General features: G+C 44.3%; 1 protein-coding gene across 1 annotated transcript; it reads right to left on the reverse strand.

Moving 5' to 3' along the window:
- Nucleotides 1–4564: 4564 nt before the first annotated feature.
- On the reverse strand, nt 4565–52494 carry GASK1A (golgi associated kinase 1A). Its single transcript, XM_088463722.1, has 5 exons — nt 52094–52494; nt 34371–35783; nt 19460–19582; nt 9979–10082; nt 4565–6528 (listed from the first exon to the last, which is right to left on the reverse strand). The coding sequence occupies exons 1-5, from the start codon at nt 52094–52096 to the stop codon at nt 6324–6326; spliced, it is 1848 nt and encodes a 615-aa protein (XP_088319848.1). The 5' UTR covers nt 52097–52494; the 3' UTR covers nt 4565–6323.
- Between the last annotated feature and the right edge of the window lie 19595 nt (nt 52495–72089).

Genomic DNA, 72089 nt, shown 5'->3' on the forward strand with positions numbered 1-72089 from the left:
GTGGTTACGTTTTTTCCGGAAATGTGGCTGAGGTAGAGCTGGACACAGACGCACATAGACCTATGAGGAGCCATATCTCTTCTAGGTGTTGTGGCTTGACCTCCCACTGATAGTACTTGATTAATTAGTTTTGCTGCTATATTGTATGAAGTTACAGCCGTTTATTTGCATTAATTATAATATTTCCTTTTGGAATGACCAAGAGTCTGATTCAGAAATGGACAGAATTACAGAGCCGCACACAAGCAGCTGTGCAATTCCTGCCATCTCAATGCAAATTCACCAGGAGGTGTCTTTATGAAACAGACACCTCCTTGCTGCATCTACATGGTCCCAGAGCTGCGACCGAGGACTGAGGCTGCAGCCTGGGATCACCATCTGAACAACCGCGACCATCTGTCGCGATTGCTGTCCCATTGGCCAGCCTGCGGCAGCTGAAGCTTTCCAAAGCTTGACCAGGTCCTGGAGGCTTGCAAGTTCCGGAAGTCTGCTCTGCGCCCATGGATGCAGAACCTGGCCTCAGCACTCCCAGAAAATGGAGGTGACAAGCCCCTAGGAACGCAGGCCGTCCTCGCACTGCCCCACAAACACTTCTGCCTGTCAATCAGGCGTGGGGGAATTCCGTGTGGTGTCGTGCACATGTGCAGAACTGGTCCTGCACACGTGCAGAGTATAAGACATCGGGTTAGTGTACATCTCTGTATCAGGTCCTAAGGAGAGATGATTCTCTTTTGATTTTTTAAAGAAGAATTCTTCATACAGGGTTCCTGTGTTGTCGATCAGTAGGGGGCAATGCCGGATAAGCTACTAGTCTATAATTTCAAGTGCAGACTGTTGTGGGGTTGCCGCCTATTGGCAGTACAGGAATTATTAGGGTAGGCTCTCAGGCTTTTGCTATCGGCAGCTTGTCCACAGTCAACACTACAATTGTAATTACAGATTACATCATATGACGTAAACAAAAAGTCCAGTTTATTGTTTCCTTGCAAATGTGTCAGTATTGAGAATAAAGTGAATGCTTAAAGTTTTGGCCAGTCTGAAGCTGCATGTCGGCTACATGGATGTTATTTGGGCATTTGTGCAGGTCAGGCTGTAGGTCTAGAAAGAGAGATTTGTGTTGGGCTTCTGTTGTCTCTGAAATAGTCAGTGCTTGCTGACATGCTCAACATCCTATTATGCTCCTACTTCATGTTAAAGAAAATTATTTACTGTATGTTATGTGCGTTTCATGGAATGTGCCTATACAAGATGCTGGATCACCGAAGAATGACAGGATGAGTGAAACTTGTAAGAACGCTAACACCGGACTGGTAATGGCTGCCGGGAAATCTCTGGGGCAGACCATAACATCTACAGTGTCCTTAATATTTACAGATATGTGGGACCCTTTTTAGTCAGCTCCCACCTCGTAGATGGCTGCAAAATTGGTTAGATTTTTATTACAACTTGCAACTTTCATTAGGAGCCTTAGGAATATTAGGGGTGGATTATTTCTGTCACTGGGATTCCTTCTCAGATACTGTTCTTGGATCTCGAGGTATTCTCCCGTGGTACGTATCCGCAGAACAAGGAACACTGGAGCTCATTCAGAGCTGCTCGCTAGATGCGATCGCTCGCACCCAGCGTATGCAAATTTGGCTAAGTGACGGCATGGCAGGCGCTCGCTCGGAACGGTATAAGCACGCCCACTTTGTGTTGGCGAGCGATCACTTTGTGACTATAGACGCCCATTAGCGTATGTAGAGACGCCCACTAGCGCACGTCATCTCCTGGAAGTGTATTAAAACATTGGTACATCGAGGACCATCGGAAGGGCTCGCAGCGCTTGTGGTTGCCTTATCTTACCGCAAGCACTGTGAGGATTTCAGTGTAAAAAACAGGCAGGTGACGTGTACTATGACGCTGGCTGATAATTATGCACGCCTCTGAAACGGCGTTGCTACACTCAGGCACATCTGCGTTTGCACCTCCACTCCCCCTTTATTAGTGTCCTGCCCCTGTTACCACCCACAAATGGTCTCTCCTGTCACTCATTACACTGGGCTGTCTTGCTGGGTGAGTGAGCGAATTCCGATCGCTCCGGGTAGTTCACGCACGCGCAGAACGAAGCGTATGCATTCGCGGTCTGACAACATCGGCCGCGTACGAGCGAGCGGCCGCTTGGAAGCAGGTCTGAATCAGGTCCATTGTGTGTTCTGACCCCTTTCTATCATAGCCCGTATTAACTTTTTCTGCAATTTCTGCTACAGTAGATCCTCTGTGGAATGAGACCAGATGGACTGGCCTTTGTTCCCCATGCACATCGATGAGTCTTGGGCGTCCATGACACTGTAGCCACATCACTAGTTGTCCTTCCATCCTTTGACCACTTTTGGTAGGCACTAACCACTGCATACTGGGAACACCCCACAAGACCTGCGGTTTTACAGTTTTTCTGACCCAGTTGTCTAGTCATCAGAACTGCTGACAAGGGACTTGTCAAAGTCGCTCAGATTCTTATGCTTGTCCTTTTTTTCTGATTCCAACACATCAACTTCAAGAACTGACTGACTGGACTGTCCAGGAATGATGATGTTTGTGCATGCAAGATGACGTTTTGCCTCTTTCTGAGTTCCGTCTTTTTGGAGGGAAAAATCTGAACTCTGCGTGCAAACTCAAACCTATCTGAGCCTGCACATCCCTAATTTAGAGTATACTTAATTATGATTGTCTAATTTTTCCACACACATAGAGATATTGGAAGGTACTGTTACTTTTCATACCTGAGAAATTACTGCTCAAACTATTTTTTTAGTTAACATCTTTTGTGTCCCCCACAAGTAGTGATTATTGTATAATGTGTGAGACTTAAGCCTTGTTGCCTAATCAAGGTCATGCTTATGGAAAAGATGTAATAAAGTTGCTTGGAGTACAATTGGAATTCTGTTTTCTTAAAGAAATGTTTTCTGTTAGAACCACCAATCTGAAAATGTTGGGAGAGCAGCACTCTGCACTGCCTCCGTCACGGTAATAAAACCTGTCCTGGTTCTCACAGGAGGTCCGACTTCCGAAATGCACCACATGCCTTTATCCTATGGCCGCGGATGCTGTCCCAGTGCACCGGAATCTGTTACAGCCCAAAGAGCTACAGGACTTCGCTGTACCACCACCACTTAGGTGCCCAAGCACCCTGCTAGCCCCACAGTAAGTGCACAGCCTGTTGGTGCATAGCTCACCAGGTGCACTACAACGTCTCTCAAGACCCTGTGCGCTCCAGGTTGTTACCATAACACCACCATTCCCAAACCAAATCACAGAGCACGAAAGTATCAGCATTTTATTCATGACCCCCCCCCCCCCTAGGCCAAAAGTGTCCTATAAAGAAATTCTGTGAAAATTATTACATTAAGAAAATTTTGCTTATGTGTCAACCTTAATTTCAGTTCTGTGGTGGTAGACAGGGTTGTGCTTCTGTTTGTCCACATACTGTATATTATAACTGGCAGCCACCAGCATTGGTTTTGCCTATTACATTGACCATAAATAATTTGATTTGGACCTGATCACACACCCGTGGCACCCCTGCAAGTCCCTCTTAGTACTCCAGGGTGGCATAGGCCACAGTTTAAGAACCACTGCACTACTGTGTCCCTGCATCTACCACTGTGTTTTAACCCCTGCATTACCATGTACCGCTGATACCAATAAACCTAGTACCCTGGTTAAGAACTGTTCTGTGTGCATAAGTCACTTTCACATCCGCTCTGCACCTATTGTGACCACCATCCCAGTAGGCCACAGGTTCTCAAACTCGGTCCTCAGGACCCCAAACAGTGCGTGTTTTCTAGGTTTCCTCATAAGTGAAATAATTAGCTCCACCTGTGGATCTTTTAAAATGTGTCAGTGAGTAATGGCTACACTTGTGCACCTGCTGGGTGACCTGGAAAACGTGACCTGTGTGGGGTCCTGAGGACCGAGTTTGAGAATCACTGCAATAGGCTAATATATATCTCGTGTCAATACCTACATAACAACATGGAAGCATTTGTCCATGTTCTGGAAAATGTAATTTAAAATTAATTCCTCATACCACCAGTTGCTGCAATTCTAAAATGTGTATATTAATTGGCAATTCAAATAAAATGGGTAGATTTACTAAAAAGGAAGAGTGGAGATGTTTCCCCTAGTAACCAATTAGATTCTAGCTAACATTTATCTAGTATAATCTAAAAGTTAGCTACAAAATGATTGGTTGCTAGTAGTAAGCTTTAGTAAATCTACCCCTTAATAACAAAACCTAAAAAGTGTAAAACTTTCTAACCTTATGTCAAACATCAAGTCAACTAAATTATGTTATAAATAAAAAGAACAGAAATATGTGTTAGTGCCAATAAATAACAGTATTATAAAGTAAAGGAAGCAAATTGTTTCAACAACTGCAACAACCTTATGTATGTTCCCAAAATATTATAAATATAATAAAATAACCCCAATATATATTTCTCATTACTGAGGGATGTTATGGACATTTAAATACTTTTTACATGTCATTTTATCTTTATTAAAAACTTAACAAAAGTGGACTTAGGTGATGTGCATCTATAAATACCAGCTTACAGATGCATACTTAAAATCACCCTGTTTACAAGCCAGTTAATTTTGTGACTACATACAAATGACACAAAAAGACTGTTAACAACAAAGAAAACACATAACAATTGCAAAGATTAGTTTGCACAGCACATAAAACTGATAAATGCTTTAGAATTATTTTCACTAGACAGAAAGAAAACACAAATGCACAGGATTCAGACAGGTATAAAAAATAAGTCTTGTCAGCACCTGGTATTTACAGTACCAAATTTGTTATACAGTACATAATATAAAAGCAGTCTGTTATAGCACAGGCTTTGCAATATTTGAATCTTTTTCATGAAGTTGTTAGTATGGTGTAAGGGGATGAGCAAAGATAAGCTAAATTCTGGCTCAGATTTATTAGATTTCCTCTCTACAACCGGGGTGTGCAAAGTGCAACCTGCAGGATGCCAACCTAAGCAGGTTTTGTTGGATTGCTGTTTGCCCAGCCATTGTGACCATCACTTTCATGTGGATAGGAATAGAATGGTGCATTCCTGACTTTCTTCCATTTCTGTGTGCTGGTTGCAGGACTAGTGGGTGAGCTGCTCAGGTTAGGTAATGCTGGCTGCAGGGGCTTGGACATAACTATAATAGATGCAGGCTGTGCAGGGGGGAAAGCGCACCCTGCACCCATTTACAATACTGACCTCTCTATCAGTGCCACAGATATCACCAGCAACATGGTGCAGTAGACTCTGGTGCGAGAGAGGCTGCACACGGGCCCTCCTCTCTCTTAGTCCGTCCCTGGTCAGGGGGACGGGATGCACCATGCTACAGTGCAGTGGTTCTCAAACTCAGTCCTCAGGACCCCACACAGTTCATGTTTTCCAGGTCACCCAGCTGGTGCACAGGTGTATTCATTACTCACTGACACATTTTAAAAGATTCACAGGTGGAGCTAATTATTTCACTTGCGATTCTGTGTGGAGACCTGAGAAAACATGCACTGTTTGGGGTCCTAAGGACCGAGTTTGAGAACCTGTGCTGTAGTATAATGAGCAACTGTGGAAGAACTGTCTGTATGCAGGACTCCTTTTTGAATGAATACAAAGCGATTGTGCTGATAAGGAGGATGTGGAGGTTTGCAGCTCAAGGCCCTGTCCCAGTTGAGGACTGCAGGCCCAATATACAAAAACTTTGGCCAACTCCACTCTTTGGGGGTAATTCAATTAGCCACGGGCTTTACTGTGTAGCTTTAAATCTCAGTGTAAAGTGCACATAGCTAATTAATTTGCGTTCACAGTCTGCCAATGACTAGCCCCAAGGCAGCACACCTCCGGAAGATGAAAGTTGAAGCAAAACGCTAATTGACCAGGAAGCCGAAGCCGCACCGTAAAGCTCGTGGGCCATGGCTAATTGGATTCACCATAAATGTTCTGAAATGCCATGCATGTTAGTGTGTAGTGTACTGTCCATATGGCCATTCACTTCTCTGGATGGGAGATACTACTGTTCTTGTAGCTTCTATTTTGATGGTGGAGCAGTACAGGTTTAATATCCAAAAAACAAGTTAATTAAAAAAACTATTCTATTACTATAAAAGCCAAACCAATTTGAACATACTGTAACTTCCTAGTTTTTTATCTTGCACAAATCATTGTTGAAGCAAACATCTCAGATTTGTCCACTTGTCCGGTTCTGGCTGCCAAGGAATTTTCACAGTTAACAAGGCAAATCAAATTCCAATTCTTGTGTGTAAGAGACCATTATGAATGTGAGGTAAGGGTTAAATTGTGTTTGTCTATGTACTTCACAAGGATCTCTGCTCTCCGGACAATGGTTTCAACTAATTTTTTCACTCCTTGGAAGCCTCCTTGGTTGTTCCAAAATATGTGGTCAATTTGCAATGACTTTAATAGCATGTTCTGTAAACATCCCGACTTTACCACTTGAACAGCCGATCCAGGAAACCTAAGAGAGCATAATAAATATAGATCAATGCTTGTGGGTCTTGGATATCATCCTGTATATTTAAAAGATGAATACTACCAGGAACTAACTTAATTTAAGTTTAATATATGCATACCTCTCAAATGTCCCAATTTCTACTGGACTGTCCCGATTTGAGGGCTCTGTCCTGCCTTCCGACTGCATTGTGCCAATGGCCTGGACCATTGGAGAGATAAGTCCCATTCAAAAGTCTTTAAAAGGGAAGGGAACTGGGCTGGTCACAGTATAGTAATTGGAAGCCTTGACACGTGGACATGCCAACATGGGCCGGTACAGATTTTTGGTACAGATGTTGGGAGGTATGAATATCTAATATGTTTATAAAATTGTAATATACTATTGTCTTTATAACCACATATAACTATAGAATATATATGCATATATATATACGTATGCATCACAGTGCGCGAGCGCGAACCATTCAGAGAGATTGGGATGAATTCGCTCACTGCGCATAGACTGCCCAGCATAGTGAGTGACAGGAGAAGCCATTTGTGGGTGGTGACAGGGGCTGGCCACTGGAAACTGGGGTGTGGAGGTGCGAACGCAGGCGTGCCTGAGTGTTTCAACGCCGTTTCAGAGGCGTGCATAATTAACAGGCAGCGTTATAGTACACGTCACTTGGTGGGACTTCACTCTGAAGTGATCGCAGTGTTTGCGGCAGGGTATAGTCAACCTCAAGTGCTGCGATCGCATCCGATGGTGTTCGATGTACCAATGTTTTCATGCACTTCCAGGAGATGACGTGCGCAAGTGGGTTTCTTATAAATGGCTGGTGGGTGTCTGCAGGGCCGTAGCTAGGGTAGTGCGGCCAGTGCCATCGCACAGGGCACCACAGGTCAGGGGGCGCTGTTTGGGCCTGTCAAATTCCTGTTTATTATCATTCTTGCTTGTAACTTCCTCTTATTTCATCCCCACCATCTCCTGGCCTCTCCTATCTCTTCCCTGGCCCTTCCCCACGAGGCCATTTCCCTTTTTTGGGTGCATTATGTCCCTTTGAAAAATGAGGGGGGCACCAAAAACACCAAAAAGTCTAGTTACGGCTCTGGGTGTCTGCATACACAAAGTGATTGCCTGCCAAGACATAGTGGGCGTGCTAATGCATTTGCCATAGTGCTGGTGACAGTTCTGATGATGCGACCATTGGTGGTGTCTAAAAACGCACCAGGTAATATTACAGATGCCCATAATCGGCGTCTCAGTCCTTGCACTTTCATATGCATGGATGTACGCCAGGAGAGGACTATGAAGCAGCATTAGCATGTAGTCACAGATGTGAAACCGCCAAAATGTAGCCGCCACCGTGACTGCATACACCTCTGAATTAACCCCATGGTGGAGTGTGTTTTAAGGAAACAGGTGTTTAGCTAATGGATGAGTGAGAATATCCACAAATCTGATGCCATAAATCCATTCTTCTCTCTTTATTAGAGAGGTAAGAAAATGTCCTACTAATTCTACTGTGGTTTTGACAACTCCCCGTGATTACCCAGCCCAGGTTTGTTGGAGGGGCTCATTGGGGGCTCGGGACAGCTGCTGATTTGACCCCCCAGTACCCGGGCCCCATTCAGCTCTCGGCGGCTCTTTGACGCAATGATGTATTTCCTGCTTCTGGTACACTGTAGGTACCATAGCGAATAACAGGTTACAGCTGGTCATACCATTGAAATGAATGAGAGCGCTCTGATTGGCAAGAGAATGTGAACATTATTTTCTATGGCATGAAAGCCTGTAACCTATCATTTGCAACGGGACCCAATGAGGTATGTGTTTGGCTATGTATATGTTTTTGTCATTCAAGTTTGTGGATGCCTACTTGGATTCAAGATACCATCCATAAGGAGTAATCAAATGTAGAACGAGGGGTGTGTGGGGTGTATTCATTTAATAAATTACTTTTTGTGTGTATATAGTCTTTTTTTTTAGAATATTTTTTTACAGGTTCCAGTGGGACCTGTATTGCACAATATTAATATGACCATATATTCATTATATTATTAAACTATTATTACCACCACACCCACAGTCCAGGGGTGTGGGGAATAGCTTAGTGCTATCAGCACAAGGCTGTTTTTTTGTAAATGAGGGGACTTGTTTTTTTGTAGGATTGGGGTTTAGAAAATGTCTGGATCAGTTTAGAACAGGGGTGGGCAATAAGTGGCCCTCCAGCTGTTGTTGAACTACACATCCCAGCATGACTTGCAACAGTTTTAGCATGACCAAATAGCAAAACTTTGGCAGTAAATGCTGGGATGTGTAGTTGTACAGCAGCTGGGGGGCGGCTTATTGCTCAACCCTAGTTTAGAAGGTCAGAATGCAATTTAGTATATACAGTGGTTTTAACCATGAACCTGCCGGCAATCCGAGGTGGATCCCATTGGTTTCTAAACCCCATGCAAAACTGTCCTTATTAATAAATCTAGCCTCTAGTGTCCAACAGAAGCTGTCATGGCGCCCTGTTTCAAGAACTTAAAAACTTAAGGTGCACCTAATAAATAACAGTTACCTCAGCTAAAATATTTACAGAAATAAGAAACTATTAACAATATGATGCTCTCTATAACGGGAACAAGTTCTGCAAAGTAACATGCTCTGCTGTCTGTTACAACCAAATGTTTCATAGAGAGAAAGTGTGTGTCCCGTGAGAGGTAGGGTGTGAAACCTAGGACCAGCTGGAGACGAACAAGTGGTCTGTCCCAGGAGAGTGCAATCCACAAGTAGCTGAGGAGACAGTTTAAGAAGGAGCTTAGTAGAGACTCAAGTGTGAGGCCTTTGTGTGTTCTGCAGCGGGTCTCAGAGAACAACGCCCTGACAGCAAGGTGTCCTGTCCTTGAAGAGAGAGAGTCTTTACAGTGACTGGCTGAGAAGGGATCCTCAGAAATACAATAAAAACTTTATATTTGTGTGTGCAGTCACTAAGGAAAAGTGGTTAGTGACCTAGCTGCCCACTGGTTGGCGAGAGGCCCCAAAATTGATTGTCAGCCAATAACTATCATAGCAGCAGCCAGAAATCTCTGTACCTGTGAAGCTTGTGGCTGCTTCTCCTCTGTGTCAATAACAGGGTAGGAGTATTTTGCACTGGGTTACGGTGATGCAGCTTCTGCCAGCCCAATTCATAATATTATTAACAACTAAATAGGTTGTAAAAGTAAAAGCAGTGAAAATAGGGAATGCTGCTATTTAGCAAAAATTGTCCTGTCGCTCATCAACAGAAATATGACATAATGCTGCACAGTATGCCTCCTTACACGTCTATGTGGCCTTCCCACACAACATTGCCTGATTACAGTGAGACATGAAAATATCAGCTTGTTAGGAAATGCTGTCACCCAACATCACAAAACATGGTAATAGCATCTTGTTTCAGCCTTATATTTACTGTTAACAGAAATAGATAATTATCCATCTTACCCATCAATCCCTTGCAAAAGCCTAAAGTTCAGACTGTTGTCAGGATGGTTTGGTCTCCCAGCATTGTCAATGTACACTAAGTTAGAAGGGTTGCTATGGCGTACCTATAAAAACAAAGCGAACATGAGGTTTGTATTGAAAAATCTTAGAGGTTTTTCATATGTAATAAATAACTTCAAAACTGTAATATAAGCATACTTGCCAACTCTCCCTGATTGTCAAGAAGACTCCCTGAAATAGTAGCAATCTCCCTGACTCCCTGAAGGGTCTAGCAATCTCCCTCATTGCACCATACACCCATTATGTAGCTGTTATATACGGATTGGGTATGAAATACCGACGGCTTAAAAGGCGTCTGTTGAAATCCCGACCCTGGAAGTCCGACACATCATAATCCCGATGCCTGCTGGTAAGTATATTTAACCCTCCCCTCTCCCCCCCTAACACTAAGCCTCCCTTGTGGGTGCCCAACCCTAAGACTTGGGGGGTAGTACCTAACCCCGCCTCCCCGCACCCTAAGCTAACCTTCCCGGGGGTGCCTAACCCTAACCTCTTCCCGGTGGTGGCTAACCCTAAACCCCCCTTCCCCTAGCCTAAACCTAACCCTCCCGGGGGGTGCCTAACTCGAAGTCCCCCCGAGGGTGCCTAGACCTAAACCTCCCCCCCCTTTCCGGCTAATACATCGCAACGCCTGGCTATCCTACATTCCGTATGCCGGGTGTCGGGATTTCGGCGTGGGGCTAATGATAGGCATCAGTATTTAGACGTCTATCTTTAGTCCCATGCCGGGTTTTCAGTGTTGGGATTCTGGAGGTCGGCATTTCGACCGCCGGCATCCTGACTACATTCCGTTATATACATGTGGAAAGAAAGAAATCAGAAATATATATTGGTTATAAGGCACTATACTCCCAATGGCTACGTATAAGGTTTCTTGTGGCCACTAATGTGTAAAACACAATACATATAGATTTTACTAACTGCTTTGGGGCTCATTGACATTTGGATGTAAGTGAATCTTATGACACGCCTCTCAGATGTAGCAGTACACGCCCACTTTACTGTCGCGCTCATAGGTGTTGCTTTCACAGTCTCCCTGAAATGCTTTTTCAAAAGTAGGCAAATATGAATATAAGACACTAGTTCATTTCATGTTTTGTTTAAAGCAAAGCCCACTATCAGCAGTATTCTGTCTCCAATTCCCGAGATGAGTTGTGTGGTATGAGTAAAATATACAATACGATCAGGGGTGGATTGGCCGTTACTTTTAGCGGGATGATTCCCAGTGGGCCGATTGCTCTGTGGGGCCGATTGTCAAATATGGCCACGCCCACTTAGTGCGTCACCAGTGCCATTTTTGTTGCATGATAAAGAACATCAAGCAGAGCGTCCTGCCGAGAAGCGAGTCCTCCCAAGTAGTGGACCTACCCAGCAGAACTGCAACTGCGCAATGCCACACACACACACACACACCAGTGTTGGGGCAGAGCAGGTCCACGATGTCCGGCAGCAGAGCCGGATTAAGGGGGGAGGGGCATGAGAGGCTTCCTAGCTGGAGCTGCTCCGACTCAGCTCTGACTGCTCCCTTTCCCCCATGACAGGCTTGGCCTCCCTGTGCCTGCGCTGCTGCATTAATCAGACATGAGGGCAGGGGCTAGGATCATGTTATTCCCCTACTCTGCACGTGTGAAGTCAGCGCTGAGCGCGCTTAAGAAGAGAGGCTGTCAGTGAGGAGCCTTCAACCACCATTAGGAGGAAGAGAAGATTCAGGTAAGTGAGGAAAACACACAGGGAGGGATGGGCTGAGATTATGGAGATCCACAGATGGCGAGCTGACACTATAGACTAGAAACACACAGAGGGGGGGCTGACACTATAGACTAGAGACACACAGGGGGGGGGCTGACACTATAAACTAGAAACACACAGAGGGGAGAGCTGACGCTATAAACTAGAAACACACAGAGGGGAGGGCTGACGCTATAGACTAGAGACACACAGGGGGGGGGGGCTGACACTATAGACTAGAGACACACAGGGGGGGGCTGACACTATAAACTAGAAACACACAGAGGGGAGAGCTGACGCTATAGACTAGAGACACACAGGGGGGGGCTGACACTAGAAACTAGAAACACACAGGGGGGGGCTGACACTATAGACTAGAGACACACAGGGGTGGGGGCTGACACTATAGACTAGAAACACACAGAGGGGGGGCTGACACTATAGACTAGAGACACACAGGGGGGGGCTGACACTATAAACTAGAGAGACACACAGAGGGGGGAGGGCTGACGCTATAGACTAGAGACACACAGGGGGGGGCTGACACTATAGACTAGAGACACACAGAGGGGGGAGGGCTGACACTATAGACTAGAGACACACAGGGGGGAGCTGACACTATAAACTAGAAACACACAGAGGGGAGGGCTGACGCTATAGACTAGAGACACACAGGGGGGGGACTGACACTATAGACTAGAGACACACAGGGGGGGCTAACACTATAGACTAGAGACACACAGGGGGGGGCTGACACTATAGACTAGAGACACACAGAGGGGGGGCTGACACTATAGACTAGAGACACACAGAGGGGAGGGCTGATGCTATAGACTAGAGACACACAGGGGGGAGCTGACACTATAGAGTAGAGACACACAGAGGGGGGGCTGACTCTATAGACTAGAGACACACAGAGGGGGGGCTGACGCTATAGACTAGAGACACACAGGGGGGGGGCTGACACTACAGACTAGAGACACACGGGGGGGAGCTGACACTATAAACTAGAAACACACAGGGGGGGCTGACACTATAGACTAGAGACACACAGGGGGGGAGGGCTGACGCTATAGACTAGAAACACACAGGGGAGTGAGGACGCTATAGACTAGAAACACACAGAGGGGAGGGCTGACGCTATAGACTAGAGACACACAGGGGGGGGCTGACACTAGAAACTAGAAACACACAGGGGGGGGCTGACACTATAGACTAGAGACACACAGGGGTGGGGGCTGACACTATAGACTAGAAACACACAGAGGGGGGGCTGACACTATAGACTAGAGACACACAGGGGGGGGGCTGACACTATAAACACACAGAGGGGAGAGCTGACGCTATAGACTAGAGACACACAGGGGGGGGCTGACACTATAGACTAGAGACACACAGAGGGGGGAGGGCTGACACTATAGACTAGAGACACACAGGGGGGAGCTGACACTATAAACTAGAAACACACAGAGGGGAGGGCTGACGCTATAGACTAGAGACACACAGGGGGGGGACTGACACTATAGACTAGAGACACACAGGGGGGGCTAACACTATAGACTAGAGACACACAGGGGGGGGCCTGACACTATAGACTAGAGACACACAGAGGGGGGGCTGACACTATAGACTAGAGACACACAGAGGGGAGGGCTGACGCTATAGACTAGAGACACACAGGGGGGAGCTGACACTATAGAGTAGAGACACACAGAGGGGGGGCTGACTCTATAGACTAGAGACACACAGAGGGGGGGCTGACGCTATAGACTAGAGACACACAGGGGGGGGGCTGACACTACAGACTAGAGACACACGGGGGGGAGCTGACACTATAAACTAGAAACACACAGGGGGGGCTGACACTATAGACTAGAGACACACAGGGGGGGAGGGCTGACGCTATAGACTAGAAACACACAGGGGAGTGCTGACGCTATAGACTAGAAACACACAGAGGGGAGGGCTGACGCTATAGACTAGAGACACACAGGGGGGGCTGACACTATAGACTAGAGACACACGGGGGGGCTGACACTATAGACTAGAGACACACAGGGGGGGGCTGACACTATAGACTAGAGACACACAGAGGGGAGGGCTGACGCTATAGACTAGAGACACACAGGGGGGGGCTGACACTATAGACTAGAAACACACAGAGGGGGGAGCTGACACTCTATATACTAGAGACACACAGAGGGGAGGGCTGACGCTATAGACTAGAGACACACAGAGGGGAGGGCTGACGCTATAGACTAGAGACACACAGGGGGGAGCTGACACTATAGACTAGAGACACACAGAGGGGGGGGCTGACGCTATAGACTAGAGACACACAGGGGGGGCCTGACACTATAGACTAGAGACACACAGGGGGGGGGGCTGACACTATAAACACGAAACACACAGAGGGGGGCTGACACTATAGACTAGAGACACACAGGGGGGGGCTGACACTATAAACTAGAAACACACAGAGGGGAGGGCTGACGCTATAGACTAGAAACACACAGAGTGGAGAGCTGACGCTATAGACTAGAGACACACAGGGGGGGGGCTGACGCTATAGACTAGAAACACACAGAGGGGAGGGCTGACACTATAAACTAGAGACACACAGGGGGGGGGCTGACGCTATAGACTAGAAACACACAGAGGGGGGGCTGACACTATAGACTAGAAACACACAGAGGGGGGGGGCGACACTATAGACTAGAGACACACAGAGGGGGGAGGGCTGACACTATAGACTAGAAACACACAGAGGGGGGGGGCTGACACTATAAACTAGAAACACACAGAGGGGAGGGCTGACACTATAGACTAGAGACACACAGGGGGGGGCTGACACTATAGACTAGAGACACAGGGGGGGCTGACACTATAAACTAGAAACACACAGAGGGGAGGGCTGACGCTATAGACTAGAGACACCCGGGGGGGGCTGACACTATAGACTAGAAACACACAGAGGGGAGGGCTGATGCTATAGACTAGAAACACACAGAGGGGAGGCTGACACTATAGACTAGAAACACACAGAGGGGGGGGCCGACACTATAGACTAGAGAGACACACAGAGGGGGGAGGGCTGACACTATAGACTAGAAACACACAGAGGGGGGGGCTGACACTATAGACTAGAAACACACAGAGGGGTGTCTGACACTATAGACTACAAACACACAGAGGGAGGGGCTGGCGCTATAGACTAGAGACACACAGGGGGGGGGTTGACACTATAGACTAGAGACACACAGAGGGGGGGCTGACACTATAAACTAGAAACACACAGAGGGGAGGGCTGACACTATAGACTAGAGACACACAGAGGGGGGGCTGACACTATAGACTAGAAACACACAGAAGAGGGGGGGGCTGACACTATAGACTAGAAACACACAGAGGGGGGGGCTGACACTATAGACTAGAAACACACAGAGGGGGGGGGCTGACACTATAAACCAGAAACACACAGAGGGGGGCTGACACTATAGACTAGAGACACACAGAGGGGGGGGCTGACACTATAGACTAGAGACACACAGAGGGGAGGGCTGACGCTATAGACTAGAGACACACAGAGGGGGGGCTGACACTATAGACTAGAGACACACAGAGGGGGGGCTGACACTATAGACTAGAGACACACAGGGGGGATGGGCTGGAGACACCAAGGCGATTGTGCAGGAGACACACAGAGGACGATAGGACTGCTGGTATTAATAGAAGAAAAGACTCGGGGACGGACAGTAATCTTCAGTAAGACAACAATTCAAATGAAACCATATCACCGATGCAAATGGTACCAAATTAACAAATATATTTTATTAATATAAATTTGTTTGGTAAGGGAAACTCACATTTGTCCTGCCCAAAAACTTCTGTTACTATGGGGCCTATTCATTATGTTAATTATCAGGGTCTGAACGGACCCGGATAATTAACATTCCATCTCGCTGCGAGCGCCAGAGCAATTCATCATTGCTCCGGCACGGAGACAGCTGATCCAAAAATCAGCTGTCTCCCTGAAGTGTTTCCCTGCTCATTTCGGAGCAGTGAGACAAGTGAACATGAGTGATCTACATGTCACGCATGCGCACAAGAGCCCTGACGTCCGGCAGAAGGAGCCGGACGGGGGGGAGGGATCCAAAAGGATCCCTCTTCACAACCCGGACCTGTTTCCCTGCAGTCAAGCTCCGAAATTATTGCATTTTCGGAGCTTGATAAATTCTGTTGCCATACTATTGTATGGGGTCAGCGGGCCATTCCGCAAGAGGATGGCCTGATATCTCCTGCTGTACCATCTTGATGCATGGCTTGATAACTTAATTTCTACAATTGCAGGTGAACATGTTAATTTTCACTTGCTTCTGTAGAAATTAAGTGATGATGAATAGGTCCTTAAGTATTATCTAGTTGAACTACTGTTGCATGATGGTGACATTGGCTTTATTGCTACACAAACAGGTGGTTTCCAGACCATGTAATCTCCTGCATGAATAGTGACTACCGACTTTAGACACAGCTTGTCAAGGATCAATTTCTTCAGAGGTTCCCCGTTGCAGAGAAATCATATAGGTAAGAAAATGCTCATTCACATGCTGTGTTTATTCACTTGAAAGAGGGGCTGTGGGCATGCACATCAGCTCCTCGAGCGGCGAGTATGCCCCCAGCATGAAAAAAATGGCAGGGAGTGGCTTGCAGGCATGGCATATCATGTGAGGCCACACCCCTTTCCGTGAGGCCACACCCTTTTCCGTGAGGCCACGCCCATTTTTTGGCGCGCGCACACGGGGCCTCTTTTTCAGATTTTACAGGGCCACTTTCAATTCCCAATCCGCCCCTGAATACCGTGCATATTTACTAAAATGCAGGTTTATAGAAGTGGAGATGTTTCCCATAGCAACCAAAAAACTCTCACTTTAGTAAATATACCCTGACATGTTAGTTCATATGTTGTCACAGCCAGAACTATTCTGTTGGTATGACAGTTCTTTGAATTGTTTAAAGTAAAATCTAAGGCATAAATACTTGTTTTAAAACTCCATGCACATTATCTCTTCATATACATAAAACTGCTAAGTGATTATTTTATTTCGGTATCAATTCTATTAACATAACCATACTAAATAAGAATTTGCACAATGAAGATACTGAAAGTGCATGGTACACTGCTGTATACACTGAAAGCAAAGGGAATGGGATAACAACAGGGACGTGCAGTCAGGGGAGGTGGAGATTTGATATAAAAATGGTTAGAATAATACAAATAAGTTATTTGTAACTTATAAACATCTTCTTTGTTTATTGTAATCATTTTTATAGCTAACACTCACCAGCTTTGTGGAGATCCCTGGGACTGCAGGGAGATGAGAGATGAGACAGCAACAGCTCAGCCTCATTTCTGTATAGTCAGATCATACTTGCAGAGCTGGGGGAGAGGCCACACCACAGGCACTAAGCTGCACAGAAAGAGAGCTAATAGAGGTATGCCTCTGAGCAGGGGTGTAGCAATGATGGTTCCAGTGGAGCATGAGCTCCCGGTGCCAAAATGGACAAAGGGTGCCATCCAGGGTTCCGGAATTCATAGGGCACTACACAGAATGACGGCCACCTGTTAGTTTTATCTCTGTTTGTTTGCTCTAGATCCTACATAAGTTACGGATCTGAGATCCGTTTCTACATTTCATGCTCCCTCAAGCTGCCCAGATTGTCTCCCCTCCGGACCTCCCTCCTCTGTGATCATCTTCTGTCACCTCCCCCTTCCTGTCAGATTGATTACATTCACTTCTCACCTCTTTAATTCCCTCCACTCTCTACCCTGTGATCGGTTCTTTGCCCCTGTCCACTCCTTTCTTATTGGCTTCTGTCACCATCTCTCTCTGATCGACTCTTTGTCCGTCCCCTCTCCTTTCTTATTGGCTTCTGTCACCGGGCCTCTCTGATTAGCTTAGTCCTTCCCTGCGCCTTTCTTATTGGCCTCTGTCACTTCCCCTCTATGATCCGCACTTTCTTTTCTCCTCTCCTCTTTAATCCCCTCCCTCCTTCTCTTCATTCATTCATTCATTGTGCTTCAATGGACTTAATAGTTACACATCCGAGGTAAAATCCTAAACTCCAATTATAAGGTATTAGATTAAACAAAGTCACTGCTTTGCTATTTAAAGTAAAGCGGTCTATTTGAAAGGAAAATATTAGGAGATCTGAAATAATAATAATGGTGGTAGACAGAATATGGTTAGTAGTACTCACATTAATATAGGTGCAATGTAAAATTGCACAATAGGAGCATAGTTAAGAAGGGAGCTTCCCATAGGTGTTCCCACTCCAGTGAAAGCTGCTTGGGGCAGTAACTGCAGTCATAAGCTGTGCACCCTGTGGAATTTCACTCTAGTACATGTACTCTGTCAATTTAAGTTACATGATCAGAATATATAATACAATCTCATCTATTGACTAATAACAATGATTCAAAGGAGCAAAAGTCAGATCCTAGGTGCTATACATAAATAAAGCAGTGGCAAAGGAGCTACCCCTTAATGTCAGATAGTGCATCACCGAAGCATTCTTTTCCCCCAATGGGACCTCAACGCCCAACCCGATACTGCCTCTGTTTACTGTTTTCTCTTCACTTCAGTATTCCCCCACAGGCTGGCCATACCCCACTTGCACAGTTCAGTACAGGGGGGGGGAAGGTGCTAAGACATGCACTTTCTCCAGGTGACATGTTTCCACGCTACTCCCCTGCCTCTGAGTATGGGGGTGTGACACCTTGGATGTGTCATGTGACACAGAGATCGGAGCTTTGTCGGCTCCCAGAAGAGAAGACACAGTGATGCAGGTAGGTGATTGTCATGTGACCAGGAACTGCATTGAAGTGTTTAGAGATCGGAGCTCAGTCAGCAGCAGCAAGAGAAGACACAGTGATGCAAGTAGGAGAATCAATGGACACTGAAACTTAGTGTAGTGAGGGAAGAGTAAAGGTGCCTACACACACAGCGATGTGCTCATAATCCCACGATGTGTATGATTTCCCTCTGAACTCTCCCCGGCAGTCGTGGGCACGATTTGGTCTGAGAAAGCTGCCAATTTGACACACGATCTATCATGCCTCCTAAACTATCCAGTGCATCGTGACTTGAGATTGTCAGATCTGCCCTACGGCGCGGCAGATCTGAAGATGCGATGTGCGAACTGCGGGGACGTGCATCGCATAGTGATCGTGAGTGGGGATTCACGATTTGGGCATATTTTACACGATCTGTCATTCCGTTGCATCGGAATCGGCCAGATCGGGTAAAATATTGCCATGTGTGTAGGCACCTTTACAGTGAGTAGGGGGTGAGACAGGTTCCCAGCACTCAGACCAATCTCCATGTATGCCTCCCCAGCCATTGACCTCACCGCACGTCAGTGTATAACAATGCAAACCTTCTGCACTGTTGTCACATTAGCTTGTTATGAGTAAACAGACAAAGGTAAAAGCATGCATTGCTGCTGGGACAGCTTATTTATAGATATAAGTCAGTGACTTTGGATGTGGGCTTGTCTTTCACAGAAACATGGTTGTGGAAACAGAGCAAAGTTTTTTTGCGGGAGGTAGCATCTTCAGCAGTAAATGTACTCTATCTGCACTGCAGGTACAATGCAGATCTGCCAATAAGAAGTGTGCTTTATAAACACCTACCAGGATATGCACTAAAACAAGTTCCTTAGGGTTGCGACATTTGTCATGCAGCAGCTCTTCCACACATGGCTCCATGGGGTCCGGGTTATATCCACAGCAGTATCTGTCTAGTCGATCCTGAACCTGTGTAATGATCACATGAAAATGTAAACTGGTACAAGAGGAGCCTGTTCTTTATCTTCTTTTCAGTAGAAAAAAACTTTAAACTTTAATTTTAAAACTCCACATTTTAGTCATCTTTTTAGTGAACAGCCACTTCCTGATAGCTACTGTACACCCCCCCAGTTGTTAGCAGCAAGTTGCTCCCTAATTATCCGCACATCAATCTGGATTCATAGAGCTTCAGTATGGACTCAACGTACCATAATTGTTGCAAATTATCAGTTAGTGTTGTTCTACTAAGCTTGGCTAATTTCATCCCATAGGTTGTCAATTGTATTTAAATTTTGTAACTGGGAAGACCACTGCATTAAGCTAAATGTATTTGTGATATTCATGGAACCATTCAGATATTTTCATACCATGTAGGGTATGCAGTATTCTACTGAAAAAGGCCATTTATTCAATACTGCCAAGAAAGGATTTATCTGATAAGCAACAATGTTCATATAGCAGAGACATTCAAGCACCAACAGACTGCATCAGTGACATACAGTAGGTAAATGCATGGACACGTGCTTTGTTATATCCTGCTGCTCCCATACAGATTCATCACACCAAAATAGGCTTTTCCAATCTACTAGTATTTTTGTTCCATAGCTAATGTAACTGCCACTTTATGTTTATACTCACAGAGTGGGACTCAGTAGTGTTATTGGTCAACAAAACCGACAATGTACAACAAGTACATTCTGATGTGCCTGTTTCAGCAACATTGTGGTACTTGGCTGTTACGTCAGTGGTTTACTGACTGGATGTTACTTGGGCAGTGACCCATTCGCAAAACAAAGTGTGTGGGGAGAAATTGGGAAATCAGCCTGTACCCCCAAAAAGTGCAAACTAACATTGGATAACAGTACAGAAGTCTATTAGTGACCAAAAGCAAGTAATTGAGGCTCTTACAATGTGTCAAATGGCAAATTGTTGCATTTTTTATTAACAGTAAAAAAAAATAGAAAACAAGTGTTTTCAGCAAATTAAATGCTTTGGATTGATTTGGGGTGCATAAAAATGTGTGCAATTTGATTTTTTGGTCAATTTAAGCCCATTTAACACCCCTGTAAATCCCACCTGCAAGCCTAAAAACACCTGCCCCATCAATATAGCACCCCCATATACTGTTCCACATAATTTAACCCATTATTCTGCTTTTTGCAGAATATTGCCCCCAAAGTGACATGTACTATTTGCTAAATTAAGCTAATTAAAATCTTTTATGTGCCTAATTAATCATTTGAGGGAGGGAGGGTCCCCAGGAGTTCTGAACCAAGTCCCAACATTTTTATCTTAAAATAGGGATTTTCCCAAACTTTTCACCTGCTCAGGGGTTAGTCTAATCTGCATTTTTAAATGATATTGCCAATGTCTGCAGTATTTTCACAGGATGTGTTCTGTTTAGAAAGTTTTTTCAAATTTGTGGTGTGAATAAGGCCTGAGGGCAGAGACACACAGGCTCACATTTTATGCTAATGGATGCCCAGATTGAGCTGTGACTACAGTTGAAGTTTGTGAAAATATCAACCCCTGATCTCTACAGCACACTTATAGACTTTTTAGCGCTCTCCTCCTGGAGATCTCAGAAGGGAGGTCCAAAGGGCAAGTGCGGCAGCTGTGGTGTGATGATTCACAGTATTGGGAAGAAGGTATTGATGTGAATCGTGCCCTGCTTTGCTCAGTTCAATGGGAAAGTTGATGGAAACCAGTGGAGAAGTGGATGGGAATCAGAAGGGTGTTTGGAGCCTGGGAGAACTCATTGAAATTTCAGAGTCTCTTGGACTTGTACGCAAGAATGCTCTACACAGCATATGGGACATTTTAACCTTTCAAGCAATAGGCAATTTTCACAGACTACAAAGTGTTGAGGAACTTGTCTGTATACTGGAATCCAATTCATCAGAGAGATCAATAATCTCTATTTTCACAACTTTCAATCAGCATTGCCTGCAGCTTGAACTAAGAATATCATGGGGAAATGTAATAGAGTGAGACTCTGAAAAAGGTGCGAGTTTTCGGCAAAAAATATGGGAGTTTGCACTCGCTGGATGTACTAGAGTTCTGTTTGATGAAAATACAGGGGACCCCCTATATCTTTTTTCACAACAAGGACCACACAACCTGGTGCTGATTGTGCTTTTGGGGGGGACCCCCTGTCATTTGTTTAAAATTTTGTAACACTTTCCCACACTTTTAAACACAGAAGCCTACACGGTTCTCACTGTGCAGGCTTCCACTATACTCGCACCTTGTAATGAAACTCACATTACAAGATGCGAGTTTTCACACAGAAAAACTCACATGGACTCACATTTCTTACACTCTCACACACTACATTTTACAAGCTATTAGATAGCGTGACTTTAAGATCAAACTTGCATCATACTCGCTGAGAATTGATGCGAGTCCATAGTCGCACTAAAACTCTGACTCTATTCCATTTCCCCCCAAGTGTCCATTTGTATCTCCCCCTCCAGAACACTGTTTTACCTTGGATCAATTTGTGTTGTAGATTTAGTTTCCTACAACTAAATCAGTGTTTGGCAACCTGAAGCGCTCCAGCTGTTACTGAACTATGAATTCTATTCAGGCAAGCTGTGACTGGTTGAAGGACTTGGATCCAGAACATGACAAACATTTTTTAAACCTACTGTAACTGTTTTTACTGCCAGAATCTGAAATACGTGTCCATTAGATGCTCACACATTCTAACAATTATTCTGTTAACGCCCTACAGAAATACAGTTTAGGAATGATTGGCCTTCTCTGACGATAATCCAACAGTTGCGATTCATAGTAGAAGCAATATATGCAAATCGAAGCATAAATCTCTCTAAATATTTGTGTGTGTTTTCTGATATTCACCTGTTTCGTACATCTGTGAAGCAAATTTCACTATTTGGTATAGACAATGACATTGTAATAGAATTGAGGAATTGTGAAAGTGAGCAGCATGATGCCAGAGAGAGAGAGAGAAGGATAGGAATGTAGCTGAGGAGTAAGGAGGCACGGAAATCGCCAGACTCACCACCCATTAAATCAGAGCAGCTGGGGAATGAGAGGCAGTGCAACCAAAGAGAGAAAGCTTGCCTATGAGCCCTGCTATTGATGGAAGAGAGAGTACCTAAGAGGGAAGAATTATTGCAGAGAGGGGTGAAGCCAGATGTAGAATAGCCATATTAAAAGATCTGAAATTTATAATGAGAGTGTATACCAGAGGTTCCCAAATGCAGTCCTCAAGGCTTCCCAACAGTTCAGGTTTTAGAGATATCCATGATTGAGCACAGGTGGTTAAATCAAATTGACTGAGGTACTAGTTAAGTCACCTGTGCTCAGCCATGGATATCTCTAAAACCTGAACTGTTGGGGAGCCAAGTCATCTAGGCCATTGATCATTATTTCCCCATCAGGTCTCCAGAACTGGTCAATGTCTACTGCAAGTGTAAATAGCTCATTAAATACTGCACCACACCAGATGTGGTGTTGAGCACTGATACAGCAGCCCACCAGAGCTACAGGTCTGAGCCTGGACTGCTATACACTGCTTTATTGGGACTATGGGCCTGATTCAGAGTTGTACGCTTTTAGCATCACTGCTGCATCCAAAATGCTAAAATATGCTACTCCCGCAGGAGGCACTTTGTGTAAATAGACGGCTGCTGCCTCCTTCAATGATCTGCTGCTGAGTTTGAGGACACTGCCATCAGATGACTGTAAATATCAGCCATCTGAATAACCCACAGGTTACTCAGGAGGGGCGGTCTTTCACGCAGCCGTGGACAGTGAAGCTGTGTCGGAAGACGCAGACAGTGAGTTCTACATTTCATGGTTCTCCAAGATGAACATGCCATGTTTGGGAACAAAATAAACAAGAGGCAAATTTATCAATAACTTATTTACTAAAATAATGTGAAAATAGATATTTTCACATTATTTAAGTTTTATTTAGAGTTAACACAGGGTTTTTGGAGGAGATTTCGTAAAAGAACTCTTCCATTCCCTAACATTTGCATAGCTTTACCTTTAATGGGAAATGCGAGAAAAGTCCAGATTAACATAATTCAACTGTGAAAAAATTTCGGAGGTAGCCTCACTAAACTAACAACAATTTCAGATGGCATTAGAAGAGACATTTCCTCCGTTCTTCACCTGGGAGAGGGATCTTTGCAGATCTCTCCCCTGTTCTCCTGCTCCGCCGTGCCCTTTCGAGATGACAGGTACATGTGGGACCGGAGATTAGAAAGATAAATGAAAAAATATATCAATTCTACTTACCTTGGACGGAGAGATGTCTTCTGTCTTCAGCCAGTCCGAGATGTTGAATCTGGCCAGCTCTCTCTGACTGCGCTGGACTGCCTTACTGTAATCCTGGTAGCAGAGGGGTTAATGGGCAGCTGTAAAAACCAGCATATGCTCCGACTGAACTCACCGGTAAAGGAATGATTTGGCGAATGCCAAATTCTAAATTGAGCGGAAAGCTGCTTAATCGTCAAGACAGAATTTTATTGCTAGCTCTGTCCCAGAACCTTCTTTTTAACTAGGGTTCACGCAGGCACACAAAGCCCCGGAGGAAGAAGCCGGGCAGTGGCGGAGGAATCCGAATGATCCCTCTTCACAACCCTGGACTGGGTGCGTGAATAAACGCCATGGGAAGATGGCTAATGTTCCCGCTTTCAAGCTGCGAATATATTGTATTTTCGGAGCTTGATGAATTTAGGTCCCCACTAGTGATGTCAGTGGGAGTGATTTTGGCTCTGATAGAGCCAAAATCACTCCAGGACTTGTGGCAGCGAGACCCTACCGCAGGGTCTCCATTGCCAGCCCGATGGTCGCGATGGTCCAGACCATCGCGACCATCATCATGGACGCTCGCTATAGCTGTGGGTGGTAACCCACAGCTATGCGAGCGTCCATGAGGACGCTCCAAAAAAAGGTAGGAGGGCCCTGATTCAGAGCGAGCGCTCTGGTCAGAGTGTTCAGCTCTGAATCGGGCCCTGAAACCACAATTGGACAATTTGAAGATTTGTTGCCCAATCTTGGGATTTCTACGTCCATATATTACAGATCTTTTTCAGTGATTCGCAGATCATTTTCAGCAAACAGATCTTGAAAGACTCATCCTTTTGTTAATAACGGTCCGCAAATCTGCTGATCATCTCCATACACTAGCGATCTACAGCCCCAATGGATCTGTGAAATTCAAAACGTTGAACAACCTGATTTACCAATTCCAATCACTTTTTGGTTGAACTCTGTGATCTGTGAACCCCATACTTTGCAGATTTTTTTACACAATCATCTGCAAATTGCAGAATTGCCACAATCGATTGCTGATGTATGGGGGCCTTTACTCATTATATATCGCAATATCCTGAAATATGCCCAGGGCCCAAGTTTTCAGAAGAGCTAACAGAGAACTGACATTTCTATTCTTTTATGGGTAAGGAGAGAAAGCATTCCAGCTTCAGCATAAAAGGCATAAATTACCTGTGACATTACAAAGGAACTTCGACTTGCATCAATACATAGAATACCAGAAATGACCACAAGTATTTATATCTAACTGACAAAATACAACTACAGACTGAAATACAGGCACATGCAGCCCTGCATCCAGTATTCCTTATGCAGAATATTGAACGCAGTTTATACCATGCAAAAACACACGATATTAGCCGTTTGTGACGTCACTGCACCAATTTATGAGACGTCACTGCACCTACGAGACGTCACTGCACCTACGAGACGTCACTGCACCAACTTATGAGACGTCACTGCACCTACGAGACGTCACTGCACCAACTTATGAGACGTCACTGCACCTTCGAGACGTCACCGCACCTACTTATGAGACGTCACTGCATCTACGAGACGTCACTGCACCAACTTATGATGTGTCACTGCACCTACTTATGAGACGTCACTGCATCTACGAGACGTCACTGCACCAACTTATGATGTGTCACTGCACCAACTTATGAGATGTCACTGCACCTACTTATGAGATGTCACTGCACCTACTTATATGTCACTGCACCTACTTATGCAATGTCATAACCCAACTTTGAGGAGGTTGAGAGCGGGACCAGGTGCTCATGCATGAAAAAGGGGCGTGATCTGGGGCATGGCCTTGTAGTCTGGGGTTGTGTGGCACAACCCTGTTTTTTGTCACGCTGGGGACATGCCCAGGCCCCAGCACTTCCCTAGCTGCTGGGCTGCCCCCAGTCCCTCTCCGTACTGTATTGATGCCATGTGCATTCCCTGCTGCAGGTGAAATGGAGACTTCCCAACCTTGCACCCTCCCCCTTTCATTGTATACTTGGGACTGTGGGTGGGATGGTGGGACAGCGAGCAAAAAGTGTGACTCTCCTGACAAAATGGGGACAGTTGGGAGGTACGGCAAATGGCAATGTCACTCCACCTACTTTTTGCTCCTGATTACGAGCTTAGATGAGAACTTTGCTGGTGCAATCAGAGTGAGGTCTTGCCAGGAAGATGCACTTTCTGCGTGCCCCATGCAACTCATAAAACGACTAAGGCGGCCCATACACGGTAAGATTTTTTAGATGATGTGCAGGATTTTGATCGATCGCAACGATCAATCGTGCACATCGTGTGTGGTTTGGCATGCTGTACAATGGCGATGCGCGTCCCCGCCGTCGTACATCAGCATCGTAGATCTTGTGGAAAATCCATAAGATCTGCGATCCGTCATGCTGTTAAATAGGTAACCGAAGCATCTTGTAAGATGCATCATTTACCATTCACAGCAGCATGTGATGCGTCAGGCTGAATTTGAAAACGTACCGAGGTGTTGTACGTTTTCAAATCGCCCCGTGTATGGCCCGCATAATTCTGAATGAGAAAAAGAGGAGTTTATTCTGTGGTGTTACCATGTATGCTAGTGCCCCAGAAATGACCCATGAGCACTGGAAATCCAAAGAATATTTCAATTCCATTTTTAACGGCAAAGACGGATGTTTGTTGAATGTAAACTGTATTTTCATTCATTCTTTTTTAAAACCTAAAAACTTGACTGATTTTGTATTTTATATTTTATTATTATTTTAATATTATTTTTAAATATTATATATTTTGGACATTACATTCTGTCGAAAAACTCAAACACATCTTCTACAGATTACATAAAATAATTGCACTTAATTGAACCCAGAAAATGAGCGTTTATTGCATTACCTTTCCAGGAAGCCTGACCTGCGCCAATCTTCAGTGTAAAACAGTGAAGGCTAAGAATTAATCTTTGACAGCGTTGGCTGTAATGTACACACCAGGAAATAAATGTGACTTCGTAGGACAAGTCTAGACAAAAAGATACTTAAATCTCTGCTCAGTTTTGTGTTTAAAGAGCGGTTGAGAAGTAAATACCGTCTGCTAGTTTAGGAAGACTGCCATGTTTTAGGCTAGTGAGCACACACAGACTGTGTGTTCAGCAAGAAAATCTCCCAGAGCAGATTGCATGGCTGAATTTCACAAGTTAATGGTAAAGGCTGAGGCATGGGGGATGTAATGAATACAAAAAGTGATTTACAGTATACTCATACGAGGAGAAAATGCTAATACCATAATAGTTTGACTTTTGTATAAATGTTTATAAAAAAAAGTGCACAGCACAATACATAATAATCTGCACAAAATTAGTAAGTAGCTAAAATAAATGTTTATATTTGCTGGTAATTTGTGGTAAAGTGAGAGAGAGCATGATATTCTGTAGGTGAAAATTATTATCAGCTTTGCTGGGCATCTTTATGTACAGCTTGTAAAGGCCGAACTACACATCGAGCTGTCTTATTTCAAAGCACCAGATCTGAAATTGCCATCCCCATCTTTACACGTAGAAAGAAAACAAATGCGCTTTCTCAAGATGTGATTATTAAAACCGCACATCAGACCGCTATAAAAAATTAATGCAGAGTCGGACATATCTCAAGATGCGCCCAGGTCTGCAATGGTCGTATGTGCTCCAATTATATTGTTCTTTCATGTGTAATGCCTGTCAGATTTTCGAACATTACCTCTACTGTTTCCCAATGTTATAATATCAGTTAAAGACTAAGGACAGGATGTACTAAGGGCAGAAATGCAGTAAAACCCCCCAAAATGCAGTTTTCGGGGGTTTGACCGCATTTCTGATATGTACTAAGGGAGCTTCGGGACGGCGTGTAACGCCATCTTTAGTTGGCGTTACCCAATAGAAGCCAATGGGCTTCTTTCCGCATCCTGCACTGAGAGGGATCCAATCGGATCCCTTCCAGTGTGCCCGGCAGCGCGCACGCCATTGTGCGCATCCGCAGAAGAACGCCAGATGGCCTTTTGGGTCATAAACCTGAAAATCCCTCTATAGCAAAGAACAGCTATCCTTTGTAAGTTTCTAGGTGCATACCAGCTATAATATCGCTGGTATGTACCCGATAAGTGGCGAAATGTACAGCATCATGGCTGCGTTGCTTAGTACTGTACATCCCACCTTAAAAGATAAAGTAATCAAAAATGTGATGAGTGTTTTAACCACCCCATAAAACGGTCTGGGGGTATATCTTTAGGAAAATAAATTGTTCTTATAGTATATGCTTGCAGTGTTACTAAAGGTCTGATGGATCCATGTGCGCAAATGCAGACTTACAGTTAACTTGCTCTTGCGCTTCCTTATGATTGGAGAGGTGGAGCCAGTGGAGGAAAGAGATGGTCTGACCAGGGGCGTCACTATACCTTGTCACACCCGGTGCGGCAGCCTGATACGCAAAGAGGACGTGAACACGTGTCCGTGAAGCCACACTGCCAGGTTTGTGCCATTTTGGGGGAAGTGACCCTGAATCACACCCCCGTTCACGTCATGCTGGTGGCTTGTCCATCACTCCGAGAGCTGCTGGGCAGCCCCCAGCCTCTCCCTGCACAGTGGATGTTGCGCACATGCAGACCTGCAGAAACATGCATATATGCCTGTTATAAGCACTGACAGATCCAGAGATGGGTGATCAATGTGATCCCCCATAACACATCTTATCTGTCCACTACCAATGGACGTTGCATAGCAGCAGAGCGGCACATCATGCAGGGAGACAGAGGAGACTGCTGCTGCTCAGCGGGAGCAGCTTCTCTGGACCCTCTGCAGCCCAGCACACAGCAGTGTGTGCTGTACTGTAGAGAAGGCAGCAGCAGTCTCCTCTCACCCCCCGCATGAGCTGCCGCTGCGGCCAGTGGCAGTAGACAGGTAAGTCATGTCTCCCCCCCATCCGATATCCGCTTCTAGTTAGAAGGGGTATCTTTTGCACATGATATAAAACGCAGTAAGGGTTAGTCACCCTTAGGGGGAGGGTTAGGGTTAGGCACCACTGGGGGGGCAGTTAGGGTTAGGCACTAAGAGGGGAGAGTTAAGTTTAGACACTTTAGGCACGATGGAGGGAGACTTAGGTTTAGGCACTAACGGGGAGGGTTAGGGTAAGGGGTGGGGAGGGTTAAGGTTAGGCTACAAGAAGGGAGGGTTAGGGGAAGTAGGGGTAGGGTAAGTATACCAGGATGCCGCTGTCGGTATTTTGACAGGAGGCATCCCGACAGCCGGCGTTACATACCCATTCCATCTCAAACCTAAACCAGTCGCAAATGCTGATGATATGAAGCAAGACACATCTCTCTCTTTCTCTGCAACCCCAATCACTCATCACAAAAAAAAAAAACATATGCCTCTCGCTACCTCTAAAGTTCCACCAACAGCTCCCCACATACCATTCACAACCCACTTAGACCTCCCCACATATTATTTAGACTTCTCCTCATACTGTATGCCACTAAACCTAAGCAAAGCATATACTGTACATTGGATGTGGTTGAGTTTCAAACCACAGCACATTCAGGGCCTCATTTACCAACGAGTTTTATCATATACAAAGAGTGATAAAACTTGTTGAGTATGATGATAGTGCTCCAGCCAATCAGCTCCTAACTGTCATCTGTTTGAAAAATGACAGTTGTGAGCTGATTGGCTTGAGAACCATTTATCATTTGTTGTGTATGATAAAACTCACTCCACACCAGGAACTAAAGCTGCCTTATCCAGCATGGAGTGCTAGAAAGGAAAGGGAAAACCATCTGGTTAACACAAACTTACATGTTGCTTGAATCAAGTGATGTAAATAAAGTTAAATGAAGCAAGTGGCTTTCTCAACCTCACACAATTCTTCCATCACCCCACAGACACCATCTCTCATCACAGCATCATCATCTACTGCCAGATCCTTGGGCCCTTTTCCAAGTTATGTTGCTTTATCTAATTCTCAGACACAAGATTATATAGCCTAAATGACAGGAACCAAGATCTATCACATACTAAGCACACAAGGTAACATATGTATAGTATGGGATGTAGTTAATAGACCGGCGGACGTGATGCCGCCAGTCTAAATCCCGACACGTCCTGCCTGACGAGGGACTTAAGATAGTCATCGAAATGCCGACGCCATATTAATCCCGACGCTGGAAATCCCGTTCGTCCTCTGACGGGTAAGTATAACACTTAGCCCGGGGATTGGGGGGTTAGGTTTAGGGACCCCGTGGGGATTTAGGGTTAGGCACCCCCCCGGGGAAGGTTAGGGTTAAGCTAGGGGAGGGGGGGTTAGGCACTAGGGGGGAGGTTAGTGTTAGGCAACCCCCCGGGAGGTTTAGGGTGCGGGGAGGGGGGGTTAGGTTTAGGCACCCCTGGGGGGAGGTTAGGGTTAGGCACTAAGGGGGAAGGTTGGAGTTAGGCACCACTAAGTTAGGGTTAGGGGGGGAGAGGGGAGGGTTAGGTTACTTACCTTTACCTGTTGGGAATTCGACCAGACGGGCTGCCACTATCGGTATTTGATCCGCCGGCATTACATACCCATTCCGTATAGTACAGATGTGTCCTCATATACCAGGCCTCAATACACCTTATGGCACGAGACAGTCGGCGCGTGATGTAGTGTAGCAATTTTTTTTTCAATTTTGTGTCTACATAATATGCTACTCGTCACAGTACATGAGTATCCACAATTGGATTAAAATGTGCATTAAGGGCCTAATTTAGAGTTGTACGTACACATTTTCTGTCTTAAATGTTTGCACTTCCATGTAGTACATGCGCACCAAAATATGTCCCTATCTAGTTTTGTGCATAGCTTACACGAGGAGAGGATGGGGCTAAATGGCACCTCCGTAAGGACAAACAAATTTCCTGTATAATCTCCCAATCCTGCCCACTTCACTGGGAAGTGTACGGGATGCAGGAGATCCACCTACTCTTCCAGGGGTGCGGGGGGGCTATCCAAAAAATCGGGAGCCTCCCGCAACTTTCGGGAGAGTAGGCAAGTATGGATAAGCAGGGTGCAGTAAAATCATAAGTGTAGTACTCCCTCTGGAGATGCAGCATCAGTTAGACTAGGACACATCCCCTAAGCAGCATATATTTTGCAGGTACAGGGGGTGTGGTGTAAAGATACGCAATGATGATGTAGTTAATAGACAGGCGGACGTGATGCCGCCAGTCTAAATCCCGACACGTCCTGCCTGCTCTAGTAATTAATAGATAAGCATTGCTTCTAGATTAGGTTGCTGCCTTCCATTCGGATTGCTTATTATTCATTTCCCTTTGGACTATTCCACAAAAGAAGATTACTATTGGATTTGTAAAGGGGTAAATCAATGTAAGTGGAGGTATTTGTATGTAATAACAAGCAAAAACCGTGATCTTTTGTATTTAGTTGGATGTATCTTGTGGTACAGGTAACTAAACATACAAATGTATATACGCTTTTTTCCAAAAGAATCTTTACCTGTACATTCAGAGCGCAAAAAGTATAAACTCTAAATTGAGCCTTCCTTAGGGAAGAAACTGCATTATATGAGTTCACTTATATTGTAAAGGCAGAGAAATTCAGACACATAACTAATGCTGGGCATACACTGCCAGATAAAATGTCTGTCAGACCGACAGACATTTTATCTGGCCGGCTGCCAGCCGCAGATGTCGCCGGCATACACTGTGAGAGAAATCTCACAGTGTATAGCCCGACATCCGCGCTCCGCCCCCGGGGGAGGAGACATTTCCCTGTTCCTTCCGTAGGAAATGTCTGTCTGTCGGCCGCGCTGGGCATACACTGCCCGATGCGGCCGACAGTTTCCCGGGTAAATATTGCATCGGACGGGCATGCTGGACAATCCAGCATGCCCAACCGAGCAATATTTAACCCTCGGTCGCCCGCATACACGCTGCAATTATCGCGGCGATCCGCCGATATCGGGCGGATCGTCCCGATAATTGCAGAGTGTATGGCCAGCATTAGTAATGATGTTTAATAATTAGTTTGGATAAATTATTGTGCTTATTTTTGTATGGATGTTGATCTACAAAGGATAACACAGTCATCTGCCAGTGCTCTTGGAGTAATGACTTCAAGAGAAACATTTGCCACAACTGTATCTGCTATGAAGGCGTGTACTGTAGAATCATCCAGAGGGGAAGATTAAACTAAATGGCTGCCATGTGCTTCTTGTTTGTATTGCAATACATAGCAAACTTAGGTCTTACACAGCATTTTCATAGTAGGAATGATATGTCTGTAAGTCAAAAACGTACTGAAAAGAATATTTTAGGCGTTATAGTGATGCAAAATACACAAAATATATACTTATTTTGAAAAGCCATGGGGCCGAGTCAGAATGCACAATAAGTGGAGCTTTTTGCTCATACCAAGACTACATACACCTTTTGCACCAATAAATACATTTACTGGGGCTATGCAGGGATCTCTCTTTTACATGCTGAGTTAAAGGTACTAGTACACCTAGCCCTCGTCCAGTAAGAATGGTGTCAATCCAAATCGGGGCCATCTAGAGAGGAGGCAGCTGCAGGAATTAATTACTGAGGCCTGGTGTTGTAAAAGGGGCATGTGAAGCTGTGGAGGGGGAGAAATGCACCACCCCTCCCCCCAGCATGCTTTGCGTCAGCGCACATGGTATTTGACATTCATTTATATTAAGGGGACTTGGCCATGCCTCCCAAATTTGCCCCCTTGTATCACTGGATTGGGCTCACAGAAAGCCTCTTTGATCCAAATACAATCCTTCTATCAGACCATACAAACTTCTGCAACGCTACAGACCAGATGCCGCCATCTTGATGTGCAAATCTGTTGCTTCCCATGAAAATGTGCACATTTGCACAAAATTTGGCAGACGACGTCAATACATACAGAATCCCCGTAGTCGGGTTATTGACCGCATCCAAATTGCACTACGTCTGTTAAAAAGTATTACCTCATTATTCCTTTACACAAAGCTGAAGCTCCTCCCATATATTTAGGGCTGTATCATCGCTGTGCCCTTGTCTATCAAACCAAACCAATGCTTTTATTGTCAAGCAAATCTACAGCGCTGCCAATCAAACTGTACTTGGCCAGTGAGTAGCTCCTTTCTAACATGAAAGCAGGGTGACAAATATAGTGGAGTATAAATACTTCAACTACTGTAATACATCAATACATAGATTCACAGATTGTGCCAAATGCAGCAGTTGTGCTACATAGATGCTTCATTTGTTCATTTGTTTAGTAGAATGTGTAATTTAATATTGCATCAACTTGTGTTTCAACCTGCTTTGCACAGGCAGATACAGCGTGCAACCAACTAAGGGCCTGATTCAGAGGTGGCCTGCATATTAATGCCATGGTCGAAGGGCGTCCTATTAAGACACCCACCTAGCGGTGTGAATCCACCGATATGTGTACAATCATCGGCCACACCATCGGACATTGCACCTGCATATGGCAGCTGAAGAATGACAGAGGGACCATGACCACCGGTGTCGGCGAAACTGCATCTTTAGATGCAGTCGCTGACACCGTCACACCCGCAACATTCCCTCACCTGTTAGCCACCCCCCAGTTACCACCCAGAAACGCCATCGATATTGCATGGATCTTCATGCAGTTGCCATCTGCGTACACTCTGGCGGTGACCATCGGGACACATGCGCAGAGGGGAAACAAGCGTGTGATGCTTTCCCTGCGTCCGACTCAGAATCAACCCCTAAGTGACCAAGGGGTCTATGTACTAAGCCTTGGATGGAGATAAAGTGGACGGAGATAAAGTACCAATCAACCAGCTCCTAACTTTCACTTTTCAAACACAGCCTGTGACATGGCAGTTAGGAACTGTTTGGCTGGTACTTTATCTCCGTTCATTTTATCTCCATCCAAGGCTTAGTAAATAGACCCCTATCTTAGCTATTTCTATGGGGACTTAGGGGTTGATGTATGAAGCAGTGACAAGAGTGGAGAAGTGGACCAGTGGAGAAGTTGCCCATAGCAACCAATCAGCTTTGAAGTAGCATTTATCAAGTACAGTCTATAAAATAATAAGTAGGAACTGATTGGTTGCTATGGGCAACTTCTCCACTGGTCCACGTCTCTGCGCTTTTCAGTGCTTGTACATAGACCCCTCAAGTTTAATAGATCTGGCTCCTAGGGTGCTCAGTACCAAAGAGTGACCAGATTACTAGAGTTATCAGAACCAGAGTGACCAAATCACAGGGATGTGGTTGGCTGATGACCACATAATGGTCACACAGTCATTACAGTCACACTGACCAATGTCTCAGATAGTCCTGACTGATATGTGATTGATGACATCTCATGTCCAAAGTATTGTCTGAAGCAGCTGTGATGGCCCTTAGTAAACAGTTGTAAACTAAAAAGGCTATTTAAAAATCTAATACTTGTCATACCTGCAGGAGAAAATCAAACAAAGCCAGCTTGGCCCATTCTGTATGCTTGATGCCCACACAGGGTGTTGTACCTAAGGATGTACCAGAGTTCTCCATGCCACACCTGTGCTTCAGCATATTCTGATAGTCTAACCAGCCCAATGCATGAGAATTCTGGTCATTGTTGGTGTCGTTTAGGTGTTTGATATCAGGTGCCCACCACACAATTGGCCTTGCAGCCCCATTGGTATATTTATATGGCAATAGGTCACTTGCAAATATTCGGGCCACTGCTGGCAGACTGCGATTCAACCCAAGGATCCTGTCCAGATGAAAAGCTAGAACCTCATATAAATCAGCAGGTCTTTTAATTAATCCACAGAATCCTCGTGTGCAATGATTCCGTATATGGCAGTGGTCATCCAGCTGACTTGGGCACAGAGCTACTTTAAGAACTTGTCCATGTGCAGGAATTCTAGACTTTGCTATAACCTCACCCTCAGATAACAACCTCATCTTCTGCAAATCATCTGATGTAAACCAGGGGGGGGCCTTTTCTGTCTCGGCTTCTTTTTTCCTGTGATGAGCTGGCTTAAGCTGCTCGGGATGAAATTTTAGGCAGTCTGAGATAAAATGTTTTTTATATTTTGTAGAAGCATTCTGGAAAAGAGATGCTTTATTACTCAATTGCTCCCTGGCACTCTCCCTATTGCTCATAGAGTCAGCTCCTGGCAAAGCTAAAAATCTATCTAATGGAAATACATGTCCATCTGTTTTCTGGCGTTGCAGATCTGGCAGAACTGCTGAATAGTTTTTAAGTAAGATTTGCATTTTAGTTTTTGTTTTTTGCAAAGGATTGATTTTCACCAAAACAGGTTTAGGAAGGTAGATGTCCCTTTTATTTAGCTTATGGAGGTCCCTGCCTGTAAGGACACTAACTGGGCCTCCTGAGTAATTTTGCATAACATTTTTTATATTGGCTACTGCTATAAAATCCTTTGGTTTAATTCCTGTGGTATAGGTTTCAGATTGTAAATGTTTTTTGGTCAGGGACCTCTTTTCTTTGGTTTGATAATGATTATTTTTCCATTGTGGTTGCTTGCTAAGAGCACCTAAATGACTCTTCTCCTTGCAGTCCCGGCTGGCGTTAATTAATCCATGCATGTCTTGCCTGTAATTCTGGAGTCCAGATTCCCAGCGTCTGTGGTCAGCACTTTGGACTTGCCTGGGAGTGGAGTCTGTGGTGTCAGTCCGTAGCCACTTGTGTCGGGCAACTTTCCTGTGTTTAATTTGCTTTTGAAAATCAGCATGTCCACTTGTGTCTGCAGGCAATGCAGGAAAACTATTAATTAGCACCACAGAAAACGCAAACAGGACGCAGAACCCAACAACAGGCCTTCTCTTCAAACGCATCCTCAGCCATAACCTCAGGGCCTGAAAGAAGACATGTGACATATTATAAACATTTCTATATTTCTCGTAGTGTGTCATTATTTCCCAGCATTATTAGGGAGGTGGAAAGAGTGGAATACTATTTGGTTACAGGTAATGTCATTTCTGAGCTGCTAGTGTCTTATAGCATAATCAATTTGTCATTTTTAAATACTATAACCTAGAAACTGCCTTCCTGTTTGGAACACACTGTGAATTTGTTACCATGGGGCCTATTCATTAAACCTAAAAATTCTCTAGAGATAATTAGGTTTAGAACTTGCATGGAGTTCTACCTAATTATAGGTGGAATTCATCATTCCACCTCTCCATAAGTATCTATTCCGAAAAGCTGTAATTTTTGCGATGACAGCTTTTCGGGAAATAGATACTTTTCCCTGCCTACACTAACTTATTGCATCTGGAAACAGTGCTGCGCACGCGCTGTTACATCTGTAAAACCAGCGCATGTGCAGCACTGCCTACAGATGTGTTAAGTTTGTGTACACCCCCCGAATCCCCACCCCCTCCCCCCCCCCCCGACTTACCTGTCCGCGCAGCAGCAACCGGCTCCGTCCTGCTGGTCTGTCATGTGGTTTCCCAGCAGACCACATGACAGATTAGAAAAAAAAAAACTTTTTTTTTTTTTTCTAAACTTCCTTGTGCTCTGCTGGGGAGCACACATGACAGACCAGCCTCCGGAGCCTGAGGACGGAGCAGAGCACCGGAGGAACTAGTCGGGGGACCTGCACACGCGGATACAGGTAAGTCGATTCTGCTATTCGCCACTTCACAGTGGCAAATAGTAACTGCATCAAATTCCGAAAATTCATAATTTTCGGAATTTGATGAATACCACAATTTCCACATCCCCATACTAATGTATGGGGAGTGTGGAAATGAATGCAGAGGAACTTAGCAAGGATATCTCTTACAGGATATCTCCTGTGCTAAGTCTGTTCATGAATACCAAAATAACATTATTTAAGGAAAATGTCCTTAAAAACTTTATTTTAGTGTTGATGAATAGGCCCCCATACCCTTTACTTTACACTATAATATAGATAGCTTACAATTCCTGATTCTCCAGCAGTTCCAGGCCCCAAGACCTACAGGAAATATGTACGACTGGATAAGGCTAGATGAATATATAACACAAGGCAGCCCCTAAGTTACACAGCCTTTGAAGCATATAAATTGTAGGAACAGAAAACAGTATCTATAAATTTATATATACATATGATGATGCAAAACTGTGCAATTAAGTTAATAAGGGCCACAGGACACCTTGACAGGTAGCTGAGGGGTTATGGCCTCCTTGGCAATTCTTGTCTGTATGATTGACAAATAGATAAAGCTAAGGCTCTCTATGATGCTGTAGCTAGACCCATACATTACCATTACCAGTACTCACACAGTGAATTTCACCACAAGACTGCAGGAGAGCAAACTTATATAACTTTTACACTAAATTCCAGGTTCTGTCCCGGTCAGACTCAGGACAGATCCCCTTCAGACCGTGGCACTGACCAGGGTTATTCCCGAGTCGGCGCCATTCACACTGCACACGGATGCAGTGGAACTGGTCTGCCAGCGTTTGAAGATGACATCATTTAATGAGTATTTTTGTTAATTATTGCCTTTTATATTTTTTAATCACCTCATAGTACCCCAAAAGCATATTTTTCCCTACTTTGTTTTGCGTTTTTAGTTTTTTCTGTATGATTCTGTAAATGACATGGTCAGTTTTTTGGGGTCCAGGAAGGTTACCCCACTTTTTCATGCACTTCTCTCACATCGCATTTGGCTGTCATTCAGCAAACCCCCACTGCGAGTACAGCGAATAGGCATTTTTAATTGGATTAGAAAATTCTCGGGTGCGCGCATTTGTGCGAAGTCTGCGAGTTTCATGAAACAAACTCACAACTCGCACCTAATTGGATTGACCCCATTATCATTATTGTGTGTAAGGTGTGTAAGGCATTACTATTTGCAGGGTTTACAAAAATGTTTACCTCAATCATTTATATACTAGCTGGGATACCCAGCGTTGCCGGGTGGAGACTGGACTCTGAAGTACATCTGCAGCCTTCATTTTTTTACATTGTCCTCGATCATGACGACAGTGCAGGCAGGCGTATTCTCATACCGTTTGGAATGTGGTATATTAGGAGCAGATTAACTTACAGAACAGAAATCAGTATAGCTTCCAAAATCAGAGGAGGGGATTCAGCTGTGATGTAATATGATAATGCAGCAATGTAGCAGGAGGTGTTACGCCTCCTGCATGCTTTACTGATCCGAGCTGCATCCAATGACGCAGCATCGAATAATCTGCGATCCCTACGGCCGACTGAGTGACCATGGGGTCAGGCAAGCTGACTGTCGCAGATGAGTAAAGGAGGCCAGGAAATCTCTGTCAGCCGACAAAGATCCTGGCCTCTCCACTCCCCTCCTAATAGCAGCTACACGCCACTGTTTTGGGAAACAGATGCTGTCGCCACCTGCTCCCCGTCCAAAAACGGTAGGAGACAGTCTGCTGCTGGACTGCGTGTGGGATTGCAGACCCTTACTGGACATGCACAGTACGGGTCAGACGCATGCGCTGATTCCCGATGATCGGAATCTGCGTGATCCCTTTCACTGCATCTGCAGCTGAATCACCCCCTGAAATCACTCTGCAGACCAACATTGCAGGGCTGCCATCAGGGGTAAGGAATGCTAGGACTGGAGTCCTGTTCCCAGACAGAAAGGGGCCTGCCCACGGTGGCAGTGTGTGGCTGCGATCAATCTCCCCTGCTGGTTGTAATCTCTGTATGCTAAGATTTGCCAGGATCAAAGATTGTGGATTGATTATGCTGTCTGCCACAGTCTGAATGTATCAAGTGCTGAGCTGATCATGAGCCTGCCAGAGTTCAACAGTGTGTGTATGAAGCCAACCCCAGAACCTATGTAAAAAACCTAATCAAGGTCAAACTACACCACCATGCCAAATTTGGTGGAGCTAGGTACAAAACTCTGGCCATGCATAAAAGACAAACAGACACACACACACTTTCTCACTTATTATATAGATAATATTTCCTACTTAAGATAATATAATGGGTACTACAATATAATGCTATATCTCCTCTGATTTAAAATAAGACCTGTTTAAAACTCAGAATAGAGGCCCTGATTCAGAGCCGGACGCTCTGACAGAGCGCTTGCTCTGAATCAGGGCCGTCCTGATTTTAGAGCGACCTCCTGGCTGCTCGCATAGCTGTGGGTGACCACCCACAGCTATAGCGAGCGGCCAAAAAGATGGTCGCGATGGTCAAGACCATCGCGACCATCGGGCTTGCGACGAGATCCTTGTGGTAGGGTCTCGTCTGCCGCAAGCCCTGGAGTGCTTTTGGCTCTATCAGAGCCAAAAGCACTCCCACTGACAGCACTTGTGATGTCAGTGGGGCCGGCCCCAGACGGTAGGCGTTCCCATGGGAACGCCTCCGTCTGGCCAGCCATGCCCCCGGCACGCCCACCAAAGGGGGCGTGCTGTCACTTACCATCGACAGCACGCCCCCTTTGTAGCGAGACCCATAGCGACGGCTTGCCGGGTCCGTCATGCGCATGCGCCAACATCGACCCACTTGCGAGCGCTCGCGAGCGGGTCTGAATCAGGCCCAGAGGCCAGTTACTAACAACTAAAAGTGGCAAGCCCCAGTGCATTTTGTGAAGCTACTTACCTACTTTTATGAAAGCACTCCTACAGTAGTTTTGCAGGGAAGCACATGGATCTTTGAAGCTAGGCCTTCCTCTATCAAAACACCATTGGAGAGATGTATGAAGCTAAAGATTGGAGACGTGGAGAAGTTTCCCATAACAAGCAATCAACTTTTACCTATCATTTTATAGAATGTACTTGATAAATGCTACCTCAAAGCTGATTGGTTGCTTGCACATCTTCCCCGTCTTAAGTGTAAAAAGCTGATTGGTTGCTAGTACATCTCTTCCTTCTTAAGTGTGAAAAGAGAAGTTGTCCATAGCAACCAAACTGTCACTTTACTGTTTGAAAAATGGTTAGGAGCTAATTGGTTGATACTTTGGGGCCTATTCATCATAACTTAAAATTCGATGGAGGTAATTAGGTTTAGAACTTGCATGGAGTTCTACCTAATTACCGGAGGAATTCGAAAAGCTGTCATTTTTGCGATGACAGCTTTTCGGGAAATAGTTTTCCCTCTCTACTCTACCTTACCGCAGCTGGAATCTGTGCTGCGCATGCGCTGTTTCATTCGGAAAACCAGCGCATGCGCAGCACTGCCTACAGCTGCGGTAATTTTGTGTGTCCCCCCCAAACCCCCCTTCCCCGTCTTACCTGCCCGCTGCAGCGCCTCCCGCTCCAGTGGTTGTTCTGACATGTGTTCTCCCAGCAGACTGCAGTACAGTTTAGAGAAAAAAAAAAAAACTTTTTTTTTTTCTAAACTTTATTGTGTTCTGCTGGGAGAACACAGTGTCTGAGCAGCCACCGGTGCCAGAGGAGGGACCAGAGCGATGGAGGAAGACGCCGGGGGACCTGCCCACCTGAAAGCAGGTAAGTGTCACCTGTTATTCGCCACCTCGCTGTTGCAGATAGTAACTCCATCAAATTCTGAAAATACATAATTTTCGGAATTTGATGAATAGCATAATTTCCATATCCACATACTAATGTATGGGGAGTGTGGAATTAACGCAGGGGACTTAATCAGGAGATATCTGTGATATCTCCTGCGTTAAGTCTCTTCATCAATACTAAAATAAATGTCCTTAAAAACGTTATTTTAGTGTTGATGAATAGGCCCCCTTTATCTCTCTCCACTTTATCACTTTTCAAGGCTAAGTACATTTCCCCAATTCTGTTAATTTGAGTGATTCAAAATTCTGAATTATTGGGACATAATTTATTATTATTATACTTTATTTATATGGCAACAAACAGGTGCTGTGGTGCCTTACAATGTACATAAACAGTACAAACAGAACAAATAAAATGCAAAAGACTTACAGTACAAAACATTGCATGGGATACAAGCTATATAGACATTGTTTCATATGCAGCCACAGTAACCACAAGGTAGTGTTGCCTGTTGAGGCTAAAGTTTTGGTGCCAATGTGGTCAGAGGAAGAGCACAAGAGAAAAAAGGGCCCTGCTTGTAAGACCTGTAATCTATGCGAATTTAAGATATTTGGGTGAAAAAGAGGAACTATACTGGGAAAATCACAATTTACTAAAGGCGTACTTGATATTACATAGATTACACCCAGCTGTTTTAACAAAGCATCAGATAATTGGATTCACAGCATTAGTATTTTGCTAATGGTTTATCGGTTGATTGTCCTTCACAGTAGGTATGTAGACATCCATTCAAGGGGGCGATCCAAATTTTTTTGGGAGCAGTGATAATTAATGGGCACCGAAGGAGCAATTCAATTGTTTTGGGCGCCCATTAATTATCGCACTTCTCGAACCCAAAAGCACCAGGTTTAGCAAAGTAAAGCAGTTAAACCAGTCTAAAGTACTGGTGACGTGACCAAACTACCATTTTGGCACCCAAAACACAGACTTCCTGCCACCTCAGGAAGCTGCAAGCAGAAATGTCGGCGCCCATGCCCAATTGGAGCAACAATTGAATTGCTCCATCAGGTGCCCATTACTGAGCGGCATGCAAAAAAAACATTGATAATGGCACGCATATATTGCTAAGTGCTAGAGATAATTGCCATCTTTAGATAAATTTGGTAGACATGTATTATATGCACTACTGTTTGGTATGCAGTTGCAGCACATCATCCGGCAAACCTTAATTAAGATTCTCATCTCTTTTTATTTGTTTATTTTTTTTTAAATCCCATGTAATATATAAATAAACAATTTCAGTAAAAGATTTTACTAAGCTGGACCTGGGTGAGTCGTCATAGCTTAAATTTCCCATAATCCCAAAGTGGTCAACCAGTGCTGTAATGTCAACAAATCAAAAATGCTGCTTCAGCCAGGCAAGCAGCACTTTAATGTGTGAAACCCTTCTGAAAATAAACCAATAAAGTAGTTTACTAAAACAAACCATAAAAGAAAATATTATGATTCCCTAGTATTTTCTATTTATCTTCTTATCCAAATCCCATGTTGCCTAACATATAAACACTAAGTGCAAAATAAAACAAATATATCTATCTATCCGTCAATCAATCAATTGATCTATCTATGTGTGTGTATGTACGGCATATATATTTATGCAAGTGTGTTTCACTGGCTGCTACCCAGCATTGCATATCAATATACTATATCTTTCCATTTCTCAGGTAGTTGTTTTTCCGATAACATGTCAGTTGAAGTTACAAAGTATATAATCATTTAATGCTTAGAAAAACCTTCTGAAAATAAACCAATAAACCAGTTTACTAGACAGCGACTCTAAACCCCAGCTTCTGTAATGATTAACACATCCTGGTAACATGTTTTAATTGGCAAGTTTAAACATTATGGACATATTTATCAATGTTCTTTCTACTAAATTAATTTAAAAACCAGTGTTTTCACACCTTTTTCACATTATTTTACTTTCACAGCAATTTACCAAAGGGCTTTTGGAGGACATTTTGGAAAAATCTCCTCCATACCCTAAAATGTGCATGCGCTCTGCATACTGGCGCTCATAAATTAAGAGGGAAGTCCAGGAACAGAGCATATTGTCCTCCTGGAATGGATCATGGGAGGTATGACAGTCCTTCAACTGCAAATCGAAGTGAATGAGAGTATAAGGAATCAGAAGCTGCTTTAAGTACCTAGGACCCTGATCATATAGGGCTTTGAGTGTCAGTAAGCCAGTCTTGAAATAGATTTGCCATCTGACAGGCAGTTAGTGAAGGGAGTAGAGAAGGGATCAGTATGAATGACCGCCGGACCTAAGCCCGGCGGTTAAAATCCTGATACCAGAAGGCTGGCAAGACTGAAAATCCCGATTGGTTAGTATAGTAACTACACCTAACCCTATCTCACCCCTAACCCTCCCTTAGGGGTGCCTAACCCTAATCCTCCCTGTAAGTGCCTAAACCTAACCCCCCCTTCCCCGCAGCCTAAATCTAATCCTCCCGGGGGGTGCCTAACTCTACCCTCCCCCGGGGGTGCCTAAGCCTAACCCCCCTTCCCCTAGCCTAACCCTAACTCTCCCAGGGGGGTGCCTAACCCTAAGTCCCCCTCAGAAGCCCTGAAACCTAACCCTCCCCCAACGGCAGTCCGCGTCCGGCTTACCTTCGTTCGGTATGCCGGGTGTCGGGTTCCTGGCGTAGAGATAATGGTAGGCATCAGTATTTTGATGCCTGTCATTAGTCCCCTGTCAAGATTAGACAGTCGGGAAGCTGGCGGTCTGCATTTTGACCGTCGGCTTCCTGACTGCATCCTGTAGAGCCTGTTATGTAGCAGGAACTAGGTTGAATGAATCACATAAAATGTGTGGAAATAATATGATAACCCAACAAGACATACCCCTTTGAAAAGTAGACAACCTACTCTATCAAATTAAGTGACTCCTAAGTTTATTTGAGCCAGAATGGGGGAGATCTGGGTATTAGAACCTCTCCATCTCTGGAATTCTTAACACTTTGTGGAGAATAGGTTGTTAGTGACTGTTAATCAGACATGAGGGGTGGTATGGCTGCATTGTTTTCTGCAGTCCAGTGGGCTTAGCCCCCCCCCCCTCAGTAATGAAAATACTGGAGTAATATATTATACCATTCTTCCTCCTCCCTGGGCTCTACCAGCTGAAACTGCCCAGTCACTGGTAAATGTGTTTCTCCCTTTTAACTCCTGCAGTGCTAAGAACAAGTGAGACTTGTCCTTAGCACCGAAGAGGTCAAATTTTGGGCTCCACAATGTCTCACTGTGTGAATGGCATGCTGAGCCATAAATTAGATGTTGGCTGTCAGAACAGAATGCACCTTAAAGAACTATCTCCTGCCATCAACACCTAGCCTTGACAACAGCATGACAGCAGTGGGAGAAGACAAATGCCTGATACATACTGGGCTCAATTTCACATTTGTTAGGCCCCATGGGTCCATTTTTATGGTGACTAAGCTGGGTACAAACTATACAATATATTGGGCGAGCTTCCGATCTGAGATCTATCTCTACGACCATCGTAAAGTGTATACTTCCAAATCCACCCAAGTCATCGTTTGATGACTTAGGTGGTTGCATTTTTCCATCTGATGTGCTGCACATCATATTGGATGATGTGATGGATGACGCGGCGTTGCTGCATTAAGCGTGTAGTGATATATTGCATTGTCATACGATGGATTGTGCAGTGTGTACGGCGATATATTGTTACACATTGTGTCGCTGGGTTGGCACATATCTGAGGTGGGTACCCAATTTTTGTATCCATGGTAAATTTGAGCTCAGAGATTAAATGTCATAAATTGCACATTGGTAACTAGCAGATTGCAGTGAGTTTGTATTAGAATTATACAATATTGTTACATCTCTCCTAGAATGACAAGAGAGCTCTGGGGAAAAATAAGTAGATTGTGGAGAAGAAAAGACAATAAATGGTGACTCGGCTGAACGGGGATCTCTGCAAGCAGACTTACTATTATAAGAACTAGGCAAAGTCTTGTAGCAAGAACATACTGAATTACATACTGGTTACAGACGACGGCATCCCGCCCTCTGCCATCCCGAGGGTAAAAAGACGGGTAAGTATGATACTTAATGCAACTACTATGATAATATATCACAGGGGGCGCTCAAATATTATTACGGAACACATTATATTAAGATAAAAAATATATCTTTTTATTAAATAGAAAAGATCTTTATATCTTTATAAATTATTATAAGCATAAAAACATATACACAACACAAAATGGCACCGACTTTCACATAAAAATTACCTACTCACCAGATAATAAAAAAAGAAAAACAGAGCTAAATAACTCTCAGTCTTTTATAGTGAAATAGAAGATGAGTCCCCTCCACTTGTAAAGCGGTCCTACTCCGGACGTAGTCTGCAAGAGCTTTCCCCTTAAGTGTCTCATTTGTTAAGTGAAAACTAGTCTCAGCAGCATATAGTACTGATTATGTCCCAGTATAGTTACCCAGCTTAGCTTGGTTTTCAAAAAATGATTTGCTGGTCCGGTTTCCAGAGAAAAGAAAAGTTCCAGCTTCGGCTTGTATTAGACGGCTTGCTTGCATCAGTAGCACAGGTAGTAGTTGTACCAGCAGGTTGATGCTTAAAAGGTGGGAAGCCACTTGCCTCGTCACATGGGTAGGATGCCAAGGTTGGGCACTCCATTTCAAAAGTCAGCAGCATCTGGTGATAGGTAAATATAGATCCCTTTACGCGTTTCTCCATCCAGGTACAAAGGACTGTTTCATCAGAAGGTAAGTATCCAGTCTAGTAGTCGGTATGGTCTTAGATACTGCTCTTGACTTATCAGAAACGAGCTGTATAATTGCCTAATCAAAAGCACGTTTAAAAGCTAACAACATATGTGTCCTGAACTAAACATCCAGTCTCTGGTATCTTATATCATTAAAATTGTGTATAAATTCATAGTCATTAAACGTCTGACAGCTCAACATAGCAATAAATTGGATACAACCACCAATTTATAACAATACACATTATATACAATTAAAACATTTCTAATGTATCACTCAAAATTGTGCAACAAGCCTCTCTTATAGTTCAAGGCTAAGAAATTTCAGAGCTCAAACATTGGAGCTTGAGTAGCTCACCTAGTAAGGTGAGTACAGCAGTAACAGAAGGGACCCAGGATTGAGACCAGTTTGTACAGCATGCCACTTTATGAATTTTCAGAGCACAAACACTGGGGCTCAAGTCGCTCACCTGATAAGGCGAGTACATCAGTGACAGAAAGGTCCCAGGATCGAAACCAGTCTGGGAAAGCATGCCACTTTGTTAGTTTTATTATTAATATTATTATTCTGTTTAGTGTTAAATTACACTATTTTTATTCAATTAAAATAAAGCCTGAACCTAAACTTAGATCTTCCAAAGGGAAACTGCCACTCCCACTTACAAATTTACCATCATCTTGAAAACGAATGATCTTATGTTGCTGGAGCAAATAGCTACAGAGTTCAAAGTTCTTATATATATAAAATTATGAAATACGTTGTTATCGTCCGTTTGAGTTAAGCAAATATACAATACAGAGACTATTAAAACATCAATTAAACTTAGTAACAGTGGTATTATAAATGCCAAGTGCCTCTGGAGTTTAATTCAATTAGAGTCTTCAGCTTAAATTGTTCATTTCAATATTTTAATTTAAGCCATTTGGGACTAAAGTACCCAAAGTGAAAATCCAATAAGCCTCCCTCTCTCAAAGTGAACTAAACCGATCTCCCCCTCGCTGTCGGTAACATCTACTCGATACCTTATAGTGTCAATATTTTAACCTCTCCCTGATGTTCAGCATTTACATGGCGCGACACACTGTGTAGTAGCGTATTTCGGAATACATTCCTTCTGTGCTCAAGAAACCTGATGTTCAAACTCCTAGTTGTGCATCCTATGTATTGTGCTCCACATATACAGGTAATAAGATAGATTACATATGTTGTTTGGCAGGTGATGACATTTTTGATCAGAAAGTACAAACCTGTTACAGAGGAGCAAAATTCAACTCTTCTGTCTCATAAAATTACAGGTGATACATTTCAATTCCCCACACTTATAACATAACAACCCATGGGTCTCGTCGTTAACCAAGTAGACTCAATATTATTTCTCTCTCTAGTATCTTTGTTTAACAAAAAAACTAGGTGCCAGATGGTTCTTGAGTTTTTTTGCCTTCTTAAAGATAATAACAGGTTCTTTACCCAGATAAGGTGCCAAGACTTTATCCATTTGTAATAAAGAGACATTTTTTCTCACAATATTCCGGATCTGTTCCGAGCACGTATTATATCTAGATATAAAAGGTAAATCTGGTCACTGATCTTTCACAATCTTAATATTCCATCCCTTAATACCTAATAAACTCGATCTCTCACATTTATGCACCTTATTAAATGCTTTATATAGAACATTATCAGGGTATCCCTGTTCACGAAAGGTTGATGTTAATTTGTGTGCGAGAGTATAATAGTCATTAATATCAGAGCAGTTGCGTTTAAGACACAAGTATTGTCCTTTAGGGATGTTCCTTTTCAATGTATTATTATGGCAGTTGGTGAAATGTAAATAGCTATTACAATCCACTTCCTTTTTAAATGTTTTAGTGTGAATAGAGCCCTCTCTGACCGAGAGGGCGATAACCAGGAAATTCAAGTGGGGTGACCATTGTGAGTGAACCTCAACCCAAAAGTGTTAGAATTAAGATTATCTGGGGATATTATCTGGTGATTAGGTAACTTTTATGTGAAAGTCGGTACCATTTTGTATTGTGTATGTTTTTATGCTTATAATAATTTAAAAAGATATAATGATCTTTTCTATTTAATAAAAATATATATTTTTTATCTTCATATAATATGTGTTATGTAATAATTTTGAGGCCCCCCTGTGATATATTATCATAGTAGTTGTATTTAGTAATTTTCCGGCAATTCAGATTTACCTATTGGGTGGCTGCTTTATATAGTCTTATTCGTTTGACAGCATTCTTATGTACATTATTGTGCCTAGTATTGATTATTTTTAAGTATGATACTTACCCTGGGGATGGAGGGGTTAGGTTTAGGCATCCCTGGGGGCAGATTAGGGCTAGGCACCCCCCGGGGAGGTTTAGGTTTATGGTGCTGGAAGCGGGTGTTAGGGTAAGGCACCACCAGGGGGTTAGGGTTAGGCACCCCCCCCCCCAGGGGATTTAGGGTTAGGCACCACCAAGGGAGGGTTAAGGTTAGGGGGGGAAGAGGGGGAGGGTTAGGGTACTTACCGCCCCTGTCGGGATTTCACTCATTCGGGCTCCCCGCATCGGGATTTGAACCGGCATTTGAAAGGCATTTCATACTCAAGCACTGAGATGTGCCTAAATATAATTTCAGAGACCTGCGCTCCCCTTATTCACCATGGCCGAATAACTTAGGATCAAAGTGCCAGTGGATGGACACACTAATGAATCTTTCACATAGCATATATGTTATGGTTGATTTGTTCTGGACTACAGAGCAACCCCATAATTGAGCGTTGATTCCAACCTTAGCACATGCAGCCTTTCACAAATCTTATGCTCAACAATATTTTGTTGCACCAAGATTCTGCAACATAAGATCATTCACGGAAATTGCCAGCTCCATAAACCCAAGTGTTACATCCTACAGTATGAGTAACACAAATATACTGAAGAATGTGATCACACAAAGGAGGGAAAGGTGCAAGTTTTCGGACATTTTTTTTCTGTATAAAGGGGAAAATGGCTATATTGCCGATCAAAAGGACTTATTATTCCCCAGCTCAGAGACAAAGGGCCTGATTCAGAGATGTATGCATCTCCGATGGTGGGAGGACTGCGCAAGCCCTCTGTCTGCGAGTTCGCTCACAGAGACTCACAGCTGCAGCCTGATTGACAGGCTACGGCATTTAGGAGGTGAAGCGGGGGCATTCCCGGGCAGCGTTCGATGGCCAGAGGGACGAGGCCAGGGTCTGCGTAGGTGCATGCAGTCTTCCGGGCCTCTCAAGCTTCCAGGACCTGGGGAGGCTGCGGTAAGCTTCAGCTACCGCAGCCTGGCCGAAGGGTCAACAATAGCGACCAATGATCACGATTGTTTCAATGGTGATGGTGATCCCTGGCTGCGACCTCGGTTGAGATGCAGCAAGGAGCTGTCTGACACATCCTTCTGCATTTGCCTTTTAAATGGACGGAATTGCACAGCTGCTTTTGTGCGGCTGTGCAATTCCGTCCATCTCCGACTCAGGGCCAATGGCCCTTGGGTCTCATCCTATACTTTGAATGGTATGCATTTTGCACCTTAATGTTGCATAATGACAGAGATGCACATATCTAAGTACACATTGAGCAATGTTGTAATAGGAAGCTTTAAGCTGGGTACACTCTTGTTCACAGACATATCCGATCTGCTGTGCAGCACTGCAGATGGCCGATATATCTGAAAGATATATCGGTCATCTACTGGTGTGTACGGGCGACCCGCCGATCGCCTGTACACATGCTGCGAGCCCCGGCGGTGATTGACAGCTCAACTGGGAGAGAGATTTAAATGCCCACCCATTTGAGCTGTCAAGCACAGCACATTGGACAGACGAATTGGTAAGTGAGTATACACTTACCAATTGTCAGTTAGGTCAGCGTGTCGGCCGAACACCCATTGACCTAGTGTGCACCCAGCTTTACACATCCAAGACACATCTTCAATAAATAATTTGTATAATTAGGAAAACAATATAACAGCTAACCACTGCTTAAACTGCTTCATAAGCCTTTTTTATCCAGAGATGCCTAGGGTCACAGACGACCAGTCAGATATAGTTTATTGGACAGGATAGGAAAATAGTTGTGCTGACTCTTAGTGTATTATGTTTTTTTTATAGGTAAAATGCATCAAAAACAATACTTTCCAAATTCCATGTTTGGGAAGACTGCTATCATCAATGGATACTAGCCCCATAAGGAAGTTGATTGGGTAATATATCACCCACAAGATTCCATATAACCCAATCATGTTTCTTTGCATATGTGCAGAAAGTCATACTCTGATGGACTTACTATGATATGTCTGTTATGTTTAGAAGAGAGTAAAATATGAATAGTACTCATTAGAAGTATTTTTGAAAAAAAGGCAGTAAAACAGATTAGCATACCTCTGCCACGATCTCACAGTGAAAGGTGGATTAGGTGAAATAAAAAATGGTTTAAAAGTAAGGAAATTATGTTAGAATTGTCAGTTCTTGCTGCTCAGTTTTATTGTAAAATAGACAATACACTCTAGTCTACACCAGGTGACAGAATTACTTGAGTGTTAATTGATTGTTCTATTTTTACCCGTTTTATCTTAGTAGAAAATAGTAATAGTGTAAAATGATTGTTACTAATCAATTAATGTTTAAGTTTACCAATCACTTTTTTTAACCGTAATATTTGTCAATATTGAGAGTGTCGTATTCAGCAAGAAGTGGTACACGTGGCATGTGGTACCTCTGCACTTTCTGAAGTCTAACTATTAAAGCCAGGTAAACACATTCATGCTATACGCTCAAACTAAATTCAAGTATGGTGCCCATATACAACTTGTATTCATCGGCTGATCATATTTTTTCACAAGATACAATAAAACTGTCATTTGATTTTCAGCAATTTTGGATGATCACACATTTCAAATCCAGTAAGATCTAAATTGTAAAAATGTGTGTAGCATAATTCACAAGTTGATCCAATGAGTAATCTAATTGTTATTTACAAATTGAGATTCCCCCTTTATTCTAGGAACAGTTGAAAAATTGCTCACATTTCACCCTGTTTTTTTGTAGATAAAAAGAAATGTATTGTCAAAGACTGTAGTGCAGTAATTCCAAGGACTGTTTAAGAGGTGGAAGCAGTCTGGGTCACAGCTGTGTCTTCAGTAGTTACGAATATTACACTTTACGCTAATACCGCAGGAGCGTCTTTAGTAAAAAGATGCCCACTGCCAGCTTCTCAGTTCCGCTGCCTATATCCAAAGATGCAGAATCGGATCCATGTCGTGACCATTGGGCATCTGAGCAACCCTAAGTTTGCTCTGAATGCTCGCCATACCCAAACTGCCGGGGCCAGAGACTTTGCGTCAGGGGATGCAGATGCTGGCTTTGGCACAACCTGAAAACGGAGGTCACCAGCTTCCGTTTTCTAAGCCTCTCCCTGTCTCGGCCCCCAAACTCCTGCAGCCTGTCAACCAGGCTGCGGGTAACTCCACACTGCGACTGAAGCTGCTGCACCATCACAGCACATGCACAGTGCAGCTCCAGCACGTGCGCAGAGAAAAAACATTGGTCAATTGCGACCGAATTGGTACCGCGTCCGGGTCTGAATCAGTATCACAGTAACCTACATAGGTCACTATCCTAAGCAGAATGTTTTATGAGAATACAGAGCTACCTGGGAATAAAAAACCTTTTGTTCAATATATGCAATGGAGATAATATAGAAAAATGTGTAAATTACATAAACTAGGTGTTAATCTCTTTAATTTTCTGAGGTTTTATTTATAACATTTTAACAATTTGTGCATAACGAAAAAAAAAAAAGAATCATATGGTATGTGCCAGCAAATGTTTTACAACCTCCAGAAGTTTTGAAGCCTTTGCTATAGTGATTATGTAATTATGAAAACATATGTCCCTACTCCAAGTAACTGCACAACTGCAATAGATTGGTCTAAGAACACTTTTTAATAAGTATAATGTCTGCATCTACAGCAACAAACAAAATATTTCTTCTGTGTTGTCTAAATAGTAAAGTACGGTAATGCAAAGGAGGAATACTATTAGCTTACACTTTCTCTAGAGGAAAAGACAGTATCAGATTTCCAGAAAGGCATCCAGGAGCATAGCTGTGAAGTCTGCAAATTCACGTCTCCACATTCATTGACCTGGAACGCAGGACCATGAAATGCCATACTTTCCCTGAGCAGGAAGACAAACTATTCACAACATTTTTGGAGAAATTATTTTCCTAAACCAGTTTCCCCAGCTGATACACATAAAGGTTTTCTGGCAAAGATTGTGCCTCTCTTCCACATCATTCATTGTAACTCTGACCATGAGAATTCCAGTACTAATCTTATTATTTACATACAGTAGATCACAAGCAAAGAAAATACTTTAGACTTAAAAATGTCACCAAACCATTTTGAACTCATGAAAAATAGATACAAAGTTTTGCATGGATTTATGTCCATGCAAGATTTCTGTACAAAGAATGTCTGCATGCATTTATGTATAAACGAAAAAAAAAAAGCTCAAAGTAAATACAGGACAACAAAATGTACGTAAATGTATGCAAAAAATGTGTATAAGCACTATTACATTTTACATTGCAAAAATATACAAATAAAATAGAAAAATAAAGTGTGAATAATTATATATATATGTATAAATATATATATATATATATATATATATTTTTTTTTTTTTCATTGTGATGCCTAATTACAAACTACCAGAAAAGTTAGAGACCATTGTCTGTTCAGTGGACATAGTTATTACCTAATCACAAAGTGACCATCTTAGTACAATCCAGTCATCGGACATGTGAGTGACAAATGCTGCAAGTTGATGCTAACAATTCACTCCGCATGTATCAACATAACACAACACAATACCTACCATGTTGTACAATGCAGAGTAGAGAACAGAGCAGCCATCCAAAGGAGTCTTGTCCTTCTGCTGGATATTCTGGATTTCCCTCTCATAGGCAGGCAGTGCCTTTTCTTTCTGTAACCTTAGGATCCTACAACTACTGGGAGTATCACATTCACATGGCTTGTGCTGAGGTCCAGCTGCCTGTATCTCTTCCAGATGCTTTGTATCCAGGAGAATGGTGTCTGTTTAAAATAAGGAATTTTGCTTAGTATGCACTAAACTGTTTCGCTCTCAGACTCTTGCCTCTAAGCTACTGTGCTATACTGTAATTCTCCTACAACCCATTAACTGTCTGTATTTCTTCTTTCCTAAATGTTTAGTTTCCCCTCGTGGGCTTAGTGTGTGCAGAATCTGCTGAAGTTCAGCCAACCTATGTGTCACTCAGTACAGCAACGCTGCAGCCAGCTCAGACCAGACTGCTAACAGGAGGAGAGGGTGGGATTGAGGTGAGGCAAAGGAGGGGGGTGGGTGATGTTTCAAAGGGGTCTGGCAGAGTAAAGAGGACAGACGCTTTCATTTGATTAAGATCTTTCTTCACAATAAGAGTCCCAAGTTTTGGGGAAAAGATGGTTACTTTTACGAGGGTGAAGTTATTCACTTCTTATTCACTTCTTATTCCAGCTCCAGCTTCTTATTCATTTTCCAGCTTCTTATTCAGAACATGTTATTATAAAAAAATGTATCATATAGAATCAAAAAGCTTACATTGAATAAACAATATATGGTATCTATTACACAGATTTCAATTGTATTTTGCTTGGCCCACAAAGCTTTTGGGCATGAAATAGGGTGGTAAAATGGGCACAGGGACCAGATTTTCTATTTTTGAATAAGTAGCTGTAGTTGTGCAAGGTTTAACTAGCCTTGGGCAACAAATTTGACACTTGAAATCCACAGAGGGAGATCACTTACATATGACCCACTAGTAATTGGCCTTGCCCAACAAGGTTTTGGGCATGAAATAGGGCATTCAAGTGGGCACAGGCACCAAGTAATACATTTGAATAAGTAGCTGTAGTTGTGCAAGGGTTAAAGAGCCTTGGGTAACAAATTTGACACTTGGAATCCACAGAGGTGGGTTACTTACATATGACCCACTTGCAATTGGCCTTGCCCAACAAGGTTTTGGGCATGAAATAGGGCATTCAAGTGGGCACAGGCACCAATTAATACATTTGAATAAGTAGCTGTAGTTGTGCAAGGGTTAAAGAGCCTTGGGCAACAAATTTGACAATTGGAATCCACAGACGGGGGTCACTTACATATGACCCATTTGCAATTGGCCTTGCCCAACAAGATTTTGGGCATGAAATAGGGTAGTAAATTGGGCACAGGGACCAGATTTTCTATATTTGAACAAGTAGCTGTAGTTCTGCAAGGGTTAAAGAGCCTTGGGCAACAAATTTGACACTTGGAATCCACAGAGGGGGGTCACTTACATATGACCCACTTGTAATTGGCCTTGAACAACAAGGTTTTGGGCATGAAATATGGCATTCAAGTGGGCACAGGCACCAATTAATACATTTGAATAAGTAGCTGTAGTTGTGCAAGGGTTAACTAGCCTTGGGCGACAAATTTGACACTTGGAATCCACAAAGGGGTGTCACTTACATATGACCCACTTGCAATTGGCCTTGCCCAACAATGTTTTGGGCTTTAAATAGGGTGGTAAAATGGGCATGGGCACCAGATTTTATTCAAATTTATTTATTGGCGCCTATGCCCACTTTACCACCCAATTTCATGTCAAATTTGTTTCCCAAGGTTAGTTAACCCTTGCACAACTACAGCTACTTATTCAAATTTAGAAAATCTGGTCCCTGTGCCCACTTTACCACCCAATTTCATGCCCAAAAGCTTGTTGGGCAAGGCCAATTACAAGTGGGTCATATGTAAGTGACCCATCTCTGTGGATTCCAAGTGTCAAATTTGTTGCCCAAGGCTCTTTAACCCTTGCACAACTACAGCTACTTATTCAAATGTATTACTTGGTGCCTGTGCCCACTTGAATGCCCTATTTCATGCCCAAAACCTTGTTGGGCAAGGCCAATTACAAGTGTGTCATATATAAGGGACCCATCTCTGTGGATTCCAAGTGTCAAATTTGTTGCCCAAGGCTCTTTAACCCTTGCACAACTACAGCTACTTTTTCAAATGTATTAATTGGTACCTGTGCCCATTTTAATACATATGTCATGCCCAAAAGCTTGTTGGGCAAGGCCAATTGCAAGTGGGTCATATGTAAGTGACCCCCCTCTGTGGATTCCAAGTGTCAAATTTGTTGGCCAAGGCTAGTTAACCCTTGCACAACTACAGCTACTTATTCAAATGTATTACTTGGTGCCTGTGCCCACTTTAATGCCTTATTTCATGCCCAAAACCTTGTTAGGCAAGGCCAATTGCAAGTGGGTCATATGTAAGTGACCCCCTCTGTGGATACTAAGTGTCAAACTTGTTGCCCAAGGCTAGTTAACCCTTGCACAACTACAGCTGCTTATTCAAATATAGAAAATCTGGTCCCTGTGCCCACTTTACCACCCAATTTCATGCCCAAAAGCTTGTTGGTCAAGGTCAATTGCAAGTGGTTTACATGTAAGTGACCCCCCTCTGTGGATTCCAAGTGTCAAATTTGTTGCTCAAGGCTCTTTAACCCTTGCACAACTACAGCTACTTATTCAAATGTATTAATTGGTGCCTTTGCCCACTTTAATGCACTATTTCATGCCCAAAACCTTGTTGGGCAAGGCCAATTGCAAGTGGGTCATATGTAAGTGACCCCCCTCTGTGGATTCCAAGTATCAAATTTGTTGCCCAAGGCTAGTTAACCCTTGCACAACTACAGCTACTTATTCAAATGTATTAATTGGTGCCTGTGCCCACTTGAATGCCCTATTTCATGCCCAAAACCTTGTTGGGCAAGGCCAATTGCAAGTGGGTCATATGCAAGTGACCCCCTCTGTGGATTCCAAGTATCAAATTTGTTGCCCAAGGCTAGTTAACCCTTGCACAACTACAGCTACTTATTCAAATGTATTAATTGGTGCCGGTGCCCACTTTAATGCCTTATTTCATGCCCAAAAGCTTGTTGGGCAAGGCCAATGCAAGTGGGTCATATGCAAGTGACCCACCTCTGTGGATTCCAAGTCTCAAATTTGTTGCCCAAGGTTAGTTAACCCTTGCACAACTACAACTACTTATTCAAATATAGAAAATCTGGTCCCTGTGCCCACTTTACCACCCTATTTCATGCCCAAAACCTTTGTGGGCCAAGCAAAATACAATTCAAATTTGTGTAATAGATACCATATTTTGTTTATTCAATGTAAGCTTATTGATTCTATATGATACATTTTTTTAATATAACATGTTCTGAATAAGAAGCTGGAAAATGAATAAGAAGCTGGAGCTGGAATAAGAAGTGAATAAGAAGCTGGAGCTGGAATAAGAAGTGAATAAGAAGCTAACTTCAGCCTCGTGTTACTTTTTATGTTTATTCACATGTAGGCTACTGACAAAAGAAAAATCTAACACAATGCATTTCTCGTTAACTGATTTCCTGGGCATCAAATAAACATTCCATTGTGTTTAAATGGATTGCAAACAATATAATGTCCTACCAGGGCTGTAGCTAGGGTAGTGCGGCCGGTCCCATCACACAGGGCACCACTGGTCAGGGGGCGCTGTTTGGTCCTGTCAAATTTCTGTTTATTATCATTCTCACTTGTAGCTTCCTCTTATTTCATCCCCAGCATCTCCTGGCCTCCCCTATGATCTCATGGCCCTGTTTTGGGTGCAATATGTCCCTTTGAAAAATGAAGGGGGCGCCAATGCTCTTTCTGGCACAGGGCACCAAAAAGTCTAGTTACGGCTCTGTGTCCTACTGTCAGTAATACATGTATACAAATGGGTAGCACAGTGATAAGTACTGCTCCATGACAGTACTCCAGCCACTAGTTCTCCTTGTGTTTATGTGGGTGATGAAATATTCTCTGTGCATAATATGATGGGCTCTAAAACAATGCTCTCATCAAATGTAATTATTGTGTCCAATCCCATAGTCTTAGTTCTAAAGCTGGGTACACACTAGGCCAACCTGACAATTGGTAGGTGCATACACACTTACTAATCGTCTGTCCGATGTGCCAGGCTTGACGTCACAACCGAGTGGGCATTTAAATTTGCCTGCTCGGTTGAGCTGTCACTCATCGGCAGGTCCCAGCAGCATGCGTACGGGCGATCGGCAGGTCACCCGTACACACCAGCAGATATATCGGCCAGCTGCTGTGCTGCAGGGCCCATCCGATATGTCTGTGAACAACGTCGTTCACAGACATATCGGGTGTACTCACCCGCCGATGTACTATAGATATATTGGTCGTTCAATGGAACAGCCAATATATCTATCAGTGTGTACCCAGCTTTAATCTCTTGCTCTTATCTACAGTTATAGGGCACTGCCGCACCCTGGGCTGGCCACCACTGTCCCCAACTCCTGTATATGTGTTGTTATGATGTCACAGAAGACAGGGACAGGAAAATTAATGTAGAATCCTGGCACCTCTCCAGGCAGCAGGAAACCATTCCACGCACCCCACAAGCTGGGCATATTTACCACTGTGAAAGCAATTGTGCCCCTTGTCGGCTTTGCGCACTAGGCAGCGACACTTGTGCACACCTCTAGTTATGGACCCTTATCAACTGGTTGGGATCTCTTTTTATTTCCATTTGCAGGGGCGATGCCAAGCTTTCTTTCACCCAGGGAAAAGAATCAGCTCACACCTCACCCCTTTACGCCACTTTGGGCTCAATTCAATTCAACGCTAATTGAATAGTGCCTGGATGGAGCTCTCTGAGCTATTCAATTCAGTGCGCTGTTATGGTGGAGAATATCCGTTCTTGCGCCTTAAACATGGTGTTTAGTCACGAGACCCGACTTAAGTGCCTGCCACGATGCTGTTTCCACCGCGCTAAGGGCAGAAAACAGCATCGTGCCAGGAGTTTTGTCGGATTTCTGCTCACAGCCCAGGAGGGGTGTGAGAAGAAATCGGGATTAACAGCGCGCTGAATTGAATAGTTTCGGGAGCTTCTTCCCAGCGCTATTCAATTCGCGTTGAATTGAATTGAGCCCTTTGTGTCCAACAGTAGTGGCATAGCCAGTTTTTTATAGGTTTGGGAGGGTCGATGGCAAAATAGGCACCCAGAGCTTTGCCATGGAGGATTTGTTCCTGACTCCCGCGTCTACTGCAGAGATGGATGGCCCTTCTCACAGATCAGTGGTTGCAGCTCAGTGACTACCCTACCAGGGATGCTCTTCCGCCTGGACCAATCAAAATCAAGAGCTTCAGCTAAGCCACGCACAATTCCGGCTTATCAGGGCTGTTTAAAGTCGAGGGCGAACAGTCCCTTTGATGTCTCATATAAAAAAAAAAACACACACATTACTGTTTTTTTGTTTGTCCTAAGTAAAGACACCATACCTATATGATGAATACTTGCTTACTGTCCTCGGAGGCTCATGATTTTTGGGGTAACCCCCGCACCCCCGAAAGAGTAAGCAGATCTCCCGCATCTTGCCCACTTCCATAGTGAAGTGGACAGGATGGGGAGATTTTTCGAGCAATTTGCGGGTTGGTAGGTAGGGGGTGGGGCTAAATGACGGCTATAGTTTGGCCCCGCCCCCCGAAGCTTAGAGCAGCAGCTCCTCTCCGGATACTCCCTGAAAGGATTTCACAAAAGTCGGTAAGTATGAAATGATGGTTTCTAGGATAAGAGGTTTGTTTGATCCACTGCACTAGTTATCTTTTCATTATTCAGTATTCTAAATGACCCCTTATTGTACTTTATTTTTCTAAGTATTTGATCAGTACTCTTCAGGTACTGCCTTTGACAACAATATAAATGACATACTGTATAAACAAAGGAAGAGGAAAGCAGAAGTCATTGGTAGAGCACAATTATTAAAATATAACTTTTTTTAATATTCTTTAATAAAGTTTTTCATAGTAGGTTAACAGCAAAATAGCGGTAAGTTTATTAAAAATAAGGTAGAGGACGAGGTGTACATAATAGGAAAAATATGTGATTATAATTTCAAGGGTAGTTTTGCTGTATGTCAGGAGTAAATAAACCACCTTAATGTGAATGTTATTTGAGTGTGTGTTGTTTATTCTTATTGTAGTTTGGTGAGCTGTCATCTTTATACTAGGTTGGACATTGGTTTGTTACTTATGAAGAGATATCATAATTAGGGGTGAGCGGGTTCGGATTTCTGAAATCCGAACCCCCCCGATCCGAGTCCGATCCGAATCAGGCTCGACTTTTCCCGCCTGACTCGGATCTGAAATCGAGGCAAAACGTCATCATCCCGCCTTCCGAGTCTCGCGGGTTTTGGATCCTATATAAGGTACCCGCGTCGGTGCCATTTTCTCACTCGGCTGTGGACAGTGAAGAGGGAGGGTGGGAGTTAGGGCTGTGTAGTGTAGTGTAGTGTAGTGCTGCTGTTGTCCACTACTTCAAAGTCCATAGCGGCTGGCTGTGTTGTGCTGTGCTGCTGTTGTTAATAGGGGCTGTGTCCACTACTTCAAAGTCCATAGGGGCTGGCTGGACTGTGTTGTGCAGTCAGTTCTCCATAGGGGCTGTGTCCACTCCAAAGTCCTGTGCAGTGTCCCAGTCCTAAAGGGGTGCTGTAGTGTGGTCCAGGGGGTGCTCTGTCCATCAGGGGTGCTCCCCCCAAGTGCTAAAAAAATAATATATTTTCTGTGTTTGTGAATTGTGTGCGCAGTAGCCGCACGTGCATCAACAAAGTAGTGCCAAGCGTGCTCCTGTGTCATAAGTAAAGGGCCGGCTGGCTTGACCGTTAAAGGGTGCTGTAACCCCCGAAAGTACACTCCAATCCAAACCAAAAAAAAATTATTTTCTGTGTTTGTGAATTGTGTGCGCAGTAGCCGCACGTGCATCAACAAAGTAGTGCCAAGCGTGCGCCTGTGTCATAAGTAAAGGGCCGGCTGGCTTGACCGTTAAGGGTGCTGTAACTCCCGAAAGTACACTCCAGTCCAAACCAAAAAAAAAATTATTTTCTGTGTTTGTGAATTGTGTGCGCAGTAGCCGCACGTGCATCAACAAAGTAGTGCCAAGCGTGCGCCTGTGTCATAAGTAAAGGGCCGGCTGGCTTGACCGTTAAGGGTGCTGTAACCCCCGAAAGTACACTCCAGTCCAAACCAAAAAAAAAATTATTTTCTGTGTTTGTGAATTGTGTGCGCAGTAGCCGCACATGCATCAACAAAGTAGTGCCAAGCATGCGCCTGTGTCATAAGTAAAGGGCCGGGTGGCTTGACCGTTAAAGGGTGCTGTAACCCCCAAAGTACACTCCAGTCCAAACCAAAAAAAAAATTATTTTCTGTGTTTGTGAATTGTGTGCGCAGTAGCCGCACGTGCATCAACAAAGTAGTGCCAAGCGTGCGCCTGTGTCATAAGTAAAGGGCCGGCTGGCTTGACCGTTAAAGGGTGCTGTAACCCCCGAAAGTACACTACAGTCCAAACCAAAAAAAAATTATTTTCTGTGTTTGTGAATTGTGTGCGCAGTAGCCGCACGTGCATCAACAAAGTAGTGCCAAGCGTGCGCCTGTGTCATAAGTAAAGGGCCGGCTGGCTTGACCGTTAAAGGGTGCTGTAACCCCCGAAAGTACACTCCAGTCCAAACCAAAAAAAAATAATTTTCTGTGTTTGTGAATTGTGTGCGCAGTAGCCGCACGTGCATCAACAAAGTAGTGCCAAGCGTGCGCCTGTGTCATAAGTAAAGGGCCGGCTGGCTTGACCATTAAAGGGTGCTGTAACCCCCAAAGTACACTCCAGTCCAAACCAAAAAAAAAAAAAATTTCTGTGTTTGTGAATTGTGTGCGCAGTAGCCGCACGTGCATCAACAAAGTAGTGCCAAGCGTGCGCCTGTGTCATAAGTAAAGGGCCGGCTGGCTTGACCGTTAAAGGGTGCTGTAACCCCCGAAAGTACACTCCAGTCCAAACCAAAAAAAAATAATTTTCTGTGTTTGTGAATTGTGTGCGCAGTAGCCGCACGTGCATCAACAAAGTAGTGCCAAGCGTGCGCCTGTGTCATAAGTAAAGGGCCGGCTGGCTTGACCGTTAAGGGTGCTGTAACCCCCGAAAGTACACTCCAGTCCAAACCAAAAAAAAAATTATATTCTGTGTTTGTGAATTGTGTGCGCAGTAGCCGCACGTGCATCAACAAAGTAGTGCCAAGCGTGCGCCTGTGTCATAAGTAAAGGGCCGGCTGGCTTGACCGTTAAGGGTGCTGTAACCCCCGAAAGTACACTCCAGTCCAAACCAAAAAAAAAATTATATTCTGTGTTTGTGAATTGTGTGCGCAGTAGCCGCACGTGCATCAACAAAGTTGTGCCAAGCGTGCGCCTGTGTCATAAGTAAAGGGCCGGCTGGCTTGACCGTTAAAGGGTGCTGTAACCCCCGAAAGTACACTCCAGTCCAAACCAAAAAAAAAATTATTTTCTGTGTTTGTGAATTGTGTGCGCAGTAGCCGCACGTGCATCAACAAAGTAGTGCCAAGCGTGCGCCTGTGTCATAAGTAAAGGGCCGGCTGGCTTGACCGTTAAGGGTGCTGTAACCCCCGAAAGTACACTCCAGTCCAAACCAAAAAAAAAATTATTTTCTGTGTTTGTGAATTGTGTGCGCAGTAGCCGCACGTGCATCAACAAAGTAGTGCCAAGCGTGCGCCTGTGTCATAAGTAAAGGGCCGGCTGGCTTGACCGTTAAGGGTGCTGTAACCCCCGAAAGTACACTCCAGTCCAAACCAAAAAAAAAATTATTTTCTGTGTTTGTGAATTGTGTGCGCAGTAGCCGCACGTGCATCAACAAAGTAGTGCCAAGCGTGCGCCTGTGTCATAAGTAAAGGGCCGGCTGGCTTGACCGTTAAAGGGTGCTGTAACCCCTGAAAGTACACTCCAGTCCAAACCAAAAAAAAAATTTTTTTCTGTGTTTGTGAATTGTGTGCGCAGTAGCCGCACGTGCATCAACAAAGTAGTGCCAAGCGTGCGCCTGTGTCATAAGTAAAGGGCCGGCTGGCTTGACCGTTAAGGGTGCTGTAACCCCCGAAAGTACACTCCAGTCCAAACCAAAAAAAAAATTATTTTCTGTGTTTGTGAATTGTGTGCGCAGTAGCCGCACATGCATCAACAAAGTAGTGCCAAGCGTGCGCCTGTGTCATAAGTAAAGGGCCGGCTGGCTTGACCGTTAAGGGTGCTGTAACCCCCGAAAGTACACTCCAGTCCTAACCAAAAAAAAAATTATTTTCTGTGTTTGTGAATTGTGTGCGCAGTAGCCGCACGTGCATCAACAAAGTAGTGCCAAGCGTGCACCTGTGTCATAAGTAAAGGGCCGGCTGGCTTGACCGTTAAGGGTGCTGTAACCCCCGAAAGTACACTCCAGTCCAAACCAAAAAAAAAATTATTTTCTGTGTTTGTGAATTGTGTGCGCAGTAGCCGCACGTGCATCAACAAAGTAGTGCCAAGCGTGCGCCTGTGTCATAAGTAAAGGGCCGGCTGGCTTGACCGTTAAAGGGTGCTGTAACCCCCGAAAGTACACTCCAGTCCAAACCAAAAAAAAAATTATTTTCTGTGTTTGTGAATTGTGTGCGCAGTAGCCGCACGTGCATCAACAAAGTAGTGCCAAGCGTGCGCCTGTGTCATAAGTAAAGGGCCGGCTGGCTTGACCGTTAAAGGGTGCTGTAACCCCCGAAAGTACACTCCAGTCCAAACCAAAAAAAAAATTATTTTCTGTGTTTGTGAATTGTGTGCGCAGTAGCCGCACGTGCATCAACAAAGTAGTGCCAAGCGTGCGCCTGTGTCATAAGTAAAGGGCCGGCTGGCTTGACCGTTAAGGGTGCTGTAACCCCCGAAAGTACACTCCAGTCCAAACCAAAAAAAAAATTATTTTCTGTGTTTGTGAATTGTGTGCGCAGTAGCCGCACGTGCATCAACAAAGTAGTGCCAAGCGTGCGCCTGTGTCATAAGTAAAGGGCCGGCTGGCTTGACCGTTAAGGGTGCTGTAACCCCCGAAAGTACACTCCAGTCCTAACCAAAAAAAAAATTATTTTCTGTGTTTGTGAATTGTGTGCGCAGTAGCCGCACGTGCATCAACAAAGTAGTGCCAAGCGTGCGCCTGTGTCATAAGTAAAGGGCCGGCTGGCTTGACCGTTAAGGGTGCTGTAACCCCCGAAAGTACACTCCAGTCCAAACCAAAAAAAAAATTATTTTCTGTGTTTAGCCGCACGTATATATCAAATCGATATAACATAAATGGAGGACCAAACTTTCTCCGATAAAAATAAAATAGAGAAAGATCAAGAACCACTTCCTCCTAGTGCTGAAGCTGCTGCCACTAGTCATGACATAGACGATAACATGCCATCAACGTCGTCTGCCAAGGCCGATGCCCAATGTCATAGTAGAGGGCACATACAATCCCAAATGGCAAAGTTCAGGAAAATGACCTTGAAAAAGACATTTAAATCAGCTGAAGAGAAACGTAAACTTGCCAGTATGCCATTTACGACACGGAGTGGCAAGGAACGGCTAAGGTCGATCCCTAGTATGTTCATGACTAGTGGTTCAGCTTCACATGACGATGGAAGCCCTCCTCCCACTAAAAAAATCAAAAGAGTTAAGCTGGCAAAAGCACAGCGAAGAACTGTGCTTTCTAAGAAGATATCACAAATCCCCAAGGAGAGTCCAAGTGTGGTGGTGGTTGCGATGCCTGACCTTCCCAGCACTGGACGGGAAGAGGTGGCTCTTTCCACCATTTGCACGCCCCCTGCAAGTGCTGAAAGGAGCACCCACAGTCCACTTGCTGATATGCAAATTGAAGATGTCACTGTTGAAGTACAACAGGATGAGGATACTGGTGTAGCTGGCGCTGAGGAGGAAGTTGGCGAGGAGGATTCTGATGGTGATGTGGTTTGTTTAAATCAGGCTCCGGGGGAGACAGTTGTTGTCCGTGGGATGAAAAAGCCCATCACGGTCATGCCTGGGCAGAAGACCAAACATTCCACCTCTTTGGTCTGGCAATATTTCTATCCAAATCCGGACAACAACTGTCTTGCCATATGTACCATATGTAAAGGTGAAATAAGTAGGGGTAGGGACGTCAACCACCTAGGAACATCCTCCCTTATACGGCACCTGCAGCGCGTTCATAAAAAGTTACTGTCAAGTTCAGAAACTTTGGCTAAGACCGTAAGCAGTCCAGGGACACCTAAATCCCGTTGTCCTGTTGTATCCAAGCGCCTGCAAACCACACCGTCAACTCCCTCCTCGTCAATTTCTTCCTTAGTCAGGATCGGAAGTAGTCCTGCAGGCCATGTCCCTGGCATGACTGACTCTCCTATCCGGGATTCCTCTGGAGGATCCTGCATTGCTACGCCTACTGCTGCTGCTGTTGCTGCTGCTGGGAGTCGTTCATCATCCCAGAGAGGAAGTAGGAACACCACTACTTTTACTAAACAATTGACCCTCCAACAGTCCTTAGCGAGGAGGATGAAGTACGACAGCAGTCATCCTGAAGCAAAACGTATAACTGAGGCCTTGACTGCTATGTTGGTGTTAGACGTGCGTCCGGTATCCGCCATTAGTGCAGTGGGATTTAGACAATTGATGGAGGTAGTGTGTCCCCGGTTCCAAATCCCGTCTAGATTCCACTTCACTAGGCAGGCGATACCGAGACTGTACAGAAACGTCAGAAAAAGTGTCCTCAGTGTCCTGAAAAATGCCATTGTACACAATGTCCACTTAACCACGGACATGTGGACAAGTGGAACAGGGCAGACTAAGGACTATATGACTGTGACAGCCCACTGGGTAGATGTATCACCTTACGCAGCAACAGCAGCAGCGTCACCAGTAGCAGCATCTCAGAAACGCCAGCTCGTTACAAGGCAGGCTACGCTGTGTATCACCGGTTTCAGTAAGAGGCACACTGCCGACAACCTCTTAGAGAAACTGAGGGAAATCATCGCCCAGTGGCTTACCCCACTTAGACTCTCCTGGGGATTTGTGATATCTGACAACGCCACCAATATTGTGCGGGCATTACATCTGGGCAAATTCCAGCACGTCCCATGTTTTGCTCACACAATAAACTTGGTGGTGCAGAATTTTCTGAAAAGCGACAGGGGCGTGCAGGAGACGCTTTGGGTGGCCCGAAAAATTTCTGGCCACTTTCGCCATTCAGCGACTGCGTGCCGAAGACTGGAGCGCCAGCAAACACTCTTGAACCTGCCCCGCCATCACCTGAAGCAAGAGGTTGTGACGCGGTGGAACTCAACCCTCTATATGCTTCAGAGGATGGAGGAGCAGCAAAAGGCCATACAAGCCTATACATCCACCTATGACATAGGCAAAGGAGGGGGTATGCACCTGACTCAAGCGCAGTGGAGAATGATTTCCGTGTTGTGCAAGGTTCTCCAGCCCTTCGAACTTGCCACACGTGAAGTCAGTTCAGACACAGCCAGCTTGAGTCAGGTCATTCCCCTCATCAGGCTTTTGCAGAAGCAGCTGGAGAAAGTGAAGGAGGAGCTAAGACGGAGCGATTCCGCTCGGCATGTGGGACTTGTGGATGAAGCCCTTCATTCGCTTTGCCAGGATTCCAGGGTGGTCAATCTGTTGAAATCAGACCACTACATTTTGGCCACCGTGCTTGATCCTAGGTTTAAAGCCTATGTGGTGTCTCTCTTTCTGGCCGACACAAGCCTGCAGAGGTGCAAAGACCTGCTGGTGAACACACTGTCAGCTGAAGCGGAACGTGACACGTCAACGGCTCCTTCTTCATTTTCTCCCGCAACTGGGGCTGCCAGGAAAAAACTTAGGTATCCTAAGCAACCCGCTGGCGGTGATGCAGGGCAGGCAGGACCAAGTTTGGACATCTGGTCCGGACTGAAGGACCTGGCAACAATTTCTGACATGTCTACTGTCACTGCATATGATACTGTCACCATTGACAGAATGGTGGAGGATTACATCGGTGACAGCATCCAAGTAGGCATGTCAGACAGTCCATACCTGTACTGGCAGGAAAAAGAGGCAATTTGGAGGCCCCTGTACAAGCTGGCTCTATTTTACCTGAGTTGCCCCCCCTCCAGTGTGTACTCCGAAAGAGTGTTTAGTGCAGCCGGGAACCTTGTCAGCGAAAGGCGTAGGAGGTTGCTTCCACAGAATGTGGAGAAGATGATGTTCATCAAAATGAATTATCAGCTCTTCCAGGGAGACCAGCCTCCAGAAGGTACAGAGGGACCTGTGGTGGTGGATTCAAGTGGGGACGAGTTAATACTTTGTGAGGATGAGGATGTACACACTGAAGAGGGTGAGGAATCGGTGGATGAGGAGGATGAGGATGACATCTTGCCTCCGTAGAGCCAGTATGTGCAGGGACACATTAATTGCCAGCTTGTTTTGTGGGGGCCCAAACGAACCAATCATTTCAGCCACAGTTGTGTGGCAGACCCTGGCGCTGAAATGATTGATTTGTTAAAGTGTGCATGTCCTGTTTATACAACATAAGGGTGGGTGGGAGGGCCCAAGGACAATTCCATCTTGCACTTCTTTTTTTTCTTTGCATTATGTACAGTTTGGGGCCTAGTTTTTCTAACTGCCATCCTGTCTGCCACTGCAGTGTCACTCCTAGATGGGTCACGTGTTTGTGCCGCCCACTCGTGTCGCTTAGCATAGTCATCCAGCTACCTCGGTGCAACCTTTTGGACATAAAAACACTATTGTGAGGTGTGAGGTGTTCAGAATAGACTGGAAATGAGTGGAAATTAAGGTTATTGAGGTTAATAATAGCATAGGAGCAGAGAAACCAACAAATTCTGTGATTTTAGCTGTTTTTATGCTTTTTTTAAAAAAAATACAGATCCAAAACACAAAACCCAGAACCCAAAACACGGAAGGGTGGTTTTGGCAAAACCAATCCAGATCCAAAACACGAAGAAAGATCCAGATCCAAAACCAAAACACAAAACACGAAAAGTGGCCGGTGCACACCCCTAATCATAATACTGTAGTGCACTTTTAGGTAGTCGTATATTCCATTTATTAATAAGTGTCACTGATACAGAATTAGTGTCTATCCTTGCTTTGAAGTAGTTGGTATTATATATTAAGATGATTTGCTTGACTTATCATCTGTAATTAGACATATACATAAATATAGGTAAATTATATTTTTTTTAAATCAGACAAATTAAATAGATAGGTATGCGGTCAAGTGTCGGCGGACGGGATCCCGGACATCAATATACTGACGCCGGAATCCAGACGCCCATCAAAATGCCACCGCTGCCACCCTGAAGACATCAGGGTACCGACGTCGGCACCCCGACTGCTAGGGAGGTTAGGGTTAGGTGCCAACAAGGGAGGGTTAGGGGGGGAGAGGGGGAGGGTTAGGGTACTTACCGGCTCCTGTTGGGACTCTTCACAATCAGGATTCCGGCGTCGACATTTGAACCGCCAGGATCTCATCCACCTGCATATATTACTTACCCAAATGTGGGCTATTTATGCACAATCATACATCAGTACATATACAGTATGTTATGAAATGATTGTTCACAATGTCTGGCTCTTTAATTAACACTATATGGTCATGGAGAGATTGATTTTAATAGTATAAAATAAGAAAAATTCATAATGTAGAAATAGTACAAAATTTGAAAAAAAATAAAATAAAAAATTAGCCAGCTTATTATACTATAAGAATAGTATTATAAAACGTGACAAGAAGTAACCATTTGTGCTTTTGTCCTGTAATTAGATAGAGGGTGAGATGTACTACCTTGGAGAGTGATAAAGTGAAGAGTGACAAAGTACCAGCCAATCATCTCCTAATTGTCACAGGCTGTGTTTGAAAAATGACAGGAGCTGATGGGTTAGTACTTTATCACTCTGCACTCTATGACTCTCCAAGGCTTAGTACATCTCCCTCAGAAGGTTATACTTAGGTTGTGTTATAATATTACTCTTTTATGGTTCATGAAAGAAATAGAATCAGCAGGTCTTAGCAGTTATGATAGACTAATAGTTAACTGTTAAGTAACTTTCAGAATAAATCATAAAGAATCAGGAATATGTTGAGTACCCACGTCCCTCGGATCCCACCGACGTCTTATTGTATGATTGACAGATAGGGGGATAGGAACCTAACAGTGGCATTAATGTAACAAATTGCAAAGTTGCTGTTACACTGTTTGACACCGCATGGTCATTGTATGCAAACAGAACATAAGGTTCTTTGGCTCTGTATATCAGTACAAGACTTGGGACGAATGATATATGGGTCATTTTATTCAGTATGTTTAATGGTTACCAAATGTGCACAAATGCTAGACGATTATTCGGATGCGAGTATTGCAGATACAGGCAAATAACCTAACAACACAGAACCGACAATAATTGCAAGATTGCTGACCCCTTTGTTTATTCAGCCAAATAAATTATCTGTATTCGGGCAAATACACATAGGATCCGTGATAATGTCACAAACCTATGTGTTTTAAATTCCCGTTAACTGCCGACTTTGGGGCTAATCGAATAGCCATGGGGGATGAATTAGCCACGGAAAATTACTGTGGCAATTGAATTCCCCCCATAGTGTGAATGAGGTTCCACTGATTATACAAGTGGAATATATTGAAAGAAGTAATTTTATTTTACAACTTATTAAGTTCTTGGAGGAGGTACAGTATATATCAGCAGAAATTCTGTTACAAAGATATAAGCAACAATATAATAATCCCCCCACATACCATACTTTGCACAAACCACAAATATAAATACATAGATAACATTCACCATCCTGAAAACGGTATGCACTAATCAAATCATCAGTTATAGTGTTGACATTCATAATGTCAACACCAGAATGACTTTAGTTATGAGTTTGACCTGATTAAAAGGAGTTATGATAAATGTTGACACCTGGAAAATGTTAGCATGTACATAATGTTGGCATAGGAAATGTGGGCATTGTGAAAATGTGGAAATTAGCAGTAGGATTAGTTTTAGCGTTACGGGTTATGGTTAGCGTTAGGGATAGATTTATTGCACTAGCACACTGTTCACATTCTGATCTGACCATGTTGACATTTCATCAGTATTTACATGCTGAATGTAGACATGTACACATAACACATGGGTATCTCTGCGTTCACAATGCAGAATACCGTCAGTGGCATCCGGATAGTCAGAATCCCGACAGAATTTCGTACATAATCCTAACCATGATACTCACCATTGGGAGGTACTGACTGTCAGGATGCCGACTACATCCCCTGTCAACATAATATACATAACAGACTGAGACTGTTATGCAAGTGTACAAGCATTTATTTTGAACACTTTTTTCTTATTTCCTATCACTTAATTTTACCTTATTTAGTTGATTGTAGAATAAATTTACCATTACATAGTTTAATAATAAAGCATTGAATAAAAGGTAAGCTTTAATAACAATTAAAATTTTTCACAAGGTCTAAGGGGTAAATTTACTAAGAATCGTGGCTGATCGAGATTGCCAGATTAGAAACTTGATTTGCATCGCTGAAACTCTGGTGCTTTTAGGCTTCTGAAACTCTCAAATTTACCAAGAATCGTGATTAGCTGAGATCGTATTTTTCGATGGTGTATGTGATCGAGATTTCTCACCCGAGTTCCCTGAGTCTGACTGCAGCCTGTCACGACCAGGGTTTCTAAGCATGCCGGCCGGCAGGTAATACCTGTGAGGATGCTATGGCGAGGAGCGTCTGGCGGTGGCGCTGGTGTCTGGAGGGGTGCATTGGCTGTGCGTAGTCCTGTGCGGGCATACTGTCACTCTCGTCTGGTTAGGCCTGGTGGTGTTTCCATTCCGTTCTGGCATGGGCGCCGCCATCTTGCCTCCGGACATGTGACCAAGTTGCCCTATCCTGGTGTGTCACATGCTCTCTCTAGCCTGTCACAGTGCGGCACTGGGTATTTAAGGGAGTGCAGAGCTTCCTTTCATTGCCAGTGCAACGTGTTTCTCAGCAAGAGCTGAGAGAGAGTTCCTGTGCTTGTTCGCCTGACGGGATCATTACCTAGCCTGCTTCACCCTGCCTGTTCCAGTCCACTGGATTCTCCTGCCTCCTCCATTACCTCTCCCTTGCCTGAGTACCTGCGTCAGCTGTTATCCTGCACCTTGCCTCCACTTGCATTCCTCTGGACATTATTTTCTTCAGCCTGCACTTTCATTTCAGTCTCACAATCCCTGGAATACCGGACTGCCTTCTGTTACCACTACTTGGACTTTTTCCCATTGCCTCACTACAGTTCCCTAGTGCACTTTAGTGCTATACCTGGACCTTTGTTTTGTCACATTCATGTCTGTTAAGCCACTCATTAAAAACTCCACGTTTATTTTTAAAGCTGCTTCAGTGTCTGCTCCTATTACCACCACGGGCCCACAACAAAACGAGAACCTCACACAGCCAAACTCTCCAGAACAAGCAGCCCGCACATATCACTGAGATATGTGCAGGCTGCTTGTGTGTTTAAAAAGGATATAAATGGTTAATGTAAAAAAAATGACGTAGAGCCCCCCCCCCAAAAAGCATATGTGCCCCGAGCTCCTGCGACAGTCCTGGTTCTTCAAATAAGGGGGAAAAAAATGAGTAGGGTTTTCCCGTATTTTTGGAACCAGCACTGGGCTCCCAAAGCCAGTCCTGGTTTTAAAAATAGGTGGAAAAAATGCGTGGGGTTCCTCCTATTTTTAAAACCAGCACTGGACTCAATTCTAGCAGGGATGTAATGCCACAGCCAGGGGACTCTTTCACCAGGTCACCCCGGCCAAAGCATTAACACCCCAAGCAAGTCAGCCCAAGCAGGGGATCTCAGGGCAGGTGGGGACGCCCCAATAAAGGATACCCCCTCTTCTGAGAACCCCGGGCTTAAGCTGAAGCCCAGGGCTCTTCCCTGCACCCCTGGCCATTGGGTGCAGGGGTAATAGTGTAAAGAATAGGTGAATACTATTGTTTTTTACAGTGGAACTGCAGATGTTGGCGTGCCTGCTCTTTGGAACTTGTGGAACCACAATTGCCAGCAGACGGCTGGCACTCGTACTCCCACTATAAAAAAATTAGTTAAAAAAACACTGTACACACACCGTAGATTTTACAAGTTTATTACACACCTAACACACTCACACATACTTACCTTCTGCCAGATGTTCACATCCCGTTGTCCAAGTAGAATTCCCATGGGTGTACCTGTGTTAAAACAATCCAATACTCATCTACCTCCTGGCGCAGGTTGGTCCCCTTCTCCTGTAGTGTCCAGGGGTCTTGGCAACATAACAACCCGAGTACCCGATCCATCAGACATGTATAGATGTATGCAGAGGCGTCACTAGGGTTGGTGTCACCCGGTGCTGTAATGCACGGTGACAACCCCCCTCCACAAAAAAAAAATATATATATACACGGACCAAGATACACACACACACACACTATATATATCACTTATCTACAAACAAGCAGTGGCACTTGGTGTGATTCAAATGAGAAAAACAACTGTATTGATTTACATCAAAAACATGACTTCTGACGTTTTGGGGCTAGGACGCCCCTTTGTCAAGGTGTAGAGGTGAAAGAAAAAAGATAAAATGAACAGCTTACCTTAATATAGATGTAGAAGCCCGCCATGAATTTGAAGAAACTGAAGCTAGTGGACGCGCTGGCTTGTCCTGCATGTCTCACTTGGATGACATCACTGAGCCGGCAGCGTCACGTTGCTAGGCAGCCAAGGACGCCATCCAGGTAACAGCGTGTATCCATAGGAAAGTGCACTGTGAATTAAGCCCAAATTACAAAGCAGTATAGTAAGAGAAGTTAGCAAAGAGAGGTTAAAAAAGAGAAGTAATCCCCCGCGCTTGCAAAGGCCGTATTATCCAAAATATAAGGACTGGTGTACTGAGGTTATACAGGACGTGTCTCAGATAAAAACATGGCAAACGTCCTTGTAGGTTATAAAAGTGCAAACCTCTGCTAATAAGCATTGTAATCAGTTAACTCATGCTTATTAGCAGAGGTTTGCACTTTTATAGCATAGATAATGTGGGCAGAGGCACAATGTGGAGAGGCAGCACACAGAGGAAAAAAGGGACAGGGGCATTGATAGGTAGGGGGCAGAGGCACAGATGGGGAGAGGGGCAGAGTCACAGATATGGTAAGGGGGCATAGGCACAGATGGGGATGGGCAGAGGCACAGACATGGGTAAGGAGCAAAAGCACATATACGGGGAAGGGGCAGAGTAAAGAGCAGAGCAACATATAGGAAGGGGGCAGAGGCACATATATGGGGAGGGGGCAGAGGCAGGAATGGCAAAGAGGAGGACAGTGGGACAGACTTTACAGGTGAGAAGGGCTGAGGTACCTTAGGCTAAGTGCAATGTGTGCACAACGGCGCTGTCACTTTCTCTCACATAAGTTTCTTCTTTGTGCAGTGCACTGCATGCACACTATGCCCAGCCAATGGGAGCAGGAGAGGAGAGCTGGGGTCGGGACAGCTGTACAGGACGGCAGACAAAGTAAACTAGCGGGTTGCTGAGATGGGGGAACTGCATGTGAGAGGGGGCCCGATTCTTCAAACTTCCCCATGGGGCAGGTGCCGATGATCCTGGATCTGGAGAGGGTGGGGTCGCGGCCAGCGTTAACGGGGGCGGAGCCTGCTACTAGGGGGCGGAGCCTTGTATGAACACTGGCAAGCTGCTGTAGCAGGAAAAGAAGATTCCTGTCTACAGCAGCACAGCGATTAGTGGCCTCTTGGGCTGCGGACCCGCCCCATTGGTAATCCGGCATGCGCCGTGCGGGCAGGAGTCTGGCGGAGGGGTGCAGGCATGAGTGTGTGGCTTTTGGTGTCACCCCCTTGGAGGG

The sequence above is a fragment of the Taudactylus pleione genome, unplaced genomic scaffold (assembly GCF_031769625.1).
Source record: "Taudactylus pleione unplaced genomic scaffold, aTauple2 ptg000053l, whole genome shotgun sequence".
NCBI classification, from domain to species: domain Eukaryota; kingdom Metazoa; phylum Chordata; class Amphibia; order Anura; family Myobatrachidae; genus Taudactylus; species Taudactylus pleione.

Coding starts and splice junctions, on each gene's coding strand:
- GASK1A (XM_088463722.1), bottom strand. Junction 19,583..34,370: donor TGTTTGATTTTCTCCTGCAG/GTATGACAAGTA, acceptor ATCATTACACAG/GTTCAGGATCGACTAGACAG. Junction 6,529..9,978: donor CTTTTGCAAGGGATTGATGG/GTAAGATGGATA, acceptor ATGCTCTCTTAG/GTTTCCTGGATCGGCTGTTC.